At 43.4% G+C, this 71,564-nt stretch overlaps 1 protein-coding gene across 1 annotated transcript; it reads left to right on the top strand.

Annotated features, from left to right (window-relative positions):
* Positions 1–11,794: 11,794 nt before the first annotated feature.
* On the top strand, positions 11,795–64,994 carry UBL3 (ubiquitin like 3). Its single transcript, XM_082751936.1, has 5 exons — positions 11,795–12,395; positions 54,500–54,608; positions 58,553–58,639; positions 63,184–63,261; positions 63,707–64,994. Exons 1-5 carry the CDS (start codon positions 12,369–12,371, stop codon positions 63,757–63,759), a joined length of 354 nt encoding a protein of 117 aa, XP_082608062.1. The 5' UTR covers positions 11,795–12,368; the 3' UTR covers positions 63,760–64,994.
* Positions 64,995–71,564: the final 6,570 nt, after the last annotated feature.

The following is a 71,564-nucleotide window of genomic DNA, read 5'->3' as shown; positions in this document are numbered from 1 at the left end:
TGAATTTAGTCCTCGCAACAGGTTCTTAAGCCTGACCTCCAGGGTCACAGCATGCATGTCTTCATGCCCGTAGGGAAAAGATATCTCTTCTCCATGCTGGTGGACACCACCCCACACCACAGCACACCTAGTGTGGGCTTTCCTGGAGGGGATGGGATCCCCCAGGGAGCTGATTAGGCCCAGCACAGGCTAACAAAGTACTTCAGGCTGTGCTTAGCTTCCACACGTGCACAGGCTGGGATTAGTGATGATTTGGGGATTAAGCACGTGCTAAAATAGTTTGCTGGATTATAGCCAGAGGAAGGAAAGAAAAGGTATGAGAACGGAGGCTGGCGTTGAAGGGATGTGCATGCGCTTCCAGCAGCTTAATGCAAACTATTCAGCACAGGATGAAACACACGCTGCCCAAACTATTCAGCTACTTGTTCACAAGCCTATAAATCATTGCATCAAATACTGTTAAACTAACTGGAAGATATTTTTGAAATGGGAAAACCACTCCCATCAAACCATCAGCCTGTATCTCATGCGAGCTCACCTTTTTCATCTTCTCAATTTCTCAGCCTCTAGAGATCACGTCTCTACCAACATGTCCAGTGCTTCTGTACGTTTGCTGGCACATAAATCCACTTTAAGAAAACACCTGTCTTTAGATTAGAGGTTTGAGTGAAGGGCTTAAATGCAAAAGTCAGCAAGTTCATTTATTTGTAGACATCCCCCAATACAGTGGTCCTGCGATGCGTCGCCCAGGTGCTCATTACCGCCAAGGAACTGTGTTGCAGTCAGTGAAATGAAACTGAAGCTAACGATGCACACCAACAGCAGGAAGAAAAAAAAAAAAAAAGAGAGAGAGAGGGAGAAATACAGAAAGTACAAGGGTTGCTCTTCCACGTCCTTGTGCAGTGTCAGGAGGCACATAGAGCTGTCACGTCTCGCCAGGCAGGGAAGGGATGCTTCGGTGCCGGTACAGCCGCGACAAGCACATGATGCTGAGCTCTGGGCTGGGCTGTTATCTTCCCAATCTGTACCTGCACCAGAGCATGAGAACAAAACAAAAAGCAGAGACGAGAACGGGCAGGGTGGTGTTGGTGAATGGGTGTGTTTTAATCAGAAAGTAGAATCATAGAAAAATTAAGATTGGAAAAGCCCTCCAATACCATCTGGTCCAACCATCCCCTACCACCAATGTCACCCACCAAACCATGTCCCCAAGCACCACGTCCAACCTCTCCTTGAACACCCCCAGGGACGGTGACTCCACCACCTCCCTGGGCAACCCACCCCAGTGCCTGACTGCTCTTTCTGAGCAGAAATGTCTCCTCATTGTTTTAACTGTTGAAGAGTAGTGCTCTTTGTGCAATTCTTTGTTTTAATTGATGAAGAGTAAGGGCATGATGTTTCCGTTTTTTCCACTCACCTTGGACATCGCCCGAATGCCAGGACTTTTTGGCTATGATGGAGAGAGGCTTGGCAACTCCATCAGCCAGTTTCCTCAGGACCCTGGGATTCATGTCATCAGGCCCCACAGACTTGTACCTGTTTAGATTCATCAGGTGGTCTCGAACCTGCTCTTCACTTATAATGGGTGGGACTTTGATCCCCCATCTACAGGTTCAGGGAAATGAAGGACTTGGGAAGCCCACCTACCAGTGCAGATGGAGGCAAAGAAGTTGCTGAGTACCTCAGCCTTCTCCATATCTGTCGTTACCAATTATTCAGATACAGAATCTTACACCTAATATAAGAAATTAGCCACCTATCATTGCTTACACGCTCCTATTTTCACCCCTCAGTCTATTTTCACAGATATTAAAGGCACATGGTGACCCTCGGGGACTCCTCCTGTCACCCCAGTGCAGCAGCCCGAAGGGAGCTGGGTCCTCTCTTGTGCTCTTCCTCGCGGCTCTATGCAGAAGGGATGCCACCTCTCACACAGGGCTGGGGGATGGGAAAGAAGCACTCACACAGCCCCTAAGAATCAGCAAGAGATCTTTATTGCCGGGTGTTTGGTGGCTCCAAGCTAATGCCTGGGATGGAGCCTGAGCGATGATGAGCAAGGAGCTGGCCGGGCCCTGCTGCAAAGCTGTCGGTGTTCCCTGACAGCACAGAGCAAAGAGTTGCCAGGGCAGTCCCAGGTCTGATGTGGTCGAGGTGGATCCACTTCCATGGGCTCCTCCGCCTCTTCTGGTGGACCCAGCTCCATGGGCTCCACCGTGTTAGGCAGGAGGACAAGCCCCTTGCCCAGGACTGCCCACATGGGATGCCTTCTATCAGGAATGTTTTCAGGCCAGGGTGCTGTGCCAGGGGGTCTGCCCCGTGCAATTCTGCCTCAACCCATTTTTCTTCAGATCTCCAAGGGTCAGAACCTCTTGTTAACAAAAGAAATTCCATGTACTGGATCATCTCGTGTATTGTTTACAGACATTGTGAATTTTCCTCTGGATCTATTAATATTCTCAACTTCAACTACGCAAGCACCTGCAAATTTCATCACAAAGCTGTTTTCGTTTCCTTTGCATTAGGAGGCTACTCAAATTCAGCTCTAATGCTGTTCTTTCCAGTGCTGCAGTCACTTTTTGATTGCATTTTGTTCTGCCCTAGTGCCTGAGCTCATGGACTGCTTAGCTACACGTTCCTCTTTGCTGCTCTTCCCCGTGCTGCAAGCTATTCTAACTTAATACTCTTGCTTTTCCATGCTCTCGCTGTTTTTCTCATGCCTTTTTTAACCTGACTCATGTTTGCGATGTTCGACACTTGGATGTGATTAAGAGTCACCAGATGGTATCGCTGGAGATGGCTTTGCTGATCTTATTTAAGCTGACTTCTTTAAGACCAGTTCCTTCCTGAAGAAATGGGGCCAGTTGTGATACATTTCCAGTCTCAGCTGTGGGGAGGATGACGGGTAACATCCATTTTGCCTAAATGGCACTTACTCAAGACCGCTGTGTAGGTTCTGCCTGTTGGTTACATCTACGCAAGCAAGCAATACGTGGTGCCAGAAACCTTGTACGTCCACAATCAATCCCTAGAAGAGTTTTCTTGTGTTGTTAAATTTGCTGGGATCCCAGAAAATTTGTAAAGGTCTCATACTCTTGGGTGATGGAAAAGTCAAAGCAGCGTGAGAGCTCTGCTGGATGGCTGACAGAGTGCAGAAATGTGCTTCCTTGAAAATAAGTTCTTTATCAAGAGGTTTGCAGGCATAGATTGCCCATGAAAGCGAGAATGGAAATGCATTTTTTGTTTCATCGCGCTATATACAATAATCAGGAATAGAACAATTTAATCTGATGACAGTTTTCATTCCATTTCTTTTAGGGGAAAAAAAAAAACCACCACTGAATAGCTTTTTGTTTTACAGTACTTGGATTGTTCCTCCACTCTAATGCAAACCTTTCTCATGCTTTTTCAGCTGCCACTTAGACACTTTTTAAAGCACAGGAAAATTAGTTTTTCATACAAAAGGGAAGAGGTGTTTCATAAATAAGGAAAAGCAGGAGTTCAATTTTACTGCAGTCATTTGTCACTGAAAGGGCAGGAGAAGTGAACAAGATCTCTCTTTGGTGGCGCACTTAATGCTCTTGAAAATACTCTGTAATATTCTGTGCAACCAGTCTCTGTTTAAGACCTGCCTTTTGCTGCGTCTACAAAGGAATTTGCAACAGTGAGCTAGAAAATGTACTCGTGTTAAATGCCCTATTAAAGCTAGGAAGAAGAGATCTCTACGTGCTCTGCCCAAGCTTTCCCTTTCTGTTCTTGTTCTCCTTGACCAAACCTTTAATGATCAACTACTGCACCGTGTCCTCAGCGTTGTAGATAAGGATCCTTTGGGAAGAGGATGCAGTGGACTCTGCCCATGTAATCTCAGAGCAGCCACAAAAATCCAGTGCCACAGACCCCAAAGGACACCCCGTGAGCACTGAGCGGCCTGACGCAGCAGGGCAGCCAGTCTATCACTTTCTGGCTTCTCCCAGCATTGCATTAAAGTGTTTTAAGTGATGCCATGGTTGTAACCTTTCCAACGTTACTTCACCATTCATCAGTTTGAAAAGCGAGTTAATTAAGTGACAATAGCAAGTTTTGTTCTGCAAAGGAAACAAAAGAAGAACATTTTCTTGCCTCGAGGTGCTCATATTTAAGCCTGGATCCTGCCAAAATTTTGCACTTGCTTAAGTACGTAACCAGTGTGCTTGCATGTGCTTACTGCTAGGAAATTCACTCAGATTGCACCCCCCAACTCCAGCCCTGCTTTCTTGTTGAAGGTCCTGCATGACCAAGTCATCCCTGACTTTGGATCTCAGCGCTTTGGAGCATGAGTTATGCCAAGGTTTGGTGGGTTAGTGCAGCACAGCACAAAATCATAGTTCATTTTCCAGGCAAACAGCACGTGGAGCAGAAAACTGCATGTTGTTGGGGAGAAGTGGGAGAGACTGGAGAGAGATTCATTTTGGTTAACTTCATCTGGCTAAAAATTGAGATCATCTAGAATAATTGTTCTGGCTTGTCCAATAGCCAGGGAAGAAAAGTTAAGTCTTACCTGAGATGCCAAGGTGATGGACGTACCTTGCTCCACCAATGACAGAAGGAAGCCAGACAAGTAGCCTAGGGTAAATATTCAACATTTCTAGAAGACTTTATTCAGGTGAGTGGAATCCCGCTCTTAGTGGCTGGTAAAGGAAATCGGAAAATGTGGTGTCACTTGGACAAACTTTTCCACTGTTGCCTCTCGTGAACTTGCTGTGCCCATAGCTTGCACCCACAGCTGAGGTCTGATGAATTCTCCTTTCCTTTAACTTCTAGCTAGAGTCATTTAAATAAATCAATAAAACTAAAATGAATAAAAATCAAGGAAGCCCTTTACCAGAAGCAGGTGACTACAGACCCGTATTACCAACTCAAACGTGGCGAAACTTTTCTGCTCAGTCTTTCGGATTCTGCTGCTCTCTTGCTGTCTCTAGCAAGTCTCTTGCTGACAGTAAACCAATTAGACGACTTTTAGTGCTGGCTATTTTGGGAGTATTCGGCTATACTACACAAACACCTATTACAGTACATGTTGGCCTGGGGACTGGAAAGAGAAAGGGAGGCTGGAATTAAATCAGGCCCTCTTGGGTTTTATGGTCATGATGAGAGAAAGTGAAAATAGAGAAAAAAATCAATCCCAACACTGGCAGCATTCAGGACCCAGATGACTGTGACCTTGTAAATAATGTGGAATTCATGCTCCTATTAATTTGCCCAGTGCCTCTCTCACCTTATTGTAAAAGAGGAATAATTCAGATTACGTCAACGGAGTTAAACTCCTATAAAATTAATGTAAGATCCCAGTGCAGCCAAAAGTCTCTCCACTGGAAAACAAAATCTCCTATATGCGAGACTCCATTCCCCAGAGTTGTTTTTCCTGTATTTTCCCCTTTAAATCCCAAAGAAAGGGGACCATTCAGTGAAACAAAAAGCAGTTATTCAGTGTTTCATATACTGACAACATTCATCCTCAGGAAGTCTTTGTTGATTGTGCCTAGCATGTATAGTAATAAAGTAAAAGCAACACAAAACGGTGGTGTCTCCATATCCTATAGATGACACGAGGCCATTGTCCCGTTATATTTAGACGATGCCCTGCTGCTCGTGGAGAGCCTCCCCAACAGCAGTAACCAGTTACCAAAGGTCAGGCAATCTCTTAAGCCAATTAAAAATAGTGCTCCTAGACAGTGGTTCATTCAGATATTGATTCTGGTTTGGAGACCAGCGAGCGATAGAAAAGAAGTCAGATTAAATGTTCTATTACAATGGCGTAATGTATGTAAAAAACAATTATGTCCTCAGCACAAATGCCGAGACGGGTTTTGTTTCAGTTAAAGTAGCGTACAATCAGATTTGAGTGCAATTTATTTGAGTGCTACAGTTAGCTTGAAAAATGTTCAGAGGTTTAATACGCATGGGCGCATATAGAGTCTATATAAACATATCCTTGTATATATACAGACACACACACACATATAATTAACAGCCTTAAATTAGGGACATATGAAGATCCTTAAATTAAAAAAACCCGAAGAATTCTAAAGCAGCGTTGACAACAGGCTCGGAAATCACATGAGCAAGAAGACTTTTGTGCTTCGATTTAGTATTTTTGGTACTAATTTTATAAATAGTAAATATGAGCTATAACGGGAGCTCGCTAATGGTTAGGGTCTCCCACTGGAGACCCTTACGGAAAAAAAAAAAAATATTTAAATGAACGTAACCTTCTGCATGTGCTAATGTAAAAAATAACCTGCTGGAGTCAGCAGGAAGCAGGGACGATAAAAGGCGGAGGTGCTCCAGGTCTCGGCTAATGGGCTGCGCTGCGCCGCAGGCTCGGCGGTTCCTGCAAGAGTGAGGGGAAAGCTGCAGCACGAGCTTCAGCTGCCTTCTCTAACATTTTTACAAAGCCATTTTCCTTTTTCATGCTTGGTTGGACCGAGTGTGATCTCTGGTGGTCTTTTACTACGCTCTCTCCAATGTTTCTCCGTATGTGTACGTACTCTGTGTATTTTTCTTTAATTATTTTCCCGACAGTTTTTGTCGCAAAGTTCATTTTTTGCAACAGCCATTCCCCAAGGTCACAGATTCTCATTCCTTTTTCTGAAGAACTTTCATTTACTTTCACATTGCACACTTGGAGTTTCTTCATCTTATCCTTCTTGTCCAGCAGCTTTTAATAATATTTGCCGCCACCACTCTTCTGATTATTTGTATAGGAATCTTTAATTCCCACACATTTGATTTCCAGATATGAAATACAATTTTCTTGCTATGTTTTGTAAATCCTTCGCTAAATTCAAGTTTCTAGTTCAGAAGTTGAGAGTGTTATTTCAATATTTCCTTAGCTTCCCCCTGCCGTCAGGAAGTGGATCCAGGATGGATGGGATGGATGCTTCTCTGCTACAATTTCTCCTTCCTGTGTTTTTATTTATGACACTAAAAAAAAGGAACTTCCAATTATCTTCAGGGTTATTTTTCTGTATGGACTGGACGATGTATCTGTTAATTCATAGATATATGGGTAGTTGAACCACCTCAGAATACCGGTGACTTGAGCACTTTCTAATATACGCATGGGAACTTCTTCTTCTCATTCATGTTCTTCTTCCTTCCTCCTCATTCCACCTTTGTACCTTCCTCTGTCAATCTTCACCCCCTCTTAGGATTTCCCCGGTGCTATTTATGGCACCAGTACCTGGAACACTGATACGTCCTATCTCCTTTTCTACTGCTACACCCATTTCACTGGCAGAGCACTGTTCCTACCAGCTCTCACTGCATGGGCCAAGCCAGGAATAACCTCTGGTATTACCTGCTTGTTGCCAGTCATCTTGAATTGTGTGTGGACACTACATCAAGAAGTGGGGGAATAAATCATTAAAGCATATTGCGGCATTCAGGGGTACAGCGCGAGTTAAAATAGCTGTGTGTTTTCATTTTCCAGCAAGATCAGCATGACAAGTAACTTAAAAAGTAAATAAATAAACCACAATTATAGCCAGCAGTATTATAAACTCTACAAAACCTCAAAAGTCCTTTTGCTATCCCTACGGGCTCTGGGGCAGGTGAGAACCACTAAATGCTATTCCTAGAAGTCTGCTGACATCAGGTGAGGGGCTGGTAGGACACCCACACTGTTTTGGCTTGACTCAGAAGAACCAAAGAGGCAAAAATCAATGGAAAAGAATCAATTTAGTAAGGAAAAAAAATATATTTGCAAACACAAAATCTGAGATTTTTACAGAGGCACCAAGTTAAATGTGAATTTTGCTTGGCAAGAGTTAAAAAAAAGTCCACATGTTTATACAAAGGTATTAAAAATACCCTGCTGAGTAGCCCTGTGTGCTCCTTGCTGCCCTGGGTATCTTGCTTCTGTGGCTGCCAGAGAGGGAAGGAATCCTGATCTGTCCCATGGCCAAAGTGCGGAGAATTAAACCCTTTGTCTCGGGAGCCTTTCACCTTCTCAGGCTGCTTGAAAAACCTGCAGGGGAACGAGAAGCCATGGATATTCTTGCCTTGGGAGAAATTTCATTTCTGTCATCGCTGCGTGCTCCTTCTCCTGAAGATGCTCCTGTTCGCAGCCTGCATCAAATGAAAAACACCGGAGTACATTATGGGGCTGAAAGCTTTTAATGTCAGTCTTGGAGCGTAGGCTCGACGTGTTCTCAAGCCCGGGCAGTAACAACTGACGGGAGATAGCACTGCTCTTTCAAAAAATGGCAATCATTTTTACATGCTATTGATGGGTTATTCTGCTATTAAGGACATAAAGGACATGAAGTTTTGTGCTTCGGGGCATAAACCAGTCTCTCCTACATCCTTGGCAGCAGTGGAAACTTAACCAAATAAGCAGATTATAACGTGATTGTCCATTGCGGGGTTTTGTGTGTCTCTCTGAAGTATTTGATGCTGGCCACTGCTGGAGACAGGATATCACATTGGCTGGACTACTAATCTGATTTAGAATAACAGACCTTTTATTCCTATTAAGCATATCTCAGTGCAGAGTCAGGTTTCAACTAGTACTGATGGTCATGAAACACTAAAATCGAGCCTCAACCCACCCGCAGAGACCAGGTACAAATGTTATCAATGCAAATACAGCATTGCAAAATTCAACTCATCCAGTCATGCCATGCTATGCTTTCCAAATGAGGAGCAAACTATCAGCAGTATATTCCATCATTTTCCTTTGCAAATTGCCAAAGCAATGCCAACAAAAGATTTTGTGCCTGGCCGGCTAAATTCACATGCCAGTTCTGCTAGGGAGAGTTAGCGGAAAGATTTGTGTGTTTGAGTACAGGGCTAGGTCCCCAAAACAGAATAGCCTTTTCAACTCTCCATGTTGTTAGCACTTCTCTCAAACAGCACTTCCCCTTTTGCTCAATCCTTGGATGTGGGAAAGGTTTGTTGTCAGCTCTGTGTGCCTGCAGCGCTTGCTCAGTGCTGAGCTGCAAGCTGGTCCCATATGCAGGCTATAGCTGCGCTTTTGCAGGGTCCCTTGTTGCAGCTGACTGCTGCTGACCACAACTCTCATTTCCTCTCCATGTGAACGTGAAATGAATGCTATCAGAACAGCCTTTCTTAATGCAAACCAAAGAGAAAAAGATATTTTTCTGGTTTATACTCGACCACACTGTATTTCAAATCCATTACCTCACCTCCACAAGTCTGGTGGGAATTCATCCCTTTTGTCACGTGCAGTACACGGACCCGCACTACTCCTACGAGGATCCTTGTACAGCTTTTCTTTTTATTCATTTGCCCAGCACACAATCATCCTTAAACGATCTCCAGTGTGTACCAGCTGTGCTGGGTCCTCCGTTCATTTGTGTTGTGTCATCAGAGCTGAGAGCTGGGGAAAAAAAAAAAATCACACAAATGTGATACAAATGTCAACTGTAGAGTAAACACAGTACTGTGAACCTTTCAGGACAGAAACTCTGTCTTTGTTATGTGTACTGTGTGGAGCATAATGTAGAGGCATTCTGGCCTGCACTCATAACTGTGGATTCAAATTTGTCTGAAGTCCTGATCCTGCTTTTAGCAGATTGCTAAGCCAGGGGTAGGAAAACAGAAAACACACTGTCACACTGATTTAGGTTCTGCGTCTTCTGCCTTCTGTCCTATGGCTCTGCCCTATGGATGTGCCTATCTTTATGGACCACAGATGAGCTCATCTGGCTAAATAATTCAAAAGAGCCATCTCCCACGGAGTGGATGTACCCTGCTGCTGCCTCCTTGCCTGGCCGACCCCTCATCCAGTCTGCCGGTGCTTGTTGGTGCCCTAACTCTCCTGACGTGCTTGGGCACACAGACCTCTCCCTGCTCGATCGAAGGGTATTTCCATATAACCTTTGGCAGCTCACGCTGCGAGCTGTGCAAGATTACTCACCCCTGCTGTCTGCCCTGCCTTCTCCTCAGCTGTCACGGCAGGGACAAGGACATCACTCTGGGTTGCCACCAATTTCAGCTCACAGGAGCAGACAGCTGGGAGCTGTACTGCCTGAGAAGCAGACACTGTGCCTATCCTCTTGCCCCTGCTATCAGTGGGCATGGGCAGGGCAGCTCCTAAATCACCCTGGGATCATCTCAAGGCACCTGTATGGGGCTGTGGTCTGCTTGGAGCAACTGCTAGGTCTGCAGGATTGCCTCACAGCAGAGCTCGGGTGTCCACCTAAACTTAAGCTGTTGGGCATACAGTTAAAATTCCATAAGGAATTTTTATTGATAATGTTCTAAGTATAAACTCTGTTCAGCGAGACCTATTTATAATTCTTCAATCTGTCACTGCCATAACCAGGCAGATGTATGTGCCCAGGGAGGCATATTATGTCAGATGGGAGACATCCTCCAGAGCTCACCCCTTTGACCCTCATCTGTGAGTATTATTATTCGATGCCTTATGAAAAGATATGAAAACAATGAGGAACCCTTACACTTTCTCTGTCCCTAAAGGATATCTGATTGGAGAAAAATGTAAGTAATGTTTCAACAGTATGCTATTATTGCCACAAACACAAGACTTATTGAAGAACTTGACTGAAGTTGGGCATGACTATGGATGGTACCACAAAAACATTTGTCAGGGGACAGTCACCAAGACACTGTGACAGAAGGGATGAGTTTGGAAGGTGCATCAGACATGGTCAGCCACAGCCATGTCCAGTTGGGTTTGGACTGTCTCCACAGACAGCAACTCAACAACTTCTCTAAGCAGAGGTCCTGGGGAATGACAAGCCCAAAGTCACACAGTATGATAGCACAGGTCTCTTTTATTGACCCCCAAACTCTTTTCCTGGGCATTCAGCTGGGATGTTTGCTGTCAGATCTGCCTTTTAAAGTCAACGGCCTCCTGCTATTCTGTAGCTTTTCCTGAAGAAAAGAATGATAAATTTGATAGAGGGGACAGTGGGGTTGCCTTTGTTGCTTTCAGTAGGAAGTCATAAAGAGGAAAGACAGCTTCCAACTTTTCGTATTAAAGGGAACAACTCTGTCTTAATTTCCTGTGGTTTTACATGAGAACTGTCCCTGAAGGAACCAGACAGCATCTGCCACAAGCTCTGTCTACTTGATTTTTTTTTTTTTTTTTTTTTATCCTGGACAATTTTACAGTGCTGGAATACGAACGCGTCTCCACATATCCCTCTCACAAGGTGCACTAATTCCTTGGGTAGATGTGCACATTGAGCGGGATTTTATTTTGTATTATTTTTGTCTGTGTGGGAAGCATTTTTCATGGGGCACGGCCTTTATGGCACGCTGAGGGGCTGCGATGAGGAATAAACCAATGGCCGTGACGGGGAGTTTTTACAGAGGAATGCCATGCAGGCTTCGATTTGTTAATATGGGATGGAAAATGGAATAATTTATTTGTATATATATGAAATAGCGATCATGATTAATTATAATCTACCGCCCTAGCAACGGTTGCTAAGGAGAGGGGCGGGGCCATGAGGCGGAGGCCCCGCCCGCCCGCCTACAAGTCCCATGATGCCGCGCGGCGCCGCGGCGCGTGATTGGGGGGGGGGTGAAGAAGAAGGAGGGGGGGGGGTCGGTGTCCCCCCTCCTCCCCCCCCCCCGCGCCCCCTGTCCGGGCCCGGCCGCCGCCGCCATGTTGGCGCCGTGAGGCGAAGATGGCGGGGGGCGGCCGCGGGCGGGCAGCGCGCTGAGGGAGCGGCACCCCCGGCTGCTGAGAGAGAGAGGGAGGAGGGAAAGGAGGAAGGGGGGAGAGGCGGGGGAGAGAGGGAGGGCTGAGGAGGAGGAGGAGGAGGAGGAGGAAGAGGAGGAGGCGATGCGAGCGCAGCGCTGAGGCGAGGCGAGGCGGCGGCCGTTGGACGCCCCTCAGGGTCCCCGCGGAGCGCTGAGGGGATCGGGCTGGCGGTGACCCCCCGGGATCCAGCTCGGCCCCGCGGATCCGGCTCGATTTAACCCCCCGGGATCCGGCTTTATCCCCTCAGGACCCAGCTGGACTCCCCCCCCCCCCCCCCACCGCAGGAGCTGCCCGCCCCGCTGGGTGTCCGCGGCGCTAATGAAGGAGGCGGCCGGGCCGCGGCAGCCCTGGCCGTGAATCACCCCGTCGTTATCCGGCGGGGGAGAAGGAAGAAGAGCAGGGAGAGCGAGGAAGGCGTGGGGGGGGAGGGAGGGAGGGAAGGAAGGCAAGAAAAAGGGGGTGTGCGGGCAGAAGGAGCCCCGCACGCAGCCCATGTCGCCCTGCGGTCCTGCCGGCCCTACCTGGCACCGCCGGTGGTGACGAGAACCTTTGCTGCCTTTACGTCTATTTTTTTATTTTTTAATTTTTATTATTTTTTAATTTAAAATCGGTTTTTCGGAGGGAGCTCAAGATGTCCAGCGGAGTCCCGGCTGATATGGTGAGTCCTGGCGTCCCCCCCCCCCCCCAAGGCCTCTTTTGGCAGAAGGGGATGGAAAGGAGAGGGGTGTGGGAAGGGGAGGGGGGGGTGTGAAAAATCTCGGTGGCGTATTTAAGGAACAAAAAGTTCCCGGTTAATAATTCCTCCCCTCCCATCCCCGATGCTGGTTCGGCTTTGATTTTGGGGAGCGGAGGGGAAATCTGCAGTGTCGTCTGCCGTGTGGCCAGGCAAGTGTGGATGCCGCCCGGTCTCCTGGCGCTGGCAGTTCATCTCCGGCTGCTCCTGCCTGCCTGCTCCAGCAGTGCTCTTCAGCCTTGCCCACCACTCTTTTGGGGAAGAGAAATTCAAAGCAGAGCATCCAGACTGCTTTACCCAAGCCATTTCTTTTTTCCCCCTCCCCTAAACCAGCTGTGAAATTGATTCTCAGCCTTCTTTTTCGGCTCCCAAACTTTGCTCGTTTCTTACCGACGCCGTGCCTTCTGATGCTGCTGGGAAGTTAATCCCCTCACCTGATGCCGGGTCAAGAGGGAGAAAGGAATTCTCGTGCCCTGTTTGCACAGGGAGAGCCTTTGTGCACTAGCTGCAATCTGGACGTTTTTCAAGGGCACTCCTTGCACTTCTTATGGCGGACTGTACTTCAGCCCGTGCGGGTACATTTAAAATAGGAAGGCACAGCTAGGCGTGAAGGGAGGGCGATCGGGTCTGTTAGGTAACCTTTCTGCTCAGCAGGGCTGCACCGATTTGCCTGTATTTCCATAAATCACTTAGCTGAGCGGAAAAAAAAAAAAAGTTGTGGCAGTGGTTTGATATGCTGGCTCTTTATTCTTACGGCAAAACATTTTCACTTCCCTCCCCCCCCCCGTGATTGTTTGCGTTTAAAGGCACTTTGACAGCAGCAGCCGGGGCTGTGCGTTTTATTTTCGGGATGAAATTCTGTTTTGTGAGTGTGAGCTGCCGTGGCGGTGGTGATAGAGAAACTGAGCCTCGTTTCAGCCATCGATACGCAATTAGTGGTGCATATGTAGGACAAACAGGCTATTGAAATCGTGCTAGTTGCTTAATTTCATTGTTTAATTCACAGCTTTTCTACTGCAGGGAAGATGAGCGGGTTTTGCCAAAAGAGCAGAACCAGTGAGATACAGAGGGTGGTCAGGCACAGCTTTAAGATTCCCCACCCCCCTACCTAAATACTAAAAATATATTTTGTCTTTATGGGAGAAAAGGTGGTGACGAGGCTGCTGCCCCCGTGTTTAAATCCTTTCAGTTGTTTAGTTCCATACGTGTCTTTTTGGGGTCTCTGACCGTGAGAACACTCTGAAACCCCTTCTTTTTTGCACTTGTCTGCCTCTGCATGGCAGAAGTCCCCTCCTCAGCTGCGCAGAGCTGGAAGCACATCTCCCAGAGCTGCCTGGAGGAGCCCCGTGGCTGTGACACGAAGCTCTTCTTTCCTCTTACCCTGGGCTGAGCGCGGTGCCACCTCCACGGCTCTCCTCCGTCCTGCCTGCCGGGCAGTCGTGGTGCTGCCACTACGCTCGTCGTGTCGGAGGACTCCATTTTATAACAATACACGGATCTCCAGAGGTGAACTCGCAGCTCGTTCCTCTTGCAACTCTTTCTTCCCGTAGTTGTGATGTAATGAGGATGCTGCCGGCAGGGATACCGAGGCCTGGAGATGCTCTGCTTCCCCGAGTCAGGAAGAAGCTTGTTAGGCAGAGCGATGTTTAAATATTGAGTCATTACAAAGACATTTGGATGAAGATGTCACCAATGCCAGTATCATTTAACTGGAGGGACGGATGTGTTCGGCTCTGTCTCGGGATCGTTCTGCTGAGTTACGGCGTTATTAGCGGCAGTTTCTTCAGGTCTGAAGTGTGTTGTAGAAATTCAAATCGCTAAACACAATCAATAATTTAATTTGTAGAAAGAGCACTCGGAAACTCATTTTGGGTCTCTTTATCACCGTCCTCCTTATTTCAAAGGAGCTTGTCCAGGAAGGAAAATGGGATTGTTATTTGATTGCTCTTTAAAGAGGAGCACTTACCAGGCTGTCACCTTGTTTATATATGTTTTTATTTACTGTATGATTTTGCAGTTTGCATTTCTCTTATCCACCCACTCTGTAATTTGCATCTACAAAAAAAAAATATTCCCCATTTCTGTACGAGCTGGCATTGCTGTGGGGGGATGTCACATTACGAAGGCTCCATCACGTTTCCTAAATCTGCTCTGAATTGCTCAAGTATTATAATAATTGCGTTTCAAAGTGTTTGTCAGATTCATGAACTAACCCTCTCATAATAACAGTAAAACTATTATAATTGATGCTTCTTAAAACGCAGCCTTCCTGTCCTGCCTTGGAAACATCAAGGACCTGCTATAGATAATTTCCTAGCGAATTATCAAATCTTCAGCAAGCTTTGTGCTGCTGGGTAGACACAACTTGATCCGGCCTTCTCTTCTCTGATGCTTGGTTGACTTCTTCCCAAAGCTCCAGCAGATTTTACCTGCTAACCCTTTCAACATCACTTCTGAAGTAATTACCATAAGTACTTTATCATTTGCATTCCAATAATAAACTGGATGGTGACACACCACATTCCGGGCATTGTCAGTTTGTGTTGCATTATTCCTTAGCAATCCGTGCTGCTTACAGGCTGTCCTCCCCTCCTGGAATGAAACCTGCCAATACTGACCTCCGTACTCGTGTAGGTTCTTTACTTATTGAGGACTAGGCCATTCTGCATTTCTACAGCTTAATTTTGTTTATTTCCTTGATAATTACTGGCACTTGTGGCGGCCAGGGTATTTGAATACGTTGAATGATTTCATCAGATAACTTGTTGGTTTTGCCATCTGGTAGCAGCTCCGGTTGGAGTGAATGACAGCAGAGCTGTTGGCAAGTTTTCTTTTCCAACAACGAGGAGACGTGAGGTTGCTTTATGGACTTGCAGTCAATGATGCTATGTTTTTTTTTTTTTTTAAGTTAATCGAATGAAAATGGTTTGCTACTTGTTTAAAAACTGTAGCTGACTATATCAAAGAAAGCGATTTATTAAAAAAATAAAAAACCACACCAAAAACCACCACCACCACTAGGCCCAGCCCAGCAGTTGCTGCTCAGTTGAACAACCCCCTTTATTTTGGTGGAGTTATCAGTACAATCTGGGAAGCTGAATCTCTCCATTGTGTGGCCCTACCATGCCTCCCCCTACACATATAGTTCTTCGGGGGTCTTGGAAGTTCACAGTAAGGGGCCTGTGTGACTATTATGCTGCCTGCCTTTTCCTGTATTGGTGCATTTTATTTAGGTACGGGAAGGCTCTGCCAGCACTTCCTTCCTGTGCAGTTCTTTGCATGCCCTCTAGGATATCGAATTTCAAATTCTTTTTGTGTCGAGTAGTAATCAAGTGTAATGTATTTGGCCCGTGGTGTTTTCTTTTCTTTTTTTTTTGGGTGGCGTTGAGTGCTCAAATCTCTCCAACAGTTGAAGGTTTTCACTTCTGTTATGTACAACTATTGAATCTGTATGCTGAATTTAAGAGATGTAGGTTTTATGTCAGAGATCTTTTTAATAAAACTGAATGTTTGGTGATAGACAGTTGTAGACATGCAAGACCGTGGGGTTCACGGCCTAAAATCCTGACGTACGTGAACAATATTAGACGAGGGCAATAGGTGGAGGAAGACTAACGAACTGTGCTCAGTTCATCTTGTTAGTGTCACTATCTTTAGTGACAATGTGTGTACATGTGCCCTTTTAGGAAGTTTAGTGCAGAATGACGATGAACAGCGTAACTTGTCACATTTGTGTGTCATTTATACAATAAAATCCATTTTGGAGGAGGCTAACAGAGGAACAGGATGGACTTCTAGCTGATCCTACAAGCAGTACGGCAATGGTGACGTCCTGGAATGGGGCTCAGGCAGCAGGGGCTCGGAGGAGTAGCTGGTGGTATGGCAGCTGAGTTTTATCGTCCGTCATCCAGTCTAAATAATTCTTTCATCTATGAATAATAAGTCCTTTATCACTACAATATGCTTTGAACATAGAAAGAAAATGCTTTGTTTGCTCTTAGCATGTTAATGTATTGGAACAAAATGTAAAAAGCCACGCATCTCGGTTCTGTTTTGACTGCTTTTCCTTCTGCCTTCGGTAGATACCTTTTCTTTGTTTTGAAACTTGTTACATCCCTGGTAGCCTTTCCGCATACCCTCATGAAGAACTCAGGGGGCTAACAGTGTTTGTATGGCCTTCATTTTATTCAGGGGCAGGTAGCTGTAACCTCTGGGTGGTTACAGATTTGTTTGGCTCTGCTTTTGTTGTCTGATCCCATGAAATAGTGGAGGAAACGGGTGCTGAGGGCCATTTGAGGCTTCCCTTGTTGGATTGCTGGAAGCCAGTAGTAGCTGCTGGCAGGTTTCAGCAGGACTAAAAGACAAAAAAAAAAAAAACACAAATACTCAGTATCTGGTTGTAGCAAAAGGAATGTTGAATTCGACACATTTAAAACCAAAAACCAACACAGTTGCCAGAATTCATCTGAGGAATGCTGACAGCGAGGTCAGGGCCCGAGTGGGGACAAGTCGGGGATGCGGAGTTAGGGCCAACGTCAGGTACCTGTAGCCTGCTTTTCACCTCAGTGTGTGACTGCTGTTTGTGCGTATCTAAACTTAACTTTGCCCCATTGGTATTTTGTTTGAGATCGTTCAAGGCCCATGGCTCTCTTCCTTGGCTTGGCCTAAGGCTGTGGTAGGAGATCAGCCAGTCTGGATACCGCCCTTGCAGCAGACTTGATAGGCACGGCTTTTATGGTACTGTAAACAGAGTGACTAAGGGCAAGCTTTTCTGTTTTTAACTCCCAGTCCTTTCTAAGGATGACTTCTGTGAACGTCAGAGGCCGCGGTCACGGTATCTGCACCAGGCGGGATTTACTTGTTGGATAGTTCTGGTCACTCGGCATCAGTTCTGAGTAGAAGTCAAAATGCAAACTTTTGGTGATGTCCCTGCATATGCTTATGCAATCCTGAGCAGAAAGGAGAGCTCAGTTGTGACTCAGCCCGAGTGCTACTCTACTTTGCAGGAATCCAGAAATATCTGGAATGTGACTAATCATTCTTGTGGTTTTATGTGGAAGTGATCGGATGGCTTATTTTCAGCCCTTGCTTCGTACAGTACTGGGTCCACTGACTTGGTTATTTCTCAGCCCAAGTACGGGGCCAGGCCGAGCTGCAGATCAATACTCTTCTCGATGTTGTGTGTGTCTTGCAGCAATTAACCGAGCCCACAGAAGGAGCGAGCCTTCCCTGCCACAATTTTGCATGCATAAACTTCAGCTCCCCATAGTTATTACAGGGCTGTGACTGAGGGAGATGCTTTCATTTTAGAAGCCGTCAGAGGTGAGCAGAATGTCAATGAGCAATTTTAATGTCGCTGCTGTCGTGTCAGATCTGAACTTCAAGACCCCAGCTCTTCACCAGTTTTAGCTTAATTTAGAGCTCCGGTTTTCAGTTAGCAGTTAATAATAACAATTGAATTACTGTTAAAAATTACCCTATGAACTCTGCTAGAAGGACAGCTTTATTCATTTTGATGGTGTCTGATATACAGACTTTGCAGAATATCTTAAAGCGAGGAGTAGATCATTTTTCACTGGGTATACCTCCAAAGAAATACAAATTCACAGATGTGCCATTGACTATTGCAAGCTACGATATTGAGGAAATGATACTGGAGGAAAATGAAAAATCAACAACCCACAAAAATTAAAACATTAAAATAAGATGGAGACATCAGTTGAGGTTCTGCAAATAGCTTTCTGTGCTTCAATACTATGTTTTTTGTATTTGAAAGGAAACTTGTTGAGTGTGATAACTTGTGAAACGGGCTTTCTAAGAACGTAGAGACAATTATTTAGGTCTTTAATTTGGGGGGCAATGTTAAAAGAACAAGTGAAGACCTTCTGACCTGTAGGAATACCAGGCCTACAATGTATAGTCCTGCAGAAATACTTACGCATTGTTGCTTTTGAATATTCTGACATATCTGTGGAAATTGGGGTATTTTGCAGTCAGTAATAGAGATTGTGGTTAGCTCCTGAACAGAGGCTAAATTAGTTGCTGCTCGGAAAGCAGCTGCTGTGAAGACCCTTCTGTGTGTGTTAAGACTCCGCAAGTGTGTTGAAATCTGGCTTGGAAGTGTGGTTGGTGTGCATTTTCCACAGCTAGAAACTTTGTGAAGTGCAGATTCAGCTGATTGCAGAGTTGTGACACTGCCATTGGTGTCTTGTAACTTTTCTGCTTTTCTGCTAAAGACATCTGAAAATAGCTTGCCGGTGGCAGGGCCCACATTTGGGGGTTTGTGTGTTTGTTGTTGTCTGTTCTTAAATGAAACCTATTTGTGTGATTGAGTTTTCCATTAAAAGGAGACTTTGTGGCAGTGTTGAGCTGAGATTTTATTCCATAATACTGTTGTTATGGAGACAGAAACAAGCAAGGAGCTCCTTGAGTTGTGTGTATCCATACAAATTAGCCAAGTAGGCTCCTGCCTGTGATTTGATGGGTTTGTTCAACCACCAAAACACCAGCTCAGGGCCTCAGTGGGATCTGATTTCTGTCAGTGGCCTGCACCGCTGCTGAGAAGCCAAGGTGGCCGTGTGCTGGAGCATTCTAGCTGAAGCTGAGGATCTGGACTTGAATCTACAAATCGATGGGCAGTTTGCCTGGGAATGAATGCTTAGCTCCTTTTCCTTCCCCTCCTTATTATTTATTTTTTAATTTATTTTTCATAAAGTGGTGTCCTGAGCTCGTGTGGAAGCTTTGCTGTGATCTTCGTTACGCAACACGCGTTGTTTCGCGTTGCGTAAGAAACTTGGAGCACTTGATAAAAGTGCAGTCCCAACTTCAAAATAAACACAAGGAAACTAAATGTGACTTCTCTTTCAGGGACTGAAGAGAACGAAGTGTTTCATCTCAAAAATAATCGTACTTCAAAGTCCTGTGTTGTAGCATTGGTTGCTATCTCCTCAGTGGAGTTACGATACGGTAATATTTCGTGGTCTGGCAGAGATCCACGGCATTATAATCTGTTCCTGATACTTACCATATATTCTAGAGGGTACTACTGAATCTGGCTCTGGGATCTGGCGCATGTTTTGAATGTAAGGAAATAATGGACTAGTGATAAAATAGTGAAGTTCAGTGTTAATCAAAAACCTTCCATAGCTGGGGGTATAAATTTAAAAATCGCCTTTTTAAAAGTAGATTAGTGTCAGTCTGCTTGTGGATATATGTGGTGTGTGTTAGTAAGCCTCAGGAAAGTTATTTTAGATTATGTTACTTCAACATAATTATTCGAAGATAGTTGCACTTCACAGTATTTCCTTTAAGATAAAATACTGTCCAACATTCTTCAGACATGCTTATCTGTCAGATACTGTAAGTGGCTGGCTAGAAGGCCGTGTACTTCTTAAAAGCCTGTAATACCTCGTTGCAGCATTTTTTTAGTATCATTTTTTTGATTATAGAGGTCTTATTTGTATGAACATAAAACTAAACTTAATTCTTGGAGTAGCATTCCATGGTTGTAATTGATGTACAACACATTGCTTAGGATGTATCCAATCTGAATATTTGTCGCTTTGGCTGTGCGTGAATATACTTTTAATCAGTACGAGCACGTTAGATATAACGGTCATGGGGTGGGCTAACAAGAGCTTAGCTCTTATTTTTGAAGCACTGATCCCCAATGGAAACAGACTTCATTGGGCTCACTTGTTTCAGGGGTTTGTATTTGCGCAGGTATTTCTGGAAATAAACTCAAAACTTACAGAAAGCTTTATTGAAAGATTTAAAGTGGGGGAAGGGGAAATCCCCATTCACTAGTTCAGTATGATTCCCTAATACTGGAATTAGTGTAAAATCACACACAATTAGTAGCTTCCGATAGCTGTATTATAGCATGTCAGTGGTGATGAGTGTCATATCTTACTGTGTAGGATCATAGCAGATCCTGAGCTAGAAGGGAGTACAGGAGTCATGGAGTCCAAACTCCTGGCTCCACAGAGGACCACCCCAAAACCAAACCATGTGTCTGAGAGCGCTGTTCAAGCACTTCAACAACTCCAGCAGGCTCAGTGCTGTGACCACTGCCCTGGGGAGCCTGTCCCAGTGCCCGAGCACCCTCTGGGTGCAGACCCTTTCCCTAACCCCCAGCCTGACCCTCCCCTGTCCCAGCTCCATGCCGTTCCCTCGGGTCCTGTCGCTGTCCCCAGAGAGCAGAGCTCAGCGCCTGCCCCTCCGCTCCCCTCGTGAGGGAGCTGCAGGCCGCCATGAGGCCTCCCCTCAGCCTGCTCTGCTCGGGGCTGAGCAAACCAAGGGACCTCAGCTGTTCCTCATATATATCTTCCCCTCTGGACCCTTCACCACCTTCATAGCCATCCTTTGTGTGCTCTCTGATAGTTTTATGTCCTTCTTTTAGCGTGCCACCCAAAACCTCACACAGTACTTGATGTGAGGCCACACCAGCGCAGGGCAGAGCAGGATAATCATATGTTTGTAAGGATGACTAAAAAGCTGTTCTCCCAACAGAGCGCTGTGCTGTCTGTTACGAAGGCTTCCAAAGCTCTCACTTGCTTTAATTTTCTGGCTTGCTAAGTGTAGGGCTGGGACTGGCTGTTGGTCATACAGTGTGGGGAGCACAGGGGGTAAAACTCTGCCAGAGGCTGTCGCTGGTTAGCATGGTGGGAACAGTGGGGTCAGTGGTTTAGCCCCTCTCCTGAACAGCTACGGATGTGCCCTGCTTTCCCCTTTACACGGATGGTGTGGCAATACCTCTTTGAGTCCTTGTAGTTTGCCCGTACCCGCAGTCAGGAAGCCCGTGCTCATAAGCTGGCGCTTGCCAGGCGTGTTACCTTAGGCCATAAAAATGTATCCTATTTGACTTGAATGTTGGTAGGTTTTCTACCCAAGTATGCTGTAATGTGTATCCTTTGTGCTGGCGGTTTCTAAGAAACGCTGTTTTAGCAACTGGCTTTGAAGGTTTGGTAACTGTTTTAGGTGAGTTTCAGCCAGTCCCCTTCAAATGTGAAATACTGAGGAAGAGAAGGTTTTTTCCAAACGACACTAATGAGTATTTCTAGCCATCTAGACACCGGAACAAAGCTTCAGGATGTAATATGTCAGATCCTGGCACCAAGAAAACAGCTTATTACCAAGCCATGTAGGATCTTCAGGATCCTCTTTTCATGAGTAATGGCAAAGTGACCAGGTGCTCGTGTCAAAGAGAGAGTGCAACGTTTCTGTCTGCTGGTTGCTTCTGGCCAGTACAGTTCCATAAGAATCCAGCTTTCATACAAATCTGGAAATGGGGATCTTTCATTTCCAGTTCCATATGCTTGAAATTATTTGGGAGTTTAAAATATCCATTGCAGTGGCTGAGATGCTAGGTGAACTCCAGTGGGATCGCAGTGAGGGGTCTGGGGAAGGTGGCAGCGCGTATTGCAGAATTGTTGTAGCTTGGAAGTGGTGCCCTTATCAAGGGTAGAAGAGGAGTATGCTTCTGCAGTGATGGGCTCAGTGCTGCCTTGCTAGCAGGGATATCCATGAAAGTGGGGGTCGGGGGGACCTCCAAGCTTGCTTTTTCACCTTCATTTCACCTTTGTTGTAAAAAAGGAGGCTTGAAGCACACAGTTCTGCAGGGAACTCTCACCACTCACGTCTGCTGGGGTGCTGGGACTTCTGTGTGCCTTCTCTCTTTCCCTCAGTCGGCTATAAAGGGTGTAAAACTCTTTCCAGAAGGAGGCTAGCGCTTCTAAGCTGAGTTGTCTTTTTCAATTTGTGTTTTAAGCGGATAACGCCGGCAAAATGTGCATAATAAACTGTATGGTGTAGTTACTGTAGTGCTAATTATGTCATACACGGAAAACTGGCATTAGGAGAGAACTGTCCCACTTCTGAAATGAAATACAGAAGTATAAATACCAGGATCAAGATGGCAGAGCATGGGATGGTGGTGCTTAGCTGCCCACTGGTTGTTAAACCATCAAATTTAACTATTTATTTATCCTGTTGCATAAATGGATAATCATCTCTTCTTCGAGAACCGTGTGCATCTCTCCATCGCAGTATCCCTTTCCTATTCAGCACCAACTCCTTTTGCAAAGCCTGGATCAGTGCCTTGCTGTTTTGCGCTGCTCTAACATGTTTTGGATGAGAAGTCCGAATTCACCTTGAGACTTCTGTGATATGCAGCACTTCCCTGTGTTCAGTGATGTGAGATTTTAGTTTCATTCTTAATTTCTCCCTTGATTTCTGTAAGTTTCTTTTTAGAAAACAACATGTAGGAAAGGCTGCTAGACTTATCCACGGAGAAAGGGGTGATTATCGGTCAGTGCCTTTATCTGCAGATGTGCTGGTTGGTGCTTGCTTTTTCTTCAGCTGGGTTTGAAATTTGCCTGAGTGAGTAGTTAAAGAGTGCTGAGTAATGCCAGATAAGGTGGAGTGAAGGTAAATACTTTCCTGCCTTTGCAGCTGATTCTGCTGCTGCATATCAGTCCTGACTTTGATGCCTTAAAAAAAAAAAATCCTAGGTTATGTATTTTATTTATAATAAGCATGTGGTTAGGAGATATTTTCTTTCCCTTTGTTATCTTCTGCCAAAAAAACTAAAACCCTGCTTTTGTTTTATCTTCTAGTTCTCAGCATATAGAGGTGAAGCCCAGAGGGAAAGAAAATTACTGTTCTTAACAGGGAGATCATTTAAGGTTTTGGTCTTTTTTGCCATCAACAGTATAGTTTCATAGTTCTTATCTTTTGCTAAATGTTGCTCTGCAGGAGGCCTAAGATACAGATTATTCCTGAATAAATCCATCATTTTCTGCAGTCTTTGTATAGTTTTTCTCGCGAAATCAGATGTACAACATTATGAAAACTGTGGTGCAGTTTTCAGGAGGAACCATAACTATTTGTTGTGGTAATCTAAATTTCATCTACAAAAATATTTTTTTTCAGAGTCTTACAGGAAGTAACCTCCCGTTTTTGTTCTGTCTTTAACTTTGGGGGAAAGACAGCAGTTGTTTCGCTGTGCTCTGCCAGAAGCTGAATTGGCTAACCCTAGAGTGTCCCTCGGGCTGTTTGGATAGGGAAGAGGAAGCGTTTTGAGCTGTTAGAAACCGTTCTGGCTGGGTTGCTGCAGAAGATGGCACGTGCTTGGTGTTGTAGGCATTTTGAGCTGCTGTGGTAGCTGGTAGGATGGGTGGTGGGAGCAGCTGAGAGCAGCGCAGAGGGGAGCCAAATCACAACTACACAACCTTCTAGCAGTGAGCTCAGAGGCAGTGCACACCACAGTGTAAAAGCCTGTTTATGGGCAGTAGTTTGCCATGCAAGCATGCTGGCCAGCAACCAACTCATGATTTTTATTCTTACCATGCATAGGGTTGTACTCTTAGCGATTAAATTCCAGTACGTACTGCTTTTAATGTGTCAGGTGAGAGCAGTTTTCTGATGGGCATCCTCACCTACCTGTTGCATGCCGAACACAGACCAGTGTGCCCAAACCCATCCCTTAACTTGCATTTGCATTTTCAGTATCGGTGCTGAACGGAGAAAGATAATAGAGTACGTTACTTTGGGTGGAAAAATGTGTAAGTGTTCTCCCACCTTTTGGTAAAAGTGACTCTAGCGTTACCAAATCCAGTCTCTAAGGCAGTAAGGTTTCCACCACTTGAAGAATTTGCCTCATTGTGGCATTAGTGCCATTTAGCACGTGTTGATGGATGTGTCCAGACAGCCCCATGTGTGGGGGAGACCTGTGCCCTTGTGGAGGAGCAGCTGCAGTGTATGGGGACTTCACAACACCTGAAAGCAGCACCAGAGGCGTGTGTTCAGGTAACTCATTGGAGCTGCTGGGGCTCTGCAGTCCTGTTTGCAACAATTTCATATTGTTTGGTTGGTAGGCTGCCTTTTCCTAGCTCGTGTCCATTAAGTAATGCTTCACAATCAATAAACTTTTTTTTTTTTTACAGTAAATCACACTTCCACTGCTTCTGTTACTTCCTACAATAACTTTTGTATCCATGGTTGTGAGTACAGTGCTAGAAAAGAAGTTTTCCAGTATTCAAACTCCATTTCCTTCCTTTTAGCACAGAAGAAATACTCCTTTAAAAAAAAAAAAAAAAAAAAAAAGGAAGCTGAGACATGGTATTACAATGAATTTAAAAGTAATTTAAGTTATCAAACAAGAATTTGCACGCTACTGGGTTAATCTTGAAAATTGTCAGAAGTCTGATCCATCAGCTTTGTAATTTGTGGTATAAAATTGGACTTGAATGGTCTACGCCAAATATCCCAGCAGAAATGCAATATGTCTTCAGTACATAAGAGTGTAATCATGCTTGTGTGGCAGGAGAAAAAAAAAGATATCTGTACAAATTTGTTTTAATGATACTGAAGATTTTATAATAGTCTCTGAAATTCACAATTTTTTTTTGATGCTAGATTAAATGAAAGCAGCTCACTCTTTGGAGCTTGACGGGTCTCTCTTGACACTTGGCCTGAAATGTTTGCAAGATATTTCATATCCTCAGAGCAGAAGAGAAAGAGTAGCTTGGAAATTAATGCATACGTGGTTAAATAATGAAGGTTTTTCAGCATTACGTAATGTACGAATACGGAAAACTTTATCACTTCCCTAGCAAGATTTCTGTTGTATACTAAACTTCTTTCCTATGACTTGAGGAGTACATGGTACGTTTCTGTTTTGGAGGGCTGCTTTTGAGAGTTGTGCATTGTGAAAGTTAAGTCACAGTGTGAATGAAGCCCTTGTGCTGTGTCTCATATTAGCACTTTGCTCTTGGCCCAGTTTAATCCTTGAAACACTTGTTTAGTTCTGTTTTTTTCAAAAACATGTCCAGTAGAATCCCAATGACCGTACGTAAAGCCTTTCCAGCATAAGTAGTTGTAGTATTTGGAGAAGAAGAAAGCCTTGACGTGCCCAAGCTACGTCACGAGTGCTGAGACAAGACGCATTGCTGTGCGTGTGCTAGAAGGCAGTGCCTGGGATTTGCAGCGGCGCTTCATTTTTGGAGGAATTTCATAGGGAGTGGAGGAGTCTTTATATAGTGCCTACCTAAATAGGCACTCATCTAAATATAGCCTCCATCCGTATGACAAGACTAATCGCTGGGCTCGGGCTTCTGGCAGACCTCTTTTGGATGGCTAGATTTCATTACCGAGGGATCAATCAAAAATTTGCGAATTAGAACTGCTATTTCGGGAACCCTGGAAATAATACTTGACCTGAAGAGCCAGGAGGCTTTGCTGAAGTATTTACAGTGTTCCTTTGAAAGCTCTAGCACGCGGCATGGATGGGAAGCAATGCTCTACCTGCTGTCTTGTGCCCCGAAGACCAAAGCAGAAGTAGCAGCCCACAGGCATGTCCTTTCCTTCAAGTCCATCTGTTTTCTGCTGTGGAGACACGAGCTCTTACATTTGTGTCTGGTGTTTGGGGATGCGTGTAGCATGATTGTTGAATGCAGGCAGTTTATTCAAAAGACTTTTATTGTTCAAACTAAGCTGAAAATGATCTGGGGGATAAAGCCGTGCCCTAGTTTTGGATTTCGGTGCCTTGGAAAGCATTGTAGTGCCAAATCCACACATGTGTATCTCCTTGTTTGATTCCTTCCCTCCTTTTTGAAGACTGATGAATTATTTATTTTTAGGTTAGCGGTAACATATTCTCTGAGTAGAACGTGCATAATGCTCTATTCAATGTTAATTTTTAGGGGTTTATTTTTCTGGGGAATTATCTACTTCTCCGTGACTGTGGCTCCAAGCATTTGTCAGGTGGCCACCAAGCAGGGGCCGTTCTGCTGAAACACTTCGGGTTTGGTGGCTCTGTGCTTTTTTTTTTTTCCTTTAGGGAAATAAAACTCAAGAATTAATGCTGTTTCTTCCTTCCTGGAGCTTTGTAATCAAGCAGACGAGCAGATTGCTTTCTCTAATGAGTAGAAGGGAAAATAACCACGAGAACCTCAGCACCAGAAGGATGTGGGGCTGTTAGAGCAGGTCCAGAAGGGGGGGGTAAATAACTAATAACCTAGCTTGGCGTGTCACCAGTGTGAAGCAAAAATGTCAGTGAAGACTTGGGGGAAGAAGGTTTTTGTCCACTCCGATGTGCACATCTTCTCTAGGCTACAGAAGCTGGAGTTGCTGTGATTTTATAATAAAGGTCTGAGACGTTTGTCACCCAACTTATTAATTGTGTGGGTACTTGGAGGACATCTAAAAATGTACAGAATTGCTTCTTAAGCCCAGATTTGAGTAGAAGTTTCTTGAAATTGTCTTTTGGAGGATGTAGGTTGTCTGAGTGTGGTTTTCCAAAGTGAAGGTGATGCGAGGCGTGCTTGTAGCTAGGACACTCACAGGCGCTTTGCGGGTTTTTATCTGTTTTGAAGTGATTCTCTACTTTGTCAACTCACCTGTCATAGGTAGCTTGTTGTAATTTAGTTCTGCTGCAGGTGATGGAAAATAGCTAGGACTTCATTCTGCACACATTCAGCTTGCCACATCAAAATATGAAATGCAAAACCTTGTCCGTACCCTGCAAGGCTTTGAGAAGTGCTGAAGAGGGCTGTGTTGGGGCAGATACCTTTGCTCTTTCCTGTGCTGTGTGATAAAGTAAAGACGTTTTGCAAAGTAGTTGCAGAGAATTATTTTAAACAAATCTCCTCCCCACCCCAAACCCTGTGATGCAAAATGAAGCTATTGCAATTACTGTTTTCTCATTTGGCTGGACGTACACGACAGTAACCCCCAAACTTTTCATTTTTCAGAGGATGCGGATTATTTCAGACACAAGAAATGTAGACTAGGATATAATCTGTAGAAACACGGTGTTATTCCCAGTATTAGTGTATGCACTACAATACACACTTAGCTCTCTTTCATTTGAGAAGTATTCTCAGGCTATTTAAACGTTGTAGCTTGGTTTAGTTAAAAGCCTATTTTCAGAGACTTGAAGCAAAGACCAATTTCATAACCTGGGCCACCATCTGTTAAATGCACGAGGAGCTTATTTATTTTTTTTTCTGGATGGGTTTTAGCCAGCTGTCCATTTTGCTCTGTTGCCTGGATGGAGGCGTGCATTTAAGAATAACACAGTGGCCTTTCTGTGAGTTGACACAAAAGCTTTTTTTTTTTTTTCCCTTTCATTTTAATCTGACTCCTTTAGCTTGTCTGACACTTCCTTAAATTTAGTCTTTGGCCGAGGAGTGTATTTGAGATCTTTCCTCTGCCTCACTGCTTTCATCTTCTGCCGTGTAGGGCCGGAGCTGCTCCCCCAGATGGGACGTGTGCCTTCTCGTGGGTCTGCCTGCTAGCCGCAACCCGAAGGCCTTTCTAATCCTATTGACATCTAACCCAAGCAGCACCGCCTTAATCCGTCTGGCATCCCTCTTACTTTGTCTGACCCTGGGAGATGATGCAGCTTTTTGTAACTTTCAAGTCTTTCGGATGAGTGTTTCGGGATGATAATGGCAGCCCGGTAGAGTTGACTGGGTTTTTTGGGTTTACTGACTTCCTTTTGAAAAGTTGGCTTTGTGATAAATAAGACCGAGATTCGGTCTTTATGTAAAAAATCGGTATTTGCAAAAATCTGGGAAGACAATTGCTGCAGGTCAGTTAATCATTCTGTTTTGCTGAGCAGTTTGCAGCAAAATAAACTGTATTGAGGCAAAAAATCATCAATTGCAGAAAATTGCTTAAAATTAGAAACCAGTTCTTTGCTGACTGCCGCTTAGAGCTGGCTTTAAAATGTAATTCTGGAAATTCATCCTCCTGCCTCCCACAGGAGTTTTGCTCATTTAAAATTGCAAACTAAAGCTCAAGTAAAATCAAGGAGAGATTCTAGCGGGGAAACTACCCAAGGCAACAAGGCACCACATTTTCTGGCTTGGATTTCCATCAGATACCTTGCGTCTGGGTCTGATTCATCCCCCTTAGGATGACAAACCTCCTTTTGCTGGCCCTCCAGGAGCGGTCAGTTTGAGCCTGGGCTGGGAAAGGCTTTGGCTCCACTGGATTTGGGAATCCTTGTGTGTTTCTTCTGCCTTGCAGAGTTAGCAAGAGGTGTCTGCACTGCTAAAAGCACAAAACCCCTGAGTTTGGTGTCGTTTATGCAGGCTCCAGCCTCTTCTCGTCCTGTTGAGCTTTGTTTTCTGCTCTGTCTCGGGGCAGCTAGGCGAAGGGGTGTTTGCAGTGACTCCGGCGTGTAGATATGAACAAGAAGTGGGAACAAGAATTTGAAGCTATTGTATGAGGGCAGCTGGGATACTAATCAAGCTGTCGTATCAAAATACTCGAAATGCCTGCTCTTATACTCACGTATCGGTTGGATAACCTGTGCTTGAATTAATCACATCCAGCTTCAGCTGTTTGGACGTGGCTGGCTTTGGCTTAAGGTTATTGGCCCAACTCAGCAGAGGCTTACTCTAGGAAGATCAAGGACCTCGAATCTATGCTTTTAAAATCTCCTTTGCCCCAGCCGCTGTCTTCAAAGTCTCCCTGGAAGCTTTGTAGCTAAAACCTGCCAATATCATGTCATTGCAAGACAGCCCGTTTATCTGTCTTCCTGGCAGGGGGGCAGCCCCGGCAAGCACTAATGTCTTCATTCAAACATTTTAATGAACCAGGGACAAAATTGTGATGTCAGCTCACCCCACGCACACTTTCCATCTAGCCCTTACATAGACATGGCTAGCCACATCACGCCTGCCCTCCCATGGCCATGTTTCCACCATGTCCTCAAAAGTAGGATTTAGTTGTGGGTAGTGCAGCCAAAAAAAAGAACGGGTCATGAATGATTTGATGGAGAAGCAATCTGGCAGAAATTCTCCCAAAGCTTTTCCATGTCTGCCTTAAAACCACTCATCCAATGAGCCCAGAAAAACGGTAGAAATTGGGACTGCCCCTTTTTGTCAATTGGTTGCAGTCACAAAAGTGTAGATGTAAAAGATGCTCTCTAGAGAAAGCCAAACTTGCTGAATGCTGGAGGTGCCCAAGTGCTTGCACTTATGTAAGCGCCGACGTACTGAGACAATACTAATTTCCAAGTAGGACAGCGACAGTGAACGTGGCTTAAAGGATTAGTTGCTTGTCAGGGAAATAAAGCATTTTTGTTGTTGTTTTGTTCTGGTTGTTTATAGTAAAGGCCACCTGAACGCCTAAACAAGCATTCATTTTAAAATAGTTGTTGCTGGTTGTTGTAAATTTCAGATGAAATGGTACAACCAATGAGAGAATTAAGGAAATAAAGCTATTTAACCTTAATGCCTTTTTGATGCATTTTTTACACGTAAATGTGGCTGTCAATCCTTTCTTACATTCCTTATGCAATGTTTATCAGACTCTCATCTTCCTACCAGTGCTGCTGTATGGAAGGATGGGGGATCAGGGGAACACTGGAAAAATCTGTAGTACTAAAAATACTTTGGTCTGACTAGTCCATATTTATAGGTTATAGAGCAATTTAGGTTGGAAGTGACCTCAGGAGGTCCTCTAGCCTGAAGTAGAGCTGTCCAAAAGAGCAGCCCGAAGCAGGACTGTCCTCAGGGGTAGGAGAAGTTGCTCAAGCCTCATCCACTTGAATTCTGTGTGTCCAAGGATGCCAGTCCCACTGCCCTTGGGGCAACCTGTGCTAAGCTTAAACCACCTCTACCCGAAGACTTCATCTGTGTGTGCAGGCAGAATTTCCCTTGCTGCAGCTTGTGAACATCAAGATGCTTCAAAACACTGGTAGTTTAGCTCTTTGAATAAGACCTTTCAATCAAACTGCTTTGGGATTCCTTGCACTTTAGTCTGTGAGTAACTAAGTGATTTTATATTCTTAGTGTAGAGCAAGTCGGCCTGTGCATAGTAGTTTGAAGAGCAACCTGTGAAGTTTTATTAAAATAACCCAGTGTTTCTGCATTCCAGTGTAGATGGAACAGTTTTGCTTGTATAAATATTTATTGAAAAATTGGCTTAGCTGGACAATTTGTCTGTGTATTTCCTACTGTCACCTCTAAATAACTAAATGAGATGAAAGATGCATTTATTTGGGGGGTTAAGAGACACTTAAAAAATAGCAAGATGTTTCAGTTACAAACACACAGCTGAACAAGGACAGAATTCTCCCCAAATGCTGACCAGCCTCTTGTATGGCTGAAACTTTGGATAGGGGTGAGTGAGGAGATTTCTATGAGGCAAAAATAACAAACAAGGGCAAGATTGTTCTTTTCTTGTTACTGGTAGCAGGAAAAAAAGTAGTTTAACAATGTATGCACAATGTTATGTTCTCCCTTTGGTCTTTTGGGGCCAAAAGTTAACCTTTAGTTCCTTGCATGTGTATTGACCTCTGTCTTGTGTACCAGTATGCTCTGTTTAATGTGTTTTTGTTGGTGGTGTTCCTAACTTTAGGTGTTCAGAGTGATGAAAGAAAAAAAAAAAAAAAACAGGAACAAGGGAAATCCATAGGCACTGCCAAAATGTCTCGTGCTTATGAGAAAAAGGTGCAATTTCTCGAAGTTCTCTAAAAAGCTGCATTGTGTTTGATAAACTTCTGAAAATGTGTATTATGAGAGAGGTTCTCATCTCTAAAATATGCATCCCGGTGGGATTTGGTGGTAGTTGCTAGAAGGGAAGATGATCTGCTGGAACCAGCTTCTGCATTCTGCTTTAGTTACAGGAGAGAGAGGAGAGGGCATCGCTTGTGGGCTTGTCCCTGGCTGGGCAAATGCTCAACTTGTGCTTCACTTCCAAGGATGTGCAGCCTATCACTATACCTCACTAGTTCTGTCTAACAAATAGTCTTTTATTTCAATATCAGTTCCCCTGGCTTTGTTTTTATCAAAACCACTTCAGTTTTCTGAAGCATGGTGAAATAAAACTGCCGTTCTCTAGCTTCACCCTGCAAGCCCAGGCGCAGAGACCTGTGCTTCTCACATAAAAACAGCACCACATGAAATGTACAGTGCCTACATGTGCATGTTCACAAGCAGGGTCATCCTTGCAGCAGGTTCTGAAATTACTGACCAGTATTTTCCGTGATTTGGTAGCATTTTAGGTGATATTCTTCAGTTTATAACTGCTTGTGTGCAGCCCTTTTGCTTTTCTCTTCTAGTACGAAGTGTAAGCGTGCAATGAGTGAATGAAGAAAAGCATGCCTTGTAGTGCTTCCGTGTTAAGGGAATGTTTACGACTGCTTATAACTGTCTTTTTCAATCCTTGCAGATTTACCGAAAAAATTATCCATGCTTATTGCTCAAAGGTGGAATTTCAGCACTGGAAATAAAATTAAAATTACAGCATAAAACACCCAGACCAACTGTAAAGCTTTATAGGCTCAATAAAGGGTTTGGGTAGTATTCTGGGGAAGTAAAGTTTCAGAAGATCCACGTTTTAATGAAAACAGTATTATATTTTTTTATAAATATAAACTATGAGGGGGAAAGATGATGCTGATTTAATGAGTTTGTAGACTGACCTTTTAGTTATCTTATTAGTCACAGGAGCAAAATGATTTAAAACACACAAAAGCAAAACAGCAACAACAAAAACTTGAAACCCCAGATGATTTTCTGAACAGGTATCTATTCCCTGCAATGTCTTTCTCTTTGTAAATGGATCCAGGGGATGGTTTATTGAACTTATTAATTTCCATTGCCAAGGGATGACTGAGTAAAAGAATCATTTTTTTTTTTTTGAGTGGTTTTATATACCAGCTGTTGCAGATCTTCTGATAAGACATGCTTTTCTTCCTTGTACTTTTGCCTGGCCTTAGAGTCCTAAACTCCACGGTCCAGCTGTGGGAAGAGCTGCCTGAATTCAGGTGTAATGAAGGCAGCCATGTGTTGGTCGAGAAACAGATGTATGTTGTTTGTTTTTTTCTCAGATAATGGTGGAGATTCTGTAGATTACCACAGCGCCAGCTGGAAATTGTGCTGTGCCCCTCGCCGAAGTGCTGAAGCTTCCCTTTTCAGAGCTTGCTTCATCGGGGCTTTTTGCAGGTTCCAGCTGTGCTAAGCACGAGGCTGGTCCATCGTGGGGCTCTGCTGTAGGACCTGGCTCATTTAATATCTTTATTGGTGACCTAGAAGAGGAAGCAGAGGCTCGCTTGTCAAATTTGTGAACGCACCGAGCTAGAGGTGCAGTTGGCCTGCCCGAGGGCCCCTTGACTTGGCACTGGTATGCGTCTGGAATAGCGCCCAGCTTGTTCTTGCATTCATCTTCCATATAAAATCTATCCTTTTCCTAAATTTGCAACCCCTTTTTGTGTTCAAGTTTCTTTTCGTCTGTTGTGTTCCTTGCTTGGGAAATTACCTTGCCAGAAGTCAGTGAAGGAGTTTCCTCCTTTTGCTGCTCCGTGATGAACCAAACCACCCGGTGTGACTTCAGTGAGGTGCATGTTTCAGCTCTGTTGGCTGGCCAGCACAACGCGCTGGAAAGGCAAGATGCTTGATAAACCTGCCCAGTTCTGAAGCTGAAGGACTGCTTTGTTGTTGGGAAGCTACCTTGAAATAATCGCCAGCTAAATCTAGGTTGAGGTAAAATTCAAAACCGCACGATAATATTTCAAGGAGAAAATGTGATACAGAGAACATAAATGCAGAACCGAGAGGGGTTAGAGTGAACTGGTCGATGTGAGATTGGATCTGGAAGACCTCCTCCTTGTGCCCAGATTGAGAGAAATATCCTCTATGACAACTGCTTTTACTTTTGTCCAGCACTCGCTGAGTAACACGCTTGTTACTAACCTGTCAATGAGCTGAGGGGTCTGTTTCACTGTTGGTTGTAGATTCGGGACCAGACATGGCAATAAATGACAGCTGTGGGATGATAATGGCCCTGAGGTAGCCTGTCCTTCAGGGATGCTCTAACATTGTTTTCCTGTTCCTCCTGCAGCATCTCTATTGCGTCCTCCTTTGACTCGTGAACTCCTTTTCACTCCCAGCTTTCTTGGGGAGATTTCCCAACGCTGTGCTGGGTGCTTTGCTCAGCTGTGCTTGCGCACACAGCTCTGCTCCATCTCTCCTGCTATGGCTTCACTCAGCTCCTCCTCACCCACAGGCACAACAATCTGAGGCCTGCTCTGTACAAAACCCTCTCTAGTCCAGGTTTTTCTCCTGGATTATTCTCTTTACATGCAATTTACGTTCTCTTTACTTGTTCCTCCAGCTGAATTCCCCTCATCTCATCTTCCAGTCACTGCAGCATCCTTTCCTCTGGCCCCTCTTGCATGCTTCCAAACCAGTCAGCAAAGACACAAACGTAATGCTGTCCCTCAGTGTCACTTTCTTTCCTAGTTCATGGGGGGGAAAAAAAAGGTTGCTCAACTTCGTTGTTTGGCTTTCAGTGGCAGCTGCTCCTGCATATGCACCTCATGATCCAGTGAGAAGGTTTGGCCTTTATCCCGTGCTGCCTGTGCTTTTCAGAAAGAGTCCTGTGTACGCCAGCTGCAAGGTTAACGTTTTCCATCCTGAATTTTTCTGTGATATTTGCAAGAAATTTGACAGCACGTAGGTGATACTCTGTGACCGCAATAATAGGTTGGTAACGAGGAGTTGCACAGTGTCTGTTCATGAGGGGTTAGATACTCAAGGCAACCTGAAAATTGCAAAATGGACATGAAAGATGAAAATAGGGTTAGCAGGTACTCACAGCACTGGGAGAACGGAGAGGGCAAGAGTTTGAAATAAAATACAAGCCTGCTTTGGGTTGTGTTTGGACCAAGCTAGCGGCAGGTGGAACGAGTATTCAGGTACGTAGGAGACTAAATTGATGGATAATGTCAGGTAGATACATGAACATAAATGAGTCACCCAGGGCTGGGTGTTGGTAAGCAGAAAACGCTGCTAAAAGAGGAAAAAGTAAGCAAATAGATAAGAGCAGCGATAAAGAGGCTGAAGTGTTGTAAGAGGCGGGGAGGGCAGAGAGCACCCAGGACCACAGCGGTTGAGAGAAGACAAGGGATGAAGTGGAGTCATCCGAGTGCTTTATTAGCAGTTCTTGCTCACCTTTCAGAAATAAATTAGTTTCTGGCTTCCTGACAAGTCACAGTCGTACAGGGGAGGTGATGTGATGCGTTCTCTAGCGCTCTGTGCTTTCTGCTCCCAAAAAGTGTGAACGTACCCACCTGGGGAGAAACGCAGCTAATGGCATAGGGTGATTCACGAGGGAACCTGAATGCCATGTGGAAAGCTCAAACCGAGATTTCCCCGGCGTGGCATTCATCGCCCTGTTGCTGTGGGTGGCTGGTTGATTCCTTCAGTTGGTTTTCCTTCTTTGTGTCGTGTGCATCTAATTCACGGCGAGCTGAAGGAGGGAATAAACCTGATCTGCAGGCAGCAGCCTTGCCCGGCAAATTAATTATCGGGAACCTATCAGCAGAAATGCCATCCGCAAGGAGCAACTCGTGAAGCTTCCCTTGAAGATCCAGCATCTCCAGGAGGGACTGAATGATGTGTTAAGCTTGGGCTAATGTGGCTGCCAAGATAATTGGAAATAGATGAATTTTCCTCTCGGATTGGGAGGTGGCTGAGCATCTATAACCTCTGAATGTTGCACACGTGGTACATCACTCAAGCCTTACCATTAGACCTTCTGTTTTTCTCTTTGGCTTGATACAGTTATTTAAACTTGATAAAAATGAGCCTTTTTGGTTAAAATACACAGAAGTGTGCCTCCTTTCTGCCTGTATTTTCACTGCTCTCAGAAGTGGTCATTTCGTTCTGGGTCCTGCTTTTGACAACCAAAGCCAGTGCTATCTAAAGTGGGAGCCAGCATAGGAAATCTCAGCTTCAGAGGTGGGAGTCTGAGCATTGTGTGGTCAGTGGCAGAAGGCTTCAAAGGGAAGCCTTGGTCAGGTGAACCAGCACTTTCCTGGTAATATTATATATTAGTAATGTGGCGAATCTGGGTCTGTCCTGCCTAAAAATGTGGTTCTGGTCATGTCAGCATTGAATACAACCCTGCAAATATAGTAATACTGCTTCAAGAGCAGCTGATATCATTGTGACAGTAAAAAAAAAAATAAGATAAAATAAAAATAGAGTAACTCTGCTACCCCTTTATTGTACATAAAAAGATCTGACCTGTGAAAAGCTATTAATTATTTATAGTTCACAAACTTCATGCCTGCCTTTATGGAGGAAAGCCGTGTTATTTCAAGAAATTAAATATTTGTTCTGCCTTTGGTGCTGCTTTCATGTTGGATGTGTGCAAAGGGAAAAAACAAAGCGTTTGGGCTAGTAACAAAGCGTGCTCTGACATAGGAAGAAGTGAATAAAAGGCCAGCGCAGAGATATGTCCAGGTTCTTGAAGTACCATTGAGTAACCGAAGGTTGTTCTCTTGGTCGCAAGCTGTAAGAGCATCCTTCTGTACCCATTTCTAGGGGTGGTATGTCCAACTAAGCCTATTCATCTTGCTGCCTTGCTTATAGGATGATGTTTTCTCCCCGTTTGTACCTCATAGCATTTATCTGCCACTGGCTTCTGTGCAGGTGAGAAGTCGCATGAAAGCCGCGGGTGTTTTTGGTGGAAGTGCTGTCTGCAGTCGTACCCATCCCTGGTTTGGCTGGTTGATTGAGGAGGGGAAAAGAACTAAAAATCACTCTGGCTGTGTCTCTTCTGCGGTTCGTGATGTCAGTTACGCTTCCTTCCTTGATGAAACAACCCGTAATAACAGGGGAGGATTAATCACCGTTGTATTTTTGTTTGGAGACTTTGGAAGCCTTCAGCTGAGGAGCGTCTGCTCTCTCTCTGAAGGAAGAAGCAGGCTAAAATACTCTTTTGATTTATGTCCTGCTACTCATTTAGCTTACCGCAAGTACCATCCCTCTGTGAAAGTGCTGTTACCAAACCACAAAAGGAATAATTAGTAGGCAAGAGACATTTGGTTTTGTGTTGCAATTTGGACAGTCCTGAATAAACGTGTTTGTTCCTGCCCTCCCTCCCCCCTTCCCTATGTTTTGCTGTATTGATTATGAGGATTTTATTAAAGATCAAAGTTGGGTTCTTTCAAAAACTCCTGCAGCTTAGACTGTGCGCTTTGATTTCAACTTTGTCTCTAATGGAAATATTTCATTGTGAATTACATTTACTGTTGAACGCTAACTACTCAGAGCACATTATTTTCTACAAATTATTAGCCAATAAATTCAAGAATAAGCATGAAATTTAGATGTGTGTATATATATATGCAAGGGTGAAAATACTGTTTTTTTGGGGGGTAAAATGACGCTTTCTTGACTAAATGCAGTCTTTTAAAATAGGTCAAACGTGAGTTGGCCACATGCTGAATTATTACCTTAGCGGACATTTTAAAAAAAAGCTTAATCCTTCATTAGAGGTAAGAAAAATGATGGGAAAGTGCTGTAGGAGTTAACCTCTAAGAGCTTTTTAATCCTACAGTGCTTCGCCGTACAAGGGAAGTTTGAGAAGATGTCAAGTTTGAAGTAGTTGGTAGAACTTACTGGCTTGTTATAATGAGGCAAAAGATGTAATTTAATAAGAATCGTTGTGCAAATGATTGTCACGTCAGTGTCAAACAGGGCTGTTAATTTTCAAGAGCAAAAAAAATAGTCATTAATGGCAGGAAAACATCCTCCAGTTGTGATAGTGTGGAACTGAGACAGCCTGTCCAGGATTTATTCCTTCCTCTGAGGTGTCCAGAGCAGGGTTGTGTTAAAATCAGACTGGCTGTGGTAGGTTCTTGGGTTGACCTTCGATGGTATTTTGTATTTCTTCAGCTTAATGTAAAGAGGAAGGAAAAGCTCTAAACTTCTGATCGTATTGTCACCAGTTTTGTTTCTTCAGCTTCATTTCTACATCACAAACTGATGCGGTACTCTTCTATATACTGTTTCACTCTAATTTTAAAATCTGCATTAAAAATTTAGGCCTGGCAAAACAAAAATTTGTGGAAACTTTCAGACTCAGGGGAGATGTGGTCGGGTTGACTTGTTTTGCTGTATGGTGAGATACATGGTACAGAGATCCACCTGCAAGTTGGTTTCATCAGCAGGGAGTTTTCTTCCTGAGGTAGAAGTAATATTGTAATTAAGAATTATGAAGTGTTTGATAGTGTATGACCATTCCCTTTTTATTTCTATGTATTTTTAATATTAGTTTGCAGAGCCTTTAATGAGGAAAGGTAGAGGTATAATTTGCAAAGGAGGCACAGCAGCAGCCTCAGAAGTCTGAACTGACAAGCAAGCTAGAAGGTAGGACTGAAGAACTGTCTCGGCTTTCTTTTGCTTTTAGGACACTGCAAATTAGTAATATTGTAGGGAGAATCACATTATTAATAAAGCTCAGTTCTAGAGGTAGCGTGCCTAAATTTTTCATAGGGATGTTGAACGTGAATTATTTTTCTGTAATGGATCTGCAGTCTGATGACTAAATATATCGATTCCAGGTAACGCTTAAAAAAAAAAAAAGTGCTCGAACTAGTCACTTTTCCACTACTTAATCTATTTTCTTACAAGCACCTGTGTTCAATTCCTGTTTTGAAGTTTCAGATCATCTCTTGCTTTGCTTTTTATAAAAGACTTTCCAGAGGCCTGTTCTTGTTCCGATACTGAGCACGTTGTTCTGTTCTGTCTGCTACTTACCCCACTGTAGGTCGTGTAAGTGCAATGTAAGTAATGAAATGAAGTCCTTACATTCCTTAATGTAATATTACTAACTATGGACGATGCCTTTCTCTGCACATCTAAAGAAAGGGAGATGGATTATGGAGGAAGCCTTAAGGAAGAGTTCTCAGTTCCAGAATTTGGATGGGTGAAGGCGGTGAGCTTGGTGCTGTTTAACACAGGAGCACACATGCGGTCCTTTCCCATCTGGTTTCGAGAACATGACACCGAGGCTTTTGTGATTTGAGAATTTGCAGGTAATCACAGTAATGGTCTCTCCTTCAGAGTGCAAATAGCACCCTGATGACTTCACTGACGCACTTGGGGAGGAAGGTGAAGGTGATCAGCTGCTTCAGGACTTGCCTGAATAGCTAATTAAACTTCTTAATCCTACCTCTGAGGCGTGCAGTGGGAAGATCCGAGATACCATGGGTTTTGAAAACAAGCTGCGCTTGCCATCTCTGCAGTTCTCTGCTGCAGTTCTTAAAACATGAAACTCCTTTTTGTAAGGATAGAGTATAATCTTGGATGTTTGTTAAAGTTTTAAAAAAAAAACCTTTGGCACAGGGGCATTTTAGGGTAGCTTTTATTAGGGACGTGGTATCTTGTGTATCTTTAACTGATATTTCTCTAACAGGTCTGCAACTCTAGATGCTGAGATGATTGGTACCTTTTATTTATTTAATAACCAATTGGCCATGATTTGGTCTATTCACCCATGTGCCCAGTGGTAGGACGAGGGGGAATGGGCTAAAGTTGCACCAGGGGTGTTTTAGGTTGGATTTTAGGAAGAACTTCTTTACCAAAAGGGTTGTTAGACATTGGAATGGGCTGCCCAGGGAAGTGGTGGAGTCACCATCCCTGGAGGTCTTTAAAAGACGTTTAGATGTAGAGCTTAGGGATATGGTTTAGTGGAGGACTGGTTAGTGCTAGTTCAGAGATTGGACTCCGTGATCTTGGAGGTCTCTTCCAGCCTAGATGATTCTGTGATTTAAAGCCTTGTAGGCTTCACTAAACTTTACAAACCTTACAGCTGCCTGCCATCAGTCTCAGGCCATGTTCACCACCGTTGTACTTCATTTTCTTCTGTTTGCTGTGATTCCCGCACTCCTGTGGTCTTCGCAGACTGGAGCTGTTTCTGTTGGTTTCCTCTTGGTTTTGTTCTTTGAGGGAGACGCTTTCCAGGCTCCACAGGTTTCTGTAGCCTGTCATCTTGTTCCACATCTTCTGGTTTAATTTGTCTTTCTTCTTTGGGCTGCCTTGTTTAGTTCTTACTTTTTTTTGTAGTGGTTTCAAACTTTCTCTTGGTGTCTTCAGTTAACAAAATGAATTGTTGCGCACTGGTTACAGTTACTAGACTAAGAACTGAACTGTGCCAGGTGGTGCTCAGGGTTGTAATGTGGGGATGTTCAGATTCCAGACAGTATCTGGCACAGCGTAGGCTCATCCAGCATACAAATCCTTGGCTTGTAATATAAATGCTGCACAGTATTCATGCAACGCTTACTTTGTATAATTTGAGAGGCTGTTTATTTAAGTAAACAGTCTTGCCTGTTGAGGTAATCAATGAAATACAGTTATATGCACATGAGAATTCATTATGTTATTTGAAAACTAATTTATGAGCGAGGATGTTGATCTGAAAAGCAGATGATGGCACGGTTGGCGCTGGCACCACTACGTGACAGTATCACTAGTCGCAGGTTGATGCGGATTGACTCTTCAGCTGAATAGTTGCCCAGGCCGAGGGTAGCTTAAGACAATAGTGGTCTTGATAGCTGTTTTGTGTGACAAACGCACTTTTCTTCTAAATGCCACATCCTCCTTTCAGCTTTGTGTAAGGATTTGTCTCCCAAACTACTGGGAAGAATGAAATAGTTCTGACTGCGTGGACTTGCCTTCTCTTCGCGTAGAGCAGCTGGATTTTCTGTGCTGTCCCGTGAGGATGTTCTTGAAAGTTTGTAAGAAATAGTTACATCAACAATTCTGCTACTGGGCTGTAATTACGGCTTAGTAAATAGCAAGAAAATCCCTTCGCTGATAACTAGAAACTTTTGAGCTGCGTGAGTGTTAACATCAGGTTGTGTACACAGCGCTGTCATTCAGTCGATAATACCTACGTGCTTGTTGCCCTGAAAGATTCATGCTAAAGGGTGGTGCATCTCCTGGCAGAGAGCTTGCTAAGCCTTTTCTCGCCCAACACGTAGCTGAAGCAACCTTCATAAGGTTGTGACAGCGTCAGTGACGACATGGCACCTTTCTTTGCTGTAATGACAAGTACAGATTTTTTTTCTGAACCCTTTTTGTTAAGGATTGGTTTTGTTAAGGATTAGTCACCATAGCCAAAACACTCATCTGTCCACAGCTCCGCGCAGAGTCCCAGTAAGAAAAGACATTTTGGCTTGTTTGGTTTTGGGGGTGTGTGTGTGCTCTCTCTTGTAACATCAAAGTCATGTTTTATTTCAGATAATTACGAAAGTTTAGTAACTGTCTGGGGCAGTAATTCTCCATTAACTATTGTTAGTCATAAGCAGTGAGGTTTTTCATAACGTGGTCCATTATTGATTCTATCTTGCCAGACAGTCATGCCTCTTTGGAAACCCACCATAGGGTTTGTGGAACTATTAATGAAACACCCTTAATTTCAAAACATTTGCTCTGTAAATGAGCTATAGCTTAGAAGTGTTATGTGTAAAGCAAAACAAGAACTGTCCTAAAAAGCTGACAATCAGTACATGAGAAACAAGAGAGAGAGACGGATCATCTCCATACCTCAGGGAAGCTGTGGAGGCCAAGTGACCTGCCATGGCAAGAGGCCAGGAAATGTTCTTCTGGCGTAGGTGAGCGCTGGCTGTTTTGCAACCAGTCCTCATCTGGTGAGTAGCATCTGCTGGTGGTATTGACCACAGAAACATGGAGGGGAGGGTTAAGGGTTTGTAATACGACTTGGGTCTGAAGTGATTTTATTCTCATAGTGTGTGAGGAAAGAAGCCTATTAAATTCTCCTGGTGCTTGTGTATTTAGATTCAAACCAATTAGTTCAGGGAAGCAATACTATATTTTTTAAGAGGCACAGATACTTTGGGGAGCTCTCAATAACATGCCTGTGTAGTTGTCCATATATAGGGTTTTGCAAGCCGTAATTAAGATGCAAGCTAGAACACATGTTGCCCCAGATTCGCAGAAACCAACCTTACTCACTGCTTTGACACAGAGCAGATGGCTCGTTATAATGTAGTTGTTGATGCAGGAAGAACAAAGAGCCCTGACTGGTGTTGCTTATAATCGCTTCCAATTAAGACTGTAATGTCTTCAAGAAGGCATCGCTATTTTCCCCTCATGCGAAGGGTTTAGTGAGATCCTAGACCACAATGACACTTGTGCTTAGAAGATGCCTGGATATTAGTCGGTTCTTGAATTTAGTGGGTTTTATAGATATTTTTTTCCTGGAGGGCTGGAATCAAGTTTTTTTTTTGTGTGTGTGATGTGATGCTTTTTGCGTAGACTCTGGTTAAAAAGACAAAGGAAGGAAGAAGATATTAAGGACATATTAAATGTGTGCTCTAAAAGGCTTTTATTATTAATATTATTACTTTATTTCCCTCTTTGAACTCTAACAATCTTTGGGTGAAAAGTTTTCTCCCAGATGGAAAAAGGTTGGTTTAGACCTACTGCGACTTCACAGCACCTGGCCAAGGCGGATCCAGTTCCCTTTGGATGTCCTTGGCCGCCGTGGTGGGCAGAGCTCCCCAGAGCCACACCGAGGTACTGCATCTGGAACTGCATCTACCAAGGACGTTGAGCAATAAGTTTACAGCTGGTGAACTGTGCGGTTCTTACTCCACAGAAGGCTTAATGATACTGGAGGAGGAGGCCAAAATGCGAGGGCAGCTTTAACTGGCCAGTCATTAGTAGATAGTCTGGACTAGCAAGTGCTCTCCGTGATGGAAACAGGCAAAGAATTACTACTAGGCTGCCAGCTGGTCGGGAGGGCAGTAACAGCAAGGTGGATAAGCTGTGCTTTTTAGTATTTAACACAATAAATAACTGGATCAAACCTGATTTGCGTTATCTGCCATTAATTTCAGTCAGTTGACTTCAGCAGGCGTAGCTTGGGGATGAAGTTTTGCCACCATGTTTAAATGGAACAACAATATTTAAGCTTTATATAACCGTGTTTTACCTTTTTGCTGAAGGTTAAGGGTAATTCCTTGAGGAGGGAAAAATCGAAGGTATAGAGCGGTCATCACTCTGAGCTGAAAAGTGCAGACATAGGTCAAGGTCAAGCTGTTTGCTCCTGAAGAGTTTTATTCTGAATAAATTGGCACCAGCATCGCAATCCTTCATCTCTTACCACATGATTCAGTGTTTTCTCTGGGCTATTTTAGGATGAAAACAATTAGAAAAGGTTGTGTTCTCATTCATATCTAAGGTGATTGCTTTTGCAAGAATAAACAAGATGTATAGTCAGTGAAACATCCATTTTGAATAAAATTTAAACCATCTTTTGCATCAGAGAGAAAAAAATATATATATGTAATGCTCTATCTCTTGTCTTAAATTATCACAGCTCAGTGATTTAGATAGTGCTTTGGAATGACAAAACTTTGGCTGACTGCCACGATACACAGCCCAGAGAAACTAGGAATCAGTGGCTAATAATAAAAATTTAATTTTATGGTATTTCCACACGAGTGAGCTGTAATGCGTCTCTAATTCAAGGTGCAGCTCTTCACCTCTGTCCTGTCTTAAAAATACTGAAGACTTTTTCCATTTTATTTTTGATGCTCGCTCCCAAGGCTTGAAAAATTTAGTAGGTGCAGGCTGTCCGAGATGCGGGATCACACGAGGAGGAGTCGGCAGAATCCCCGAAGGACTTCACAGTGATAAACTGCAAACTTGTCTCCTGTTGCTGGCGTTGTTACTGGGGTGTAGGTCCTGATAGTCTTAGGGATGGTTTTCGTTGATTCATTGGTCTTATTAATAACTTAGTGCTTGTTTCTGGGAATGATATTCGCCTGGACTTCCAGGGGACCACCTCACTGTTTATTTGTCATTAGGAAGTGAGGTATTTTTCTTCGAATTTTCAAGCTGTAGCACCTATATCAGCTGTAATCTCCGTGTTTAGTCACAGTGTGTTATGTACAGTACAGTGAGCTGCGTCAAAACCATGTAATGCAACAGGTACTGTGAGAGAAAATACAACAGGAAACAGAATTGGATTCAGAAGATCGTTTTCTGGCTTTTTTCTTTTTGCTATAGTCTGGTTTGGAACAGATTTGCACTTGGTTGTCACTATCCTTTGTTTTTTGAAGCTTGAAGAGTAGCAAATCTTATTAGGTTTTGCATGGAGATTGATTAGTTTTCAAGGAGAACTATCACGGCAGGAATCTTCATGCTCGTGGAGGGAACTAAGGGGTGGTCCCCTCACTTCCCTTTTTCAATAAATGGAGATTAAAGATTTTTCCGAAGAATTCTGTAAATTGGTTAGTTAGTTGTGTATTCTCACAAAAAGACACTAATTTTGAAGTGATCCTTAATTGCTGTTGCTGTCCTGCATTATTCCTGTGGGGGAGTAGGAGTAGGGGGAAGAGCAAGGTTTAGGAGTTCTGCAATAATGATTAACCAACGTGTTTGTTTAAAGTTTGAATAACTTTAAAATAGAAATTAAAATTCAGTTTCCTCTTGCAATACCTGTTGTATTAACATGGTTTATTGTATATAAGGATACATTAAATGTGTAAAAGCCCATGGGGCCTGATGCTGTGCATCCCAGGGTCCTGAGGGAGCTGGCTGGTGGAGTTGCCAAGCCTCTCCCTGTCAGATCTGAAAAGTCCTGGCTGTCAGGTGAAGCTGCACCTGGGTCAGGACAGTCCCGGCCATGAATGCAGATGGGGTGAAGAACTCACTGAGAGCAGCCCTGTGAGAAGTACTTGGAGGTTCTTGAGATTTAGATTAGGTATAAGGAAGAAATTCTTCCCTCCGAGGGTGGTGAGGCCCTGGCACAGGCTGCCCAGAGAAGCTGTGGATGCCCCATCCCTGGAGGTGCTCAAGGCCAGGCTGGATGGGGCTTTGGGCAACCTGGTGTGGTGGGAGGTGTCCCTGCCCATAGCATTGGGGTGGGACTGGGTGGGCTTTAAGGTCCCTTCCAACCCAAACCTTTCTGTGATTAAGTACAGGGATTATAGTCCATATACTATACCCCTTTAAACTGTGTCTAGGGAAGAAAGTACAAAACCAACAACTTAATCCCTTGATTTGTGGCAGGCTTCAATATACACATCCGTGCTTACTCCAGCATGTAGTGCAAAGATCAGTGGGGTGTTACGGGAAGTTTGAATACTGCCTTTTACTGGTGAATTGCCTGCCTGCCTCCTTTGGTTATTATTTTTGTCAATCCGTCTCCCTGATACTGCATTCAGATGAGTGAGCGTTCCTCTCAGAAATAATGAAGTTGGCTCGGATAGCTTCACTTTTCTCTCCTGAAAATTAGCATGTAGAGCTAGCCCTTGTCCATGGCCGTGTGCTGCTGGCTATTATCGTTGTTTTGATTGCCTCCAGTTAATAGCATTTCCCATGAAATGTCCAATTTATTTTTGGGGACATTTTGGAATGATTTCTTCACATTCACTTTTTTTGTTGTTGTTGAACTTAAATTCTGCTCAAACTGTAGCTGACTGTAACCAAAAGGTTACTTTGAGCTGTGTGTGTTGTCTCCTTGACTGATTCTGGTTATAAAATCCTCATACCTCCAAATCCAGTTATGGCGTGCATGGTTTGGTCAAATTCCCATTATGCAGCAGCAGGAAACTCAGATTTCTGCCTCTGTTTTCTCACAGCGCACAAACAGAGCATTCAATATGCTTTCCCCAGCCCGTCATTAGCTTTTCTTTATCCTTTGTAACCATGGAACAGCTGCATCTGAAACTTCTAGGAACGTGAGTTAAATGGAAATTTAGACCCACAAAATTGGTTAAAGATGGGAAGAAAATAATGGATTGAGAAGGGTGGAAGGTACCCGTCTGCCCCTTGGACTTGAAGAAGCAGCTGTCTTTGGGGCTTTCCTTTGAGTTGTGTTTCTTCCTTGGTTAGAGCAATATTTGTTTGCAAATCTGAGCTGTTAGTTCACAAAATAAGCATTCAGACTTAGATCTCCTCTTAAAGAAGAGATTGAGCTGTCCTAGATAATGTTTAAAAGTACCATGTAAACACTCCTTAAATCTACGAAGTGTTGAATTATACGAGAATTAAATCCAAACTGTAGTGTTATCATTATTCACCTGCAGCGAACCTGTGAGCTTTGAACGCCAGCTGATAGCAGAAGGTGAAAGCAAGGTGATGGCCTTATCCAGTGGCTGCTCTTGAGAAAACACGGCAGGAAGGTCACACAGATGGCAGGCACTGATCCCACTTCTGAAGCCTGGAGTCAAATGCCGGGATGTGTGTCACCAGGAGGCATTTTTAGGGAGATAAAGATCAGAAAAAAAAAAAAAAAAAGAAACGAGCATCTTGTCTTCTCGCTCCTACTCACCAGCTTCTCCCGTATGCATCGTGACAGGATGCGGCGTTATTACTTCCAGTGTTTTGCAGTGCCTGGTTCACTGTGCTGGAGGGATCGCTGCAGTGATCTCTACCAGAATTTCACGGTAATTTTCACTGTGTTGGTTTCTCCGTTCCGTGTTTTAGGCAGCTTATTTCAAAGTGCAGATGTGTTTATTCCAACAGCGCCCCGAAAGGATCAGTGTTGAAAACAGCAGCCTTGGGTGCCGTGTGGTTGACTCTCTGTGCCTGTTTTTCTACCTACTTATACTGAAGCCTAATTCTAAACCGTGGTCTTTTGTATCTTGTAAGTACATCTTATCACTGCAGTGGAATTAGGCAATTCTGTCATAACACGATAGAAATCTGTTTTGCATGAGCACGATGAAATTGCCCTGTCTCTGGCTGATGAGTTATCAGAGCAGGTCTTTATCTGCATCTTCCCTGTGCGAGTGGATTATGCAGACAGGCTGAGGGAGCTGCGGTTGTTCAGCCTGGAGAAGAGAAGGCTCCGGGGAGACCTTATGGTGGCCTTCCAGTACCTAAAGGGGGCCCACAGGAAAGCTGGGGAGGGACTCTTTGCCAGGGGGTCGAGTGAAAAGACAAGGGGAGTGGTTTTAAATTAGAAAAGGGTAGGTTTAGATTAGGTATAAGGAGGAAATTCTTCCCTCAGAGGGTGGTGAGGCCCTGGCACAGGCTGCCCAGAGAAGCTGTGGCTGCCCCATCCCTGGAGGTGCTCAAGGCCAGGCTGGATGGGGCTTTGGGCAACCTGGTGTGGTGGGAGGTGTCCCTGCACATGGCACGGGGTTGGAAATGGGTGGGCTTTAAGGTCCCTTCCAACCCAAACCATCTGTGATCCTGTGAAGTATTAGATGGTAAAGTGCACGTAGAAATCTCCATCTTCCACTGGAATCCATTGCATTCTACTGGTTATTTGTGACAATATCCACATTAACTTAATTTGAAGAACAGTCCTAGATATTTCTTCTTAAAAGGCAGCCCTTGAACTCACTGGAGGACGCTGGTTAATGTATTGCCATTGTTCCAGTGTTACTTGGGCTGAAGTGAGGGCATGGCTGAAGTGTGTCCGAGCACTGTGACTTCTAGTTCAAGAATGCCACAGTTTCTATAGAGACAGCTTGCTCTGTCACAGCTGCCGAGGTAAATGCTGATAGGATTTTGCTTTTTCCTCCTTTAAATAAAATTTGATCGTGCTTCGGGTTGGTTTCCTTTCCCATCACTTCAGCGTTCTCTGAAATTTGCTTAGTTCTTAGCAGTGCAAAGCTGTCTTAGTCAATGCTTGTTTGATGTGCAAGTGTTTACCCATAAAAATGTATTTGCTTCTCTTCGCAGTGATGTGAAGATGAGTGTGTCACTGGGGCTGGTTATGAACTTCACGTTAATCTTGAGTAGGGTGATGCAGGGTGGTATTATCACACCTCTACGGCCCCGTGTCGGAGCCATCGTGCTATCACAAGTGGTACAGCTTTGGATGAGTTACGCGGGTCTGTCTGCCAGCTGGCAATGAAACCTCAGAGTTTTGTTCTGCCACGTTGACAATTTACGTCAATTTATGTCACTTCCCATAACATATGTCATTTTCTTTGCCCTGATATGAAGTAAACTTAATGTAGGTGCAGGGTAATAATTGTAAGGGTAGAAATAGTTGTTCATTTTGCCTGGAGACCCTTCAAGTCGAGTCCAGAATCAAGGATCTCTTGTTCCTTTCCTGAGAGCTCTTGCATCGCCGGGCAGCACATTCATTCTCCTCCTTGCTCTTGTACTTTCTTCTCACTTCGTGTGCCTGTCTGTCAGTCTAACAGCCAGGCAGGTTCTTAGCCAAACATTATTATTCTAGATGTCTGTCTCTTAAAATTTCCAAAAAGCTCTGGAAATCTTCAGCAGACTGTGTGGCAAAGTGACATTAGATCCAACGGTCACGAGCTGATACAGTTTGTATTCATATCAAATGGAAGAATAAACAAAACAGGAGCAAATACATCTCTGATACACCAAGGCTTTGGATTCCAAGGGTGTAAATGCTGATTAGGCTGAGTGTGTGGGGTCAGTATAAGGAGCATTGTCTGAAGAGCTGCAGGCTTGCTGTTTCAAGTCAAAGCCATTAAAGGTATAAAATAGCTGCATGCAAAGTGAGTAAAAGGATGGAGGGAGAGCCTTCGAAGTTGACAGGTAAATAACCACTTCAAGCAGGATGTTGAGAAGGAGCAGAGAAGTGTAAAACAACTCAAATTCACAATGTGTATTTACTTACCAAAGTTAGATGATGACAGATTCATTATCCAGTTTGCTTTGGAAAGGTTGTTTTTCAGATGAGGAAAATGCAGAAGAGGTAAAAGTCTGGAACTCAGTGAGTAGCTGAAGTTTTGTAGGAGAGGATTAGTCTGGGAAGACGGATTGATGGAGTGTGTGACTTGGGTGAAGATGGTAAGATGCTGATGAAATCTGAGGATGAAAACTTGGAGGCATCAGAGAGGATCGTGCCATCATATGGAAAAGATTGGGTTATCTCAAAGGCTGAATTAATAGGAACAAAATTAATTGCATTAATATCAACATATCCTGTACATAACGGGTGGTTAAGGTAGTGTAATGCAGATTTGAAGTTCTGTGTCACGGGATTGTCTGGACTGGAGAAGAGTATTGCAGAGTTACTGAAATGCAAATGTGAGGCAGTTGTGGTCTTCGTGCAGAAAACGGAGAGGCATTTGCAATAGATTTAGGAAGGTTTCTTATCACTTCATAAATTCTTGATGATATTCTCTGAAACGCTGTGTACAGTTCTAATCGTGCATACTTAAGGAAGATGAATCAAAGCTGAAGCAGATGCAGATGGAAGTGAATTGTAGAAGCACTCAGTGTGGAAAGGACCTTGAGAGGTCTCCAGCCCAGCCTGCTGCTGGAAGCAAGGTCACCTCTGCATGTGGACTGAATTCAGAGGAGGTCGCCTGGGGTTTTGTCATTCAGGTCTTGAAAATCCCCAAGCCAGAGCTTCCAGAGCATCTCCAGGTTACCTCTTTCACTGCTTCGATGTCCTCAGGGCAATTTTTTTTTTCCTTATCTCATTTGAAAACCTGTTGTTCCCAAGACTCTTGTCTCTTGATCTTCTGTTTTGTACCTCAGTCAAACGGTCATCACGTCAGCGATTTCCCCATAGGTATTTGAAGGCTGCTCAGAGGTGCCCGCCAAGCCTCCGGGCTAACCGAGCCCTGTTTCCTAAACCTCTGCTGATGTGCTTCGGAGCCCTGAAGGCAGTGATCACACCAAGCCCGCCTGCTAATGAGGAAAGCCTTTGCTTGTTTGGTTTAGCAAGGTGTCCTCATCTGCAGATGGAGAATAAACCTCCCAAACCCTAAGGGGACAAAACCTCGCTGTTATAACTGAAGCCTGAAGTAGGTCTGGTGTCAGTGGATGTACCCTGGCCAAGAATAAAGTTGTGCTGGGAACGGAAAGGAAGTTTCACTCAATAGGACAGCCAGGATCTGGAGTGTAAAAACTGAAATTCTCAATTTATGGATGGGGTTACATGAGATGGCATCTACCTTACAAGTGAACAGGAGTCTAGAACCTGCAGGATTGTCCTGACACGGCCTGTGTAACGCTGCTGCTTCACGTAGGTTCTTGTTCGGGCTTGGTTCAGCCCCTGAAGTGGATGGGGTGGAAGTCAGCAAGTGGAGGGTGCTGCGTGGTGCTATGCGGTAGGGAGCTAGCAGGCAGCTCTTTGGGCTGCAGTCACTAAGAAATTTCGGCTCACCTTTGGAGAACAAGCTGCTTTTGTACAATTGCGAACCTGAGCTAGGAAGTAAATGTGTTGGGTTTTGAAAAGTGAAGCTTCTGAGTGCTGCTTTCTCATCCTTTCCCCCTCTGGTCCATTCTTAATTTTTAATTAAATTTTACATCTTTTAAAAAAAAAAAAAAAAAGAGGAAAAATTGTCTTGTGTATGTATTTCAATCTTAAAAACAGCTGAACAAAAGCAATTAGTTTAAACTTGGGGTCGTATAGCATGCAGTGATACGATGCTCTTCCTCCTCTGTGTTTTAATCGTAAGATGGGAGGAATCTTAGCCTGCTGCTGCAGCATAAAACTGATAAAAATTGTTTAACTGAGTAGATGGGAGCCACTTAGCCAACAGACTATTTCCTGATGATTGTAAATCCCTCATTCCTTGATGGTTAAGAGGCTTTCCATTTCTTTAACTTGAGCTGTGAAGTTAGAAGCACAGTGACATGAACAAACTCGGTTGCACAAACTCAGTAACACAAAACACAACTTCTACATCTGCATCTACATGACCCAAATTTTGTTCCAAAAGATGCAATTGCACAGCGTTTGTTAATACACCCTTCTGTGCACAAGCATTTTTTATTACTATTATTTTAGTTTGTAGTGTATAATCTTTGCAGTTGGTGCTGTGAGGCGTAGATGTGAGTTTATGGCCCTTATGCAGCTTGCTGTAGCAAAAGGTTGGAATTCCCTTTGGTGTCCTAAAGAAAATATAGTAAAAAAAAAAAGTGAAATCAGGACAGTTACTGGTACATCCCCTGTAGATAAGAAACTAATCAGGGCCATGGGAATCAGATGAGTGTCTCAGACCAAGGCTCTTACAGTAAGGAAGGCAGAGGGGCTGTAGGCATATGATCTCAGATGATACAGGCACAAGTTCCTTGCAGACTTTTAACATAACGTGTAGTGGTTTGAGCTACTCTGTATCCTAGGAGTCATTTTGGAACTTGAAATTTTGAAATTGGCTGCTTCTGAGTCAGAACTTCTCTGCCAAACCAAGACCAAATCTGTTCCTTCCTTCCATTACATGCACGTGCTCTTTCTTTTTCCTTTTAGATATGGACTTCCATCAGTGGCCTTGTGCCAGAAGGTTTGTTTCAGATCCCCTCTAGTTTGTTTGAAGTGGGATTCTCAGGCGTACAGGGTGAGAAGTGCAGCAGTTGCAAGCAATTCACTTCGTGGTGCTCTCGAGGGGAAATAAGATTAGGCTCTAAATTTAAAGGCAAGTTTGGGGATTCTGTGTTTCAAACCCTTTGAGGTAACGTGATGTTCAACTGAAGATTAAGATTCCTTCGAGCCAAGATTAAGAAATATAAATACAGAGATAAATATATCTTATATATATGCATATATATAGACAAACATGCAAACTAAACGTGTCAGGGGCATGCTGTACTATAAATAAGAAAATACTTTAACCTTTTATTGGAGCAGCTGTTTCCTTGCACTTGATGCAACATCTGCGGGACTGATTTAAGGATTTATTTTGGGCTCCTTCTGATATTTGGTGAGACTTCTTGTTTCTTAATGAATGTATTCTTCCCCTGGTTTAGACATACTTTGTGGTATACGCTGTAAAACTATTCGTTCATGTTGATATTTGCCTTTACATTTGATAAAAAGATGATAGTCTTTTAGATATAGTCTGCAGCAACAAAAAAAATCACTTATTGGGCTATCCATCTTGTGGGGGTGGGAAGGAATTAAAGTTTTTCAATTTTTTCCTGGTGCTTATATTGATTTTTGTATTTTTAATTAACTGTGGAGATATGATTTAATCAAACTTCCCAGGAAGCAGCATTAGTTTGGGCTAGTTCTGTGATATACTTTTCCTTTCTGTGTTTACTTTAGCGTGCCTGCCAGTTTCAAAACACGGTAGCGAGAATAAAAAGAAAAGAAATCTCCTTAACGTTGTGCTAGCTGGAGAATAACTTCAGTTCTGTATCAGTGCTCTGCCATAATTATAAGTGTTGGGCATTACTAATAGCCTTTTTCTTTTAATCATCTCCTTGTAGGATGCAGATCCCGCAGTTCTAAGGAGCTGATAGGTTGGTGATAGAAACATTCGCTGCCTAGGAAAGCGTTCTCATCCTCAAAACATGTAATCCCCACCACAGATGAGCTCCGCCCTGATAAATGAGATCAAATCCTCAGGTAGCCTGCAGAAAATCAGAGCTGGGGGACAGCTGGGCGACAGGGAGCAAGCTGGGGAGATGAAGAGCTAGTTAGAGCGGGGACACAGACGTGGGGGGAGGAGGGGAAGAGGAAGGCAAGCTGCTGGAGAAGAAATTTCCTCGTTTTATCCTCGACTGTGTACAGCAGACGCTGCTGCTGAATATTTGGGGTTGGTTTGTTTGTTTGTTAAACAGGCAGCCCATTCCCAAGTACAATAACAGCTTGTGACGCAGTCTAAACCTCCGAAATTTTTGGCAGTGTATCGGAGTTGTAATGAGATGCATTGACGCTTAAAGGATAATTAAAGATAATGAGGTATAGAGAAAGTGAAGTGGGAAGGCAGCGCGCTGCACTTCTGAAAGCCAGATGATGGCAGGCTGACTTTCGATGAAAAGAACTGATTTTCTAAATAGAAATTGTTACAGTTTCATCTGGGTATGTACATAGCAGCCGATGCGATGCCAGATTGTAGACTGTTGGTTAAATAGGAGAAACTGGGATTTAGTAGAGAAAATGAGTGTATAAAGGGGCGAACATAAATGGCCTGACTGAGAGGAGGGGGAACTCATTATTGGAGTCGCTGTGGATTAATTCTCTGATCACTCTTGCTTCATCTGACTCCGTGGCAAAGGTAAACATCAAGGGATGTTGCTGCCATAACCTGTGGATGATGCGAAGTTCAAAAAAAATGTTCTCATTATAGAAGGAAAAGCGTGACGCAGAAACGTCTGGGTGATTTTGTAGGGTTCAGGCCCAGACATGAGGGAGATCCCAACCGTTTTTGTGGTTGCAGCGTAAGGTTTTGCCAACTTCTTTCCACCTGGACTCCTCCTTCCTTTCTCTGGGAGACGTGGAGCAGTAGGAATGGGGTGAAATTTGGAGCTTTAGGGTGTTACAGGCTCAGAGCCTAAATAATCGTGTGGATGAAGGTAGGTCAGGGTACGAAGTAGCCAAGCTCATGGTGTGGTGAGCTCTGAAGGAGGTGTGTGCCCTCCTGGGACACAGCCACAGGGGGTGTTCCCAGTAGGTGCTGGTGGTGGTGGAACAAGCAGCTGGTGAGACATCGCTGGGTACGCTTCCGAAACAGTCATCTCTTTGGAGGAGGGGAAAAAAAAAAAAAGACTGAAACATGCAGAGACAGGCAGCTGGGGTGAATGGGAAAATGGATATCTCGTTAGAGAAAGCTTGAAGAGCTCCTCGTGGGCAGTCCGACCAAAGAAATCGTCTGCGTAAGTGTTGGCTGTAAATACACAGGTGGGGACTGCTGAGGCTGGGGGGAGCTATTTCAGCTGAAAGGCAATAGAAGCAAAGCAACAAGTGGGCATCCTCTGGCTGCCACTAAATTTAGGCGTAAAATTTCAAGTTGCAGTTGGGTTTTTGGAGTTGGCGGGGCTAGTTCTGAATTTTCTGAATGAGTTTCTGTGACCAAACAGCATTCCTGCAGCTTCAGTCCTCGGAGGCTTCTCGTGACGGGCAGGGATAACGCGGTGGGACGATGTGACGGTGGTGGCAGCATTTCCTCTGAAAAAAAGCAGCCACCTGGCATCTTCCCTGGGCTAACGGCACAGCTTCTGTTTTCTGATGGAGGTTACCAGGGGCATGGGAGGGGAACTGAGCCCTTTCATGTGGATTTACCCTTGCTGTGTTTGAAGTAGATGCTGAATTGTTTTTTTGGAGGGATCGTTCTCTTCATTTTCTTTGATGAAATGTGCAGGATGATGGAGACCTTAATTTTGGATGCCTCCACTAGATTCACAAAGATAGGTGGGATGAACCCAAGCCAAAGCATTTAAGAGGGAATAAATGATCTGTTTGGGATGTGGACGTGAAGCACCAAGGTATTCAACCCTGCAAAAGTCTTGAAAATTTGGTCATCACTGTACATTTTTCCTCTTGTATTTGACCCAGACAAAGAATTTCCCAAATTCCAGTGAGAAAAGTTTTCTAGAATGAGGGATGCAGTTTTTTTCCCAGTCTGATCTAGAAAAAAAAAAGCATCCAAGCAGTTGGGTTGCCCAAGTCTTGCTAAAAATTGATGGGATTTAGGCTTGTAGGCCAAAACACAAGGTACGTAGACTCCTCGTCATGGACATTGGGAAGCGCTGCCTACCCAAAGACATTGTGTGACCTTGTGGTTGCTTGAGAACTGGAATCTAATCTCTTTTGCATTGTAACTCGTGTCATAGTGTCTCTATACAGATTATTTTGATGCTATATGGAAAAAAGCAGTCAGTAACTTGCAGATAGAAGGGAGGACAATTGTAGCTGAAGATGCTGATGGTTAGATAAAGGAAATTGCTGATACACTGCGATGTGCTGTAACTTCATTGCATGTGGATCTCAGCAGTTTTACTTGTAGCATCAGGGCAGCAATGGAATAAAGTTTTGGGTTTGAAAGAGAGATCTGTGGCGGCTGGGACCAAGGGAAGGTGTTCAGTTCCTTGGGTGTTTTGTAGGAGGAGCAGTGGGTGAGATCTGGGCTGATAAATGTCATACTAGAGGAGACTGAGTCTAGAGCACACAGACTTTGCAGAAGTATATTTTTCAGTGCTGTGTGTAAAGGTTAATTCTTCACGTTCGTTTTTATTCAAGATGATATGTTGCTAGTGCTTCTGGCTGGAATTTCTTTTATACTCTGCTGAAAGCTTTTTAATGTTGCAGTTGATTTGATCACTATCTATTGGAATCTTCTGGTGGTTAATGTCAAAAACATCAGCCGTAAGAATCTAATCTTCCTAGATGGCATAAACAAACAACATTTTATTGACCTCTTTGTCCTTATATTTAACACCATCTTAAAGTGTATTGTCAGATCACTTTAGAAAAATCTTTTTTCCAAAACATGACAGCTTATAATAATATTTAAAAAAAGCAAATAGTCTTTTTTTTTCAGTTACCTTCCTAATAATGCGTTTTCTTTACAGATAAATTTGCGCCTCATCTTGGTGAGCGGGAAAACGAAAGAGTTCTTGTTCTCACCAAATGACTCTGCTGCAGATATTGCGAAGCACGTGTACGACAACTGGCCGATGGGTGAGTAGTTGTGTGCCTTTGGCATTTTACTGGCGAGTTCAAAGCTTCCCTGTGCTTTCAGGCTGAAGTCCTAATAAACCTGCCTCTGTTACCAACATTCAGATTATGTACGCTCGTTGTGTATGTGGGCAGAGATTTACATAGAAATACAGCTGCCATCCTGCCTTCTTCCTGTGTCTTAGGTGGGGTAGACTTGTAGGTGTCTTGACTATTTCCTGTTTTTTCCCCTAAAACTTGCTTTCTCAGAGTGAAGTTACTACTTTCTCTCTATCTTTAGATTCTTTTCTTGGTCAGTTTTGGTAGCAGATGTAATAAGTGGAAGACCTTGAAGTGTTGGAGATACAAAACCTTTTATGTGAGGACAGCTAGTGGAAAGCATGGCGTGTCACAGGAATACATTAATGGTATTCAGCCTCAAGTTCTTCTCACTTACTACCTTATCTTGGAAAGGATCTGTGTTAATGATATTTTCCCAGGAAAAAAAGTGTTATGTAAAAGAAGATTTTAAGAGGCATTAAAAGACGGGAGACTTGAAGGTGTTTGTATAAATGTATTTGGTGTTACGCGGGAATATCAAACCAGGAAAATGGAATTGAGAACTAAGATGTTTATTCACATATGTGAATGGTTCCACAAAAACAAAGTCCTTCTGTTTTCCCTGAGTATGATTTCGTGGGAAAATAGCCAAAGCACAGGCATAGCCTTATATATGATGAAAGAAAATGCTTCCTTTGGTAGAGGACTTCATCTGGGTTACTATTTTGATGTGAAAAAGCCTGCTATTTACACAAACTCCAACACTGCGATATCTGTTCCTGTGGTGAGTTCCTCGAAGAGGTAGGACAGACAATCTATGCCATAAAGTTAGTGCTGATAAGCTGTATTTTAGGCCTTAAACTTGCTATCTTTGAGGTCAGGAGGAACAGGGGTTTGGGCGACTTGTTTGTTTGTTTTGGTGGGATGCAGCGTTACATGTTTAATAAAACACGTAATGAATGAAGAAGTTGTAGTCCGAAGTATTAGATAGAGATGTTCAGCACTTTTACAGCAAGAAATCTGGTTGGTGAAGGATTTTGTTGGAGCTGCTGCACATGTTTTAATGCAAGCCTGGAAAGTGGTTGGCATTGGTTGTTCTTTGGTTACATTTGTCTGAATTAGTAAAGACAGAACTGTGTTTCTCTTACCCAAGTTCATTCCTGAGCATGTGATCTTGCAATCTGACATCTGCATCCTACCTCTTCGTATGCAGGGCATTAAGCTCAGAAGCAAGGGGTTATTTCATGAGTTTGATTTGTGCTGCAGCATGTGATGAGGAAACCTTTGGCAAACTCAGTAGTTTAGGCTTGTGATGTGATACATCAAGTAATACTGAATACTGAAGGCAATAGTAATAATAAAGGTGATTTCATTCCACTATAGCAAAACAGATGCATTGGGTGGTTGGAGCATTGGAATGAGCGTGCGTTGTGGGCTTGGTTCAGCTCTCCTTTATGCTAGTAAAGATTTAAGGCCAGTAAAGTCACTGATTTTGGTGGACATAATACAGGTTGACAGAACAGCACCAGAGATGAAAGTATTGCCACGTTAGTGTTCTGTTATGTGAGTTTGTTTCTAATGTGGTCTGCTCCTACTGCAACCTGAGGAGCTTGAAGGTTGCAGATGGAGTTTCTGTCTGGGAGGAAACCCAGTCTGCAAAGTCTCATCTTTAAAGAAAACAAAAAGCAGAACTGGACGTAGAAGCATTGGTTCAAATACCTGGCGTCCCCCAGGAGTGCTCTGAATCTTCTTGATGAATATTTAATTGCCTGTGCAAAGAAGAATAATGTCAATGTAAAAGACACAGGAAAAAACTACTTGAGAAAAGTATGTAGGTTTTCACATGTTACTTGCCTACAGGCTATTTGCAGAGTGAGAGCACTCTTCTGTACCACAGCACTGAGAAATCCCAGTGAGGACAAAAGTTTATGTCAGACAGAGGAAATGATTGTTTTTAGTGTCATTTTGACTTGTCATGATCTTATGAGGAAGAAAATTCATGAGAGATCCTCAGTCATATGCCTAGCAAGCTTAAGGCCAAACTCTCCTCCAATTTTTGTAATGCAGCTGTTAATTAAGGATTTCCTGACGGGTAGTGGGGAATGCTGACTTAATTTCATGTACAAATCTAGGTAGGATTCCTCTTCCCTGCCTTCCTTCTAGACAGTGTTAAAAGATACTTGTTGTACAGTGGTTATCTGCTATATTTTTAAAAACAACAAAAAATTTTAAAAGCCTAGGTAAATATTTTTTCCTTTAGTCATCATTGGTGGAATTTGGAAATGGAAAAGGTGTCAGAAAGAAATGTTTCGGACTGTGAGCCAAGAAGCAAAAATTAAAAGAATGGGCAAATTGGCAGGTTAACAGTGAGGAAATACCTGTGCCAAAACACAGTCTGTTGTCTTCTGGTTGCTGTTTTATATCGCTACGGTCCTGTAAATTGGCTTCTCTTCACAGCCCTAGTCTCTGTGGAGTTCAGATGCGATAGAGTAAAAAGAAAGAAAGAAACCAATACCTTCCAAAAAATAAATAGTTTGTCCTAGCAGTGTGGTAATTCCGATCCTTGGTTGTCTTCCCAGCACAGCAAAAATGGCTCGTGCAAGACGGTCGCATCAGGCAACGAGCGGAGATAATTGCAATTCAGATGGCTTTGGCTGCCGAATTTTACCCCAGCTGCTACCCCAGGCCTGCTGCAGTAGCCTCGGCCTCCCCCATGCTCTCCTTCACACCAGGGCCTCTTCTATGCTCCCCACGGCACTGCCTTCTGTTTTAAATGCTTCCCTGTCTCTCCTTTTCACTTCTTCCCCTTTTGTGGGGCCGGTTGCCGCTGTCCGTGTGCTAATTGTATGTTCCCAGTAAGCAGGTTGGTGTCTGTCTGTCCTGATCCCTTGCTTGAATATTCATTTTCATATAAAAACACTACAAAAGCAGCAAAAAATCACGTCTGTGAGCAGCTGTTACCAGGTAGCTGGTCAGCTACGGAGCAGAAGACACTACTCCCAGAGAGAGGCCATTTAAATTCGGCGTTTAAAGGTTTTTATGGTACTTATTCTGAAAGCAAAGTGCAGATGTATTTGTTTTTCACATTGTGACGGGGAGCAGCGAAGGAGTGGGAAGCGATCATCTCAGCTTATAAATGATTTATTGCAGCCGAGGCGTTATGGGAAACGCATTATAGGAAAATGCAGGCTTGTTTTTCCCGAATCACCGTTCTCCCCATGAAACCATATCCAGCTTGTTCTTGGAGAAGTTCCTTAAAATACGCCCGTAAAAGCCTCCTCTGTTCGGCCTCCCCGCAGCCGCTGCCGGGTCGGGGGCTGCTCATTTCTCTGCCGCCTCTGGACACGGAGCTGGCTCAATCTGGTTGGCATCGAGCACCACCGAGCTGCCCACGCCGGGCTTGAGGCTCTGTGATCTGGGAATCCTCTTTCAGACGACCGATCACGTGCACGTCGGCTCTGCGTGTGGCTGCAGAGAGGCTCGGGCTAGGCAGGGAACTGGGGAGGATGAGTGTGGCTCCAGGATGGAGCCCCTGGACTGGAAGAAATCAAGGCAATTTTAGCAAAGTGGGCGTTCAGCCTCAGTGTAAACAGGAAGCAATTTGTTCTTAAAAGTATCTCGTGCAGGGCTTGTGTGTATGTTAAATAGCTCATGTGATCTGTGAGTTCGTAATATTTAGTTTGTAATATTTATAGGCATAAAATTAGGGGATTCCAATGCTCAGTGTCAAATAATACATTTAAGAATAACTTTCAGGAGTGAATTGTCTTTCTGTATCTTTAGTCTGTGCTCTCTGCAGTGTTCCATGCAAGAAAATCCTCTCCCAGGTTTTCTTCTTAAGTAAAGGTGAGAAATAACCAAAGATGTTGCCATTACAACCTAACCGTGGAAATTCTCTTCCTTTTCAGACTGGGAAGAAGAGCAAGTCAGCAGTCCAAATATCTTGCGGCTTATTTATCAAGGGAGGTTTCTTCATGGCAATGTGACACTAGGAGGTACGAAAATGATTTCCATTATCCATGTTACAGCCAGGCAAAGGGGATTTTTTGTACGATGCAGTAAATACTAATTTGGTGTTGAAGATCACAATGTGCCTTGCTGCGTGCTATTTTGCTTTGGCACAGGATGACATTGCATTTTATCTTGCATATTTTTCCATCTTGTTATGACTAGTTAAACTCTGGGATGTACCAATTGGCGAGTCAAGTCTCCTCTTGCATTAAGAGGCAGTAATGTTGCTTTTATCTGTTGTCTTCCTAAATAGAATATTTTTTTCCACTTCTCTTACACTGTATTTGAGGGCAAGTTACTACATAAATGTCTCAAGAGCTTCAAAATATTTTCTAAAGATTATGGTAATTGGCTAAACAATGCTTCAAACCGTAGTGCAATGAAGAAAGACACCCTATGAATGAGAATGAGGGGAAGCATTCTTGATGTCCAGTGCTCTCCCAGGGATACAATTGCATAGTTATGTGAAAACAAAAGTAAATGGCTTCACTTCGGATGCTAAGGAAATACAATTCAATTATGCCCCCTTGTGGCAAGTGTTTTCATGCAATTACACTCCTTGGTGGGTATCTTGGATGGAAATATGACACAAATTTGTTGCAATCTTTCCCTTTATCAATCAAAGTTGCCTCCTTTGAGCAATTTCAAAAGCAAATTATTCAAAGGGACCTGGACAGCCTTGAGAAGTGGGCCCATGTGGACTGATGAGGTTCAACAAGTCCAAGTGGACGGTGCTGCACTGGGGCAGTCAATCCCAGCCATGAGCACCATGAGGGATTTGTCTCTGTTGGTGGAGGGAGTGGGTTGTGCCCCTCTGCTCTGCCCTCATAAAGCCCTGCTTAGAGTGCTACATCCAGGGCTGGGGCCCCCAGCACCAGAAGGATATGGGGCTGTTAGAGTGAGTCCAGGGGAGAGAGGGCCACAAAGATGGTGAGAGCTGGAGCACCTCTCCCATGGGGACAGGCTGAGAGAGCTGGGGATTTTCAGCCTGGAGAAGAGGAGGCTCTGGAGAGACCTCCCTGCAGCTTTTCAATACCTAAAGAGGGCTTATAAAAAAGATGGAGAGCGTATTTTTGCTCAGTCAGATAATGACAGGACAAGGGGGAATGGCTTTAAACCAAGAGGGTAGGTTTAGATTAGGTATAAGGAAGAAATTTTTCCCTCAGAGGGTGGTGAGGCCCTGGCACAGGCTGCCCAGAGAAGCTGTGGCTGCCCCATCCCTGGAGGTGCTCAAGGCCAGGCTGGGTGGGGCTTTGGGCAACCTGGTGTGGTGGGAGGTGTCCCTGCCCATTGTAGGATCACTAATGAATTGTTTCTGAAGTCCAACTGAACCTGAAAGGAGTATTTTCTGACTGCTTATGGTGGCCTTTCCCTTAAGGAATGACTGGGATGATTCAGCCCTTGATTTTCTTTCTGATGTTACTGGTGTTGGCTGGTTCCAATGGGTTTACTCTCCATATAAATCAATTTTTAATCCTGCTGTATATACTGACAAGATCATCGTCAATTCAGCTGAGAGAACTATGTAATTCTTATCTCTTCAATTACCTGGTGCCAATGAGCACAGCTAGTAGAAGTTAAGGAAGCAGTTGAGACAAGTGTTATAAATTTTGGTTCATCTCTGGGATTACAGACATGAGATTTATCATACATTTTTCCAGGCAAGTACAGCTAAATGGGACTTTCTTTACTAATCATCTCTAGGTGTTGTTCTTGACTACCAGTGCTTGTTTCCTTTACTGATACCTGTCTAAATCTGAAGCAATCTTGAATATTTGTTTAACAAGTAAGGCTGAAAAATAATAGCTGCGTGCTGTTGACTCTTGCATCAGCTCAGATCCTCCCCGCATTTTGGACACTTACTTGAGTTCAGGGCTTTTTAGTTCACTGTTAATCATTCATGCGTTGCAATTTAATCATCATGATTTTACCCCGAGGATCAGACACGTATGTTAATATTTCTCAAAGATCTTTCTGTTGCTGCATTGCTTTAATAAAAAAAAAAATAAATCCTAAAACACTGGCTTCAGTTTGAACAAATTTATCTAGAGTAAGATAACAGCTGAAAGGGCAATGGCGATTCATGATTGCCTGAAAAGACTTTAGGACTTCAAAGTTACTGCCAATAACCCCAAGTGAGCTGGCTATTTTTAAAAGAAAGGGGAAAAAAAAACTTTCTTGTTAAATACCAGATATATTTAGTTTCTTGTGTTGTCATCATACAGTTCCATTAGGCTTTTCTGTTTGCAGCTCTGTGTAACTGCTGTAGCACACAGTGCTTTATTTGCTTTGGGTGATTAGGAAATATTGACTGGAATTTGGACTTACTGTGTACTGAAGGTCGCTTTATCAACCAGCGAAACAAGAGTTTCCAAGGAAACAGCTTGTTGTGCGTTTTTTAAAGAGGAGACCCTTTTCAATCCCATTTAAAATGATATTGTAACGCTCTAGTCGTAACCTTACATGTGAATAGGATTTGAGACCCTTTTAAAGGGAGACGCCTCAAAAAATGACAGGTAAACAGGAAGGACTGGCTTTTGAGTGGAAAAAAACGTATTTCAGAGAAACCATTTCTTTTGCCACCTTTCTGAATGGGCTGTCACTACAGGAAGAGCTGAGCTGATGGCATTGCGAGTGGGAAGGAGATTGAGATGTCTCTGCAGAGCTTGCCGTGCCTCTGCCTGGGGTGCTGGAGCCACCACTTGCCTCCTGCCTGTGCGAAGGGCTGGGGAGGAAGCGGGGCAGAGTTTGTTGTTCAGCCTCCAACAGGAAATTTTACCCTTGAGTTAAATGCTTTGCAGGTTGTGCCTGAAGTGATACATCTGAAATAGTGAGGGAGGTGACAGCCCTATTTGTCTTGTTAGGTAGTGGCAGTAGGCAATGCTTTACTCGCATGGCACGCACACACCAAAAGAGGGTGAAAAGAAAATTCTGATGGTAAAAACTCTGAAATAAAAGCAGGATTACATAGATGAGAAAGGAATTAAATAAAATTTTGCTTTAAGTAAGGTGAAGGGATGAAAGAGCAGAGATGATAGAAGGAAAGGGTTACTGAGCATAGGTTAAGGTGCTCTCTTTCTTTCACGGTGCTCCAAAGAAAGCAACTGTTGGAAATTGCTAATAAGAACTTGTGCGAACTATGCAAACTATTAGCTGAAATGAATTAATTAAAATATTAGCATACTTTTTACTTGATTACTGTAAATAATTAATCTCCACAGCTCACTAATCAAGTCTCCTTGAGTGTCTTGATATTATATAAGATGTCCCTAATGTGATTAGTTCATAAAATCTTGGTCTGTCCTGGGTCTAAGAGTTTCTGTAATGAAAAGAATACTTTTTATACTGAGTTTAACAGGCTCTTAACATATTCTTTTCTGTGATACAATGGAAACTCTGAATCGAGTACCCAAAATACTTCATCCTTGCCAAGCTTTAACCAAGCAATAGCTTCTAGTTGCAGGCACAGGGCAGTCCTTCAGGTAAACTAAGTGGTGTTCAGGTCTGATTTTTTTTTTTTTTTTTCCCTAGACAGCTCTTCCCACAGCACAGCTACGTGAGAGAAGTTTATCTGTGTATCCCTCCATGTTTACACCAGTACCGTAATCGTGACTTGATTTTTTTCAAAGACATAGGCCATAAAAATGAGTTAGTGGCATTGTTGCAGCTGGGCTTGTATTGAACGTAAGAAGTAAGGAAATACTACGTTGTGGATTTTACTGAATGCTGGATGTATGCTGTAGTGATTGAAATGAGTAAAAGGATTTTATCTTCAGTTACCTTCAGGTTTATTGGACTTTTGTTATTCATTTATTCACTTAAAATGATTTGGTGCGCCGTATGTGAAAATATTAGTTGTAAATTGAATTTAAGACGAAAAATTCTAGTCGAGGCAAAATGATTTGTGTGCTTAGGCTTAAGTTCTTGTTACATTTATCATTTTTTCCCTTATAAATGGAGGAACAAGCTTCAAAGAATGCATCCTTACATTGCATTTCTCAGAAAAATAATCAAGAAAGTTGTTTAGTCTTAGGATGAGGCATGAGGAAATGTAGCTAAAATAAAGAACTCATTAAAACAAACATTCAGAAATCCACATCATGGATCTAAGTATGTTTTAGGATAATCTGTTTTTCAGCAGTGGTTTTTATGTTCTGGGTGTCTTAGAACTAACAATTCGCTGGTTGACCTAGCTGGTTTTTTTCCATCCTTATGAATAAAGGGCATGTTAAAGCACCTGAGTCTTGGCCTTCCACTTTTACTCAGAAGAAGGAAGCTAAACTTCATAACAGGGATCTCAGACCTCCAAGAACACCACGTTTCAAGTGATTATTATCAGGTTCTAAGACTGTAATCTGCAAAGCTTTAGTCAGAATGCCTTTATAGATTTATTTAATACGCAATTCAAACCTAACAGTATGAACTTTTTGAACAGATGCTAATCCAATCAACATTAGTTTCAACTGGGTGTTTTGAAGAAGCAAATCTACTGTAACGTATTAGTAAATCTCCCCTTCTCCTTTTGCAGCATTAAAACTTCCTTTTGGCAAAACAACAGTGATGCATTTGGTGGCTAGAGAGACATTGCCAGAACCAAATTCTCAAGGTACGCTGTGCAACAGAGGTATTTCTTGCTCAATTATGTGGCAAAATAGTCAAATATCTTACAGGCTTTGAGTATTTCATAGTGGAGAAAAGTCCTTGTGGTCTTGTGAAGCAAGTATTAGAATGCTTTTGTACATCTTCCTTATAGAAGACTAAGAAATTACTTTTCTTTTTTAGCATTTCTGTAAAAAAAAAAAAAAAAATAATAAATATATATATCAAAAATTACTCAAACCTTAAAAGCTCTGTTTTTATTGTTAAAAAGATATTCTTGATTTACTTTCATCATTTTGTTATTTTATGTATGCATGGGGATAATAACGATAAACACATAAATATCTTCACTAAAAATAGTAAGACATTCTTCAATCAAGTCTATTCATGCACAAAACCACCTAATCATTTTAGAAATGGCTTCTAAGCAAAACTTTCTTCTTGTTCCGCAGGTCAAAGGAACCGTGAAAAAACTGGAGAAAGCAATTGCTGTGTAATCCTGTAAACCTTGTTAGCTTTACCTGCTAAGTGTGATGTAATATAGTCTTTGTCTTTCATGCTGCTGGAATAGAAGAGGCCCTACCTTGCTTCAAACACCTGTAGGAAGAGCCTGTCTGTAAATCCATGGAACTGAAATATTACACGAACACTGTCTCATTAGTCTTTTTTTTAAGGAGAAAGATCTATGAACACTTTCATTGTGTTTTGTTTTTTTTTTTTTTTAATTCCTGCTTTTTGTTTGTTGAATAATCTTATAATACATCGGTTCTTGAACAAATTTGATCTCCAGAAAAATTAATGTGTTCTTTTCCATAGCAGGAATCATTTTGCTGCCAGAGAAATGTCCATTAACTGGGTCTAACTATAGTCAAGCTTTCTAGATGCAATTTGCACTAAATATGGTTGACAGTATATTTCTTATCAACAATCTTTAACAATATTTGAGATACCTAGTAATAACCTACAATGCAACACTGGAAAATAGTATATCTATAATTAAAGCAAATCTCATTTTTGGCCAAATCAAAGGAAAAACTGTTAAGTCCATTCTACCTGAGTCAACCTTGGTGGCCGAACTGGCACAGAATACTAACTAAACCGAGTCTAACTATATATATTTTCACTACGACAAACAAAAAAACTATGTGCCTGTAATTTAAAAGCACTCTGTAGAGGGCTGATGAAACTAATTTTTTTCGTTACTGCGTGCACTCTATCTCGTGCGTTAGGTGAGTGCTTAATTCAGACAGCACAAACAAGTGCAGAGAGTGCATTTCCTAGCCTTAATATGGGAGGGGTAATTTCCTGTAGTTCATAGGCTTTTATTATTGTGCATAAATGTTAGAAAACATCATTTACTAATCAATTTTATGTATTTGAATATTGGCAATTGGTGTTTTTCAGTCACTTTCTCATCTGTACCTTAGTGTCCAGTGTCATGCTTACTCATTAGAGACTTCAAAAGAATTATTAAAGTTTAAAAAGCAAAAAGAAAAACCTCTGCCATAGTACTAGTTTTGTTTCTTTACGTAATCTGCATTTGGTATTAGTGCTTGCAATTGTATTAAAATCAAAAGCTGAGTTTTGAAGGCATACGTAATTAAAAAAGGATGCCATTCTTTCATTTCATATCAATAATTTAAACATTGATATGCTAAAGAAATTTGCACAGCACTAAAGCATGAGCTAGTTTCATCTAAACCTGTAAAAATAATAATAAAAAAAAATTAAAAAATAAAAGATTTTATATTTTTTTCACTGGGGAGGAATTCTTCCTGGCTGAAATTACAAATACGTGTAGAATATATTTAATAAAAATCTTATAAAATACATAACTATAGAAGTTAAATATAGATTGGCGTGTAGTATAATAGAACAATATTCCATATAAATAGCTTTAGCCTTTAAAGAAAGTCACAGGTTGACATTGTGTTCTGTACTTAAGTGTCCACAACTCCTACAGATGTTCCGTGTAATCGTTTTTTCGAATGATTGGCATCATTCAAATGTAATCAGGTTATTTTACCCATTGTTACTGCTTTGATGAAATGCTTTATATGCAGTAGATTTACAAAAATATTGTTCATACTGATCAGAATTAAATTTGTATAGAGCAGAGTTTTAAAACAAATTGTAAATAGCACTAAACATTTTCTTTCTGCAACCTGTACTGATAGACTCCTCTGTAAACTAAATAAAAGAATATTGTAGTGCATCTCGGTGGTGTGTTAAGGGTTGTGACTGGGTCTGTAACTAGTATTAATACTTTTTAATCTGGAAGCTAATAAGGACTCCATTTTACTTAAAAAATAAAAAGGAGGGAGGAAGTAAAAACTCCTAGTGGGATTTATCACTTCAGTTTTGATTCAGTAGCATGTTGACTTCAGATTTTGAGCTCTTCAAATGCTTGGTGACTACTCTTCAGCCCTCCTGAGAAGGATGCAGTTGTCTGTACCAAATACTTAAATGAAAAGTGGAAGCGTTCCTGGAGTGAGACCACAGAAACGTGTGTGGGGCCCTGGGTGTGCTCTCAGAGTAAGCACGAGGTAACTCCTGCACCTCCATTTCGTCTGCGTTGTGAAAAGAAGTGGCCTAGGGTGTTGGGTATTTTCTTCTTTCTTGCTAAGTTGATAAATAGGCAACTATAGTGAAACAATTTTTTTATTAAAATTAAAGTGTTTGAAAGCCATCAACTTAAGACAGCTACGAGGAGTGTGTTGTCATCTTTATTCACAAAATGAAGCTTCCCTTTTTCCAAAACGCTGGCTGCTTGAGTAATACAGGCTTAGGTGGGGAATGGTTGTGACAATACAAGAAAACGAAATGGGCTGAGGCAGGACTCCTTTTATTAGTTAAACCACTCTAAAATACATATATTTGTTTAAAAATGCTTTAAATGTAAGCATATTTTCTAAAAGCAGCTAGCTACTTAATACTGTGTGAATATATGAAAATCCAGTAGCTTCTGGTTGAAATACTTGGCAAGCTTGAATAGTGATGTAGAGTTCCCTCTTGTTGAAATGAATAATGTACACGTACGTGCTTGTCCAAGCAAATCTGTGCATGCTGCTTGGCATTTAAAATGTGAACTTGTCAAAATGCAAGTCCTGCAGAAGCCAAGCAGAAATGCTGCCTTAATTTCCATGCGAATTCTTGGAGCTCCATCGGTCCATTCCAGGACATTTCTGTTGTGTCAGGGTAGTGGAAAACTGCGGAGAAGAATTGCTGAAAGAGCTGCGTGTTTCCCTGGGATGCCTTGTCTCGGGGATTGTAGTGCATATAAGTCAAAAACAAAAAAGCAGCAGGTTCTTAATCCCAGATTCCCCAGCCTTGCTATGTGTGTGCTTCTCTTCTCTGCTGATTGGAGTCAAGAGGATGCTTCTTTGCAGGGTCAGGCTGTTGGACAGTCTGCTAATGCATTGGAGAGCCTGACATTTGATTTTCACTCTTCGACAGAAATGATATTTTCTCTTGGAGGTAATAGATGACCCTGAGGTTGAGAGGAGCAGATGAAGCAGAACCCTTCGTGTTCTGAAATAGCACAAAGGGACCGCATCCATCTCCCACACCCCTGCACGCTATCGGTTGTAAGTTAATATTAGCACATGTGAGGGATCGTATCTGATAACAACGAAAGCGCTCCGACTTGTACTTAAATGATAGAATAAATACAGCTGTTTCAACAGTCTGAGGGACTCGTCTTGCTGAAGGAGGGAGAAAGTATCACCGCTGTTCATTTTTAAAAAGTCTTTACTAATATTCAGCATTGATATTAACCCAGGGGTGATCTCTGAAGTCTGAATGCATTTCCTTAGTACCCCGTGTTTACAACAGGAGGTGCAGTGATTTAATTTAACTTAATTTAGAGGAAAATGTATATAGCACTCTGAGAAAGCTTTCTTCCTCCCTTGCAGGTAGGTAGGAAGGAAGGCAGCGGTTTCTAGGCAGGCTGAAAGGAGCTGCTGCTGCTGTTCTTTGGGGAGGTGAAGCCTGGATGCTTCACACTTCAGCGAGTGCTCTGATGAGATCCATTTTGCAAACCCTACTTGGAGAAGTGGATAGGAAGACAGATAGACTTCTCAATCGAAACCTCTCAGTAATATTGTACTAATGAAATGGATAAACTTAGGCAGATTTTAGGTTATACGTCCTATCAAAATGTATGTACAGGCCATTAACAGCTGCACCACTGAAACTGATGGGGCTTTGTGCTTAAATCGGAGGTGTTAAAGACTTCCTATCTTTTTTTCTTCTGAAATAGCTGTATTCCTCTAGATACCGTGTTTTGGCCATTACTTGTGAGTATCAAGCTTATTTTCAGAGCACAATAAAAGTACTTTGTTATTCAAGAGGCTGCCAAGAATATATATGGTTCATGATACGTTATTGAAGTCCTCATACTGCAGTAACATATTTCAGAGGAACAGCCCTGTGTCCTTCATGATTGTGAAGAAGTTTACAATGCAATAGCTAATTTGATGACCAATTTATTATGCTATACTAAAACCTGGAGGAAAAAAAAAAAAAACAAAAAAAAAAAACACCTTTCTGCTGTTTTTCTGTAGTTATGATTGATTTTTTTTCTAATTTTTTAAATGATAAAGGAACGACCAGTGAAGTGGAAAATTGTGAACGTTGTTAATGTGAAGCTTAGACAAAATTTGGAAAGTTGGGCTGTGCCTGATCAAGCACGTTGAATGGATTGCAATGAGAAATGAAGTTTGGTTTTTAATGTAGAGGAAGGCATAGCTGGAGGAAGCAAGGTACTTGTACAACTCATAAGTTTTAAAATCAACTAGATCCATCGGGAACTCAGTTCTGGGCTTCACAGCAAGTGCGTTGTACTGCCAGCTCCTTAGGGTTTGGAAAATGATAACAAAAACAATTAGACAGCAGAAATATTAGACTGAAGAGAACGAGGGATTAAAATATCTACAACGATGACGAGCACAGAGAAAATGGTTGGAGAGCTTTTGCGTCAAATTGAAATTCCTCTTTAAAGCAGAGGTCACATTCAAATCTGATAGAAATATTTTTCCTGAAAACGACTGAAGAGATTTCCACCTGAAATAATTGGAGGAGAAAAGATGAGCAAGACTTAAAAGGATGAATCACTATAAGGATAGAGCGAAATTTCAGAGTACTCATGATTATCATTAAACCTTTTTTTCAACAGGGTATTAATTCCTTCAGACGGTGCACAAGCTTTTAATGAGAGCCTGGCTTTTGGGGGGAGATGTTTCTGGCACGCTACCTCCTCCGTTATGGACAAGCGACAGCAAAATGTGAGCCCTTGCCAGTACCAGGCCAACGTATCGCATGCCCTGCTGAGAGTTCATCATCTTGCTGTGTCCTGAGGAGAACTTTTGGTCAGTTCAGGTGATTTTTGTGCTTTCCTGGAGCAAGTTTGAAGGAGCAAGTTACTCTGTTCAGATGGCAAGGAACGTGAACTGCAATTGATTAGGGCAGAAATTAATGCCCTAAAAATGCACAGGGCAAGATCTAAGTACCCTGCTGTTACCAGAGGACTCTGACTTTATAGGTAGGAAATATTTTGATTCTTCTACCAGAAAATACTTCACAGCTCCTGACTGATGGCCAGCGCTGATGGCCAAGTAGCCATAGCTATAAAAGAGGGGCAGGAGGGGCTGGTATTTGGCTCTTTCATGAGGCTTTCAGATGTTACCTGGCAAAAGCCAGGGCCACCACAGCACACAGCGGTGCGGGATTAACAGCGCGCGGCTCCTGGTGAAATGTCAGCGAGGCAACAAGGATCCAGCAAGGGGAACGCTCCCAGCCCCCTGTGGGTGTCCCAGCAGCCGTGTTTCCTGCCTTGCAGTGGAATAAGCACCTGGGGGTGTTCTTCTGTGAAGCAAGTAGGCAACAGCTTTTACACTAAGAAATATCAGACGAATCTTCTGGTTCCTGACTGCCCACAACCCAAGGAAAGGTCTTCCCTCAACAAACAGACATGAGGTCTGCCTCAGACTTTATTTTTGTCCTCTGGCAAGCTGCCACTTCGCCACCGAAGCCTTTGAGCTCCCCATCATCCTAGTTTTCCACTATCCTGGTGCTTCAGCAGGCAGATCACAGTGATCACCACTGGACGTGTGGCTGTCACCCATGGGATCAAGGCCGCTCGGGCCTCCAGGGCCTTCGCATAGTGGTGAAGCCTGAAGAGTGAGGCTGAACACTACAAAGCGCCTCATTGCCTCTGGGAACGAAGGCGTTTGGAAGGAGTGGTGAGTGGCTGCCTGTGAAGGTGCCCAGCAGCCTCCCTGCCCTCGGGGAGCTCTGTCCTGCCAGCTCCTGATCCCCGCGGGTACGGGAGGATCCCGTGCGGAGAGGCGTGCTTGCATGGCTCGCTTCAGGAAGTGTGGTCTGGAAAATGTTGGCTGGTGCAGCAGGATGTGAGCCTTCAGCTCTGCTTTGGTCTAGCAAAGACCTTTCCTCTCTTCCTCTTGGCAAGAGTTGGCCAAGAGAAAGCCAACGTGGAGCCAACCTCGCGCCCTCCTTGGCAGGCGGCTGCTGCCTGGGGAAGCCTGGAGGGATCCTCTGGGCCCTGCGGGCTGCTGCCAAACCTGGAGAGCCTCCCCTCCTTTCTCGGGTGGAAAAACAGAGACAGAAGTGATTTTTCTGTTGGAGAGACAGAAAAAATGCAAGGGCATTGACGTGGTGAAGCTTCTGAGGGCACAGCATCATCGGCACCTAACGCACAGCTCGCCTCCTCAGCTGCTGGTAGGTATTTAAATGTGAGTGCTTCTGTCCCTGTGCCTCTGAGACCTTAACTGGGGTGTGGGAGAGAGGAAAGAGGAGAGAGGAGGAGATAATTTATATAAAACAGCATTCTCCTCAAGAAACTGGCTGCCCTAGGCTTGGACTGGTGCACGCTTCGTTGGGTTAGAAACTGGCTGGATAGCCGGGCCCAAAGAGTCGTGGTGAATGGAGCCAAGTCCAGTTGGAGGCCAGTCACTAGTGGCGTCCCCCAGGGCTCGGTGCTGGGGCCGGTCCTCTTTAATATCTTCATCGATGATCTGGACGAGGGCATCGAGTGCACCCTCAGTAAGTTTGCAGATGACACCAAGTTAGGTGCGTGTGTCGATCTGCTTGAGGGTAGGAAAGCTCTGCAGGAGGATCTGGATAGGCTGCACCGATGGGCTGAGGTCAACTGCATGAAGTTCAACAAGGCCAAGTGCCGGGTCCTGCACCTGGAGCGCAATAACCCCAAGCAGAGCTACAGGCTGGGAGAGGAATGGTTGGAGAGCTGCCAGGCAGAGAAGGACCTGGGAGTGATGGTGGACAGTCGGCTGAATATGAGCCAGCAGTGTGCTCAGGTGGCCAAGAAGGCCAACGGCATCCTGGCTTGTATCAGGAACAGTGTGACCAGCAGGGCTAGGGAGGTGATCGTCCCCCTGTACTCAGCTCTGGTGAGGCCGCACCTCGAGTACTGTGTTCAGTTTTGGGCCCCTCACTACAAGAAGGACATGGAGGTGCTTGAGCGGGTGCAGAGAAGGGCGACGAAGCTGGTGAGGGGCCTGGAGAACAAGTCCTACGAGGAGCGGCTGAGGGAGCTGGGCTTGTTCAGCCTGGAGAAGAGGAGGCTCAGGGGCAACGTTATTGCTCTTTACAGATACCTTAAAGGAGGCTGTAGTGAGGTGGGGGTTGGCCTGTTCTCCCACGTGCCTGGTGACAGGATGAGGGGGAATGGGCTTAAGTTGAGCCAGGGGAGTTTTAGGTTAGATGTTAGGAACTTCTTTACCGAAAGGGTTGTTAGGCACTGGAACAGGCTGCCCAGGGAAGTGGTGGAGTCACCATCCCTGAAAGTCTTCAAAAGACGTTTAGATGTAGAGCTTAGGGATATGGTTTAGTGGGGACTGCTAGCGTTAGGTCAGAGGTTGGACTCAATGATCTTGAGGTCTCTTCCAACCTAGAAATTCTGTGATTCTGTGATTCTGTGAAAACCCCGGGGGCACAAAAACTCTGTGGGCCCTGGTGGCTTTGGATGCCCCCGGCCTTGCCAGGTCTTCCCTCGGGGATGGGTGGTGGGAGCTGCAGGAGGTGGATGAAGCTCACTGCCTGCTGAGGGAGAGGAGGATGAAATTTGATCATCAAAATGCAAAAAAAAAAGTTGTTACCAGATAGTATATGCTGAAGCAAACCCTTGTAATCAGCTTAGAGCAGCTTCTGCTCTCCCAGCAGTCTCACAGCCTCACTGTGCCTCCTCTCCCAGTGCATCTTCTCATGTGGGTCCTTTGGGTCTGCGTCATGCTGAGCTGCAGGACGACACTCGGCTGGGATGAGGAGGGAAAG

Source organism: Aythya marila (assembly GCF_965140915.1).
Source record: "Aythya marila genome assembly, chromosome: 1".
Classification (NCBI taxonomy): domain Eukaryota; kingdom Metazoa; phylum Chordata; class Aves; order Anseriformes; family Anatidae; genus Aythya; species Aythya marila.
The sequence above is the reverse complement of the archived record's forward strand: the minus strand, read 5'-3'. Positions and strand labels throughout refer to the sequence as shown.

Coding starts and splice junctions, on each gene's coding strand:
- UBL3 (XM_082751936.1), top strand. CDS start 12,369: ATGTCCAGCGGAGTCCCGGCTGATATG. Junction 12,396..54,499: donor GCGGAGTCCCGGCTGATATG/GTGAGTCCTGGC, acceptor TTTTCTTTACAG/ATAAATTTGCGCCTCATCTT. Junction 58,640..63,183: donor TGGCAATGTGACACTAGGAG/GTACGAAAATGA, acceptor CTCCTTTTGCAG/CATTAAAACTTCCTTTTGGC.